The sequence below is a fragment of the Rhinolophus hipposideros genome (genome assembly GCF_964194185.1).
Source record: "Rhinolophus hipposideros genome assembly, contig: HAP1_SCAFFOLD_40, whole genome shotgun sequence".
Lineage (NCBI taxonomy): Eukaryota > Metazoa > Chordata > Mammalia > Chiroptera > Rhinolophidae > Rhinolophus > Rhinolophus hipposideros.
Genome location: NW_027669269.1, coordinates 555,296 through 627,384, shown reverse-complemented (window position 1 = coordinate 627,384; position 72,089 = coordinate 555,296).

Sequence of the window (72,089 nt, the reverse complement as noted above, 5' to 3'; positions counted from 1 at the left end):
AAAGGTAAAAAATCAAGAAAAGTCATGGAAGAAGGAAGAAAGACTCTGGAAAAAGAGAAAAAACTTCCTAGAACAAGGTAAAGGTATTAGCAGGAAGGAAAACACAGTCTGAGGAGTCAGTAAGTAGAGAAATCAATTAGAAATATCCTCTCAATTTGTGCTGAATTAGCACAACAGTCTATACATAGATGATCTTCACTTACAGAACAACAATTCGTCCCAAGAAGGGTACATCGCATTATACCTGAAAACATTTATCTGATTAGGTCTTGCTTACGTACAACCTGTGGTTCTGTGGCCACAGCGAACTGACATCTGCCCTCAACACTGATGGTGAAAACAAGGTTCTCGTGACTGCTGCAATTGTCAAGTACATTAAGACAAAAGCTTGGGCTAACTGGGCTTGATAGGAAACTTCTAAATCAGCTAAGGCATCACTAAACGGGACTCTCTGAGGCCACCTGACGTGCACCTGAATCTTGAATCCAGACCTGTCCAGGCACTTCTCAGTACAGGCTGAGGGACAAGAGAACGGACTTGGGAAGCCAAGCAGGCTGAAGGTCACATCACGGGTCAGCCACTTGGTAACTATGGAACCAAGGGTCAATTAATCCACCTCCTGGAACCACACTCCTCTAATGAATAAAAACGGCCGAACAGCACAGCTACTTTGCAAATCTACTGTGCCGACGACCTGGAATAACCAATGTTAGGCACATAGTATAGGGTCTAGCCCAGAGCAGAACACTCATTAAAGCTTACTGGCTTCTCTCTGCAGTCTCTTAGTTAACATGCAATTTTAGAAATCCATAAAATCCTACCTGCTTGTAGGGTCGCATTGAGAACACTCATCCACTGTTAAAAGAAAAAAATTCAAATACATTGTAAATACACAATAGAAAAACACAGAACTTTGAAAGCGTCAGATTCAAGTGATGTAAAAATATTTGTTTGGGAACACCCCTGAAGACTATAGTAGAGTGAATGTTACTGATACAACTGGTGGGCAATTAATACATGAAGAACTTTTACTTCCTCTTCTGTATATCTGTGTGTGTGTGTGTGTGTGTGTGTGTATATTTATTTATATATTTATGTACATACACATATACACAGATATATATATATATATATATAAATATATACATATATACATATGTACCTATATATGTGTGCATGTATGCATATATACTCCCCAGGGTACGTGAAATACTAGTCTAAATGGAATCACCCTTTCTCCTTATTCCCTTTCTTATTTCCTTATGTTACTCTGATTGAGGAAGAATGCCAATGTCTTGCTAAAACTTATTCTATTTGGCTGTGAGTTGCGTAAACATAAAGCAGACTTTGCTACAAAATGACTATAGGAAATTCATAACTACGATCAACCTACACAGAGGTGGGCTAGGGTTGAACTCTTTCTGTTTTTTTATTTCCTTCTTTGCTTTCTCTGTTTTCTTGTAGCTGTGATTCACACAATTCATGGAGGGAAAAATTATGTAAGAGGAACACACCTACAACCTGCGTCTTTCGTTTGTCTATTACGGCCATCTGTCCAAACTCTGTGGGTGCTGACAGAGGTCTCATTGAGTGTGTGGCAAATGGCCTCTTATCACCAAATTTCGAATCCCCGGATATTTGACAAGTTCCATGATTGAAAGTCAAAGAAGTAGAATCCCAGCTGGAAATATCTGAAAATAAAATTTTCGTTTATGAGGAGGTAAAAATAACACAAAGTTGACCATATTGTAAAACTTCCTTCTTCAGAGAAGCAGTCCCACGTCCTCCTTTCTCCCAAACACTCTACTCCTTCAGAGCTCATTTTATTTTAGGTGTCCTATACTTGCCATTCACGTAAGTTAAGTTGAATTAACTATTGTCACTCAGCAATTTCTATTACATAATGTGTTTCCAACTAAATATTTCCTTCTTAATAGTTAAGATGGTGAAGGGTATGATTTTTTTTGTTACTGTCAAAAGTTATGTGTAACCACTTATCTTAAGTTTAAATATGCATGACAAACATGGGTTTACAAAAACTTTTAATGAATCGTACTACTTCAAATAAGAAACTATTTATTATAAGAAAATGGTCTTTTCAAAATGCTCCAATATCTTCAGAATTCATTTTTAAACCTTAGATAAACAGATATTCATATGACAAATTACAGTCCTGGGCGACCTTATTGTTTCCAAGGAAAAATGGGATCAAACTAGGTCCCCATGAGCTCCAAAGGGTACAGGGCACCATGAGACAGAAAACAAATACATAACAAAACATTTTCCTTTTGCTTTTTAAACACAATCTCAGCTTAAATCTATGAGACAAGTGAAAGAAAACCACAACAACTGTAGAAGTGAAGCTTTAAAGGCTCTTTTATCACTTCACATCCAGGAAGCCCGTACATCATTTAAAACGGTGGTTTCCAATGTCATGTGAGAATCCGTGAAGTCCCAAGGTCTGTCAGTCGAGGGGCCCGAAAAGGTCAAAGCTATTTTCACAGAAATACTGAATGTCATTTGCCATTTTCACTCTCATTCTCTTCTAAGTGTACAGTAGAGTTTTCCACAGCCGTAATATCACAGCTCTGATGGTGACATCATAGCTCTATGGTTACTGGGTCGTAGCTCCAATGGCTCACGCAATGCATGACTGTGTGTGCTCGTATTTTAAATTGTTCAGTTTTTATTTCTAATATTGTAACTATCTATGGAGACTACCGACTTAAAAATATTCTTTGGAATTCTCAATAATTTTTAATAGCATAAAAGCATCCCAAGGCACAAAAGCTTCAGAATGCCTTTTTTCAAAGATTGTGTCTACCAAATATTCATTATCATTAATTACTTCTCCCATTTTTAATAATCGAAGACACCATAGGCGCACGTACACACATAGCCAGTGTCTGCTCAGCAGAACATCTGGTTGGCTTAAGACCATCAGTGTCACAACACTAAGAGGAAGTAAAGTTAAAACACAAATGACATGGTAGCAACTGAGGCTTACTTGGGTAAACGTCAAAATTCAAATGACCATTTGAAACGCTGGAAGTATCTTCCAGTTTGATTATTAACCTCTGAGAACCTCTATTAAGTACAGGGGTTCCAAACTGGGACATTTAGGATATCGAAACAAGAGGAGAAACATTTTAGTAAAGTCACCCTTTTAAAGTCTTGTTTTCTTATTCCTGTCGATGTCTTTTTTCTCAAACATCGATACCAACAATGACATCACGTTGTTTATGTGAAATACTTCAATTAAATTTGTAACAAAGGAAAGTAAGTCTGAATAGAAGACTGTGAGCATGTCAAATGTCCTTGCGTACTCCTTCCCAAAATTAAATTGGTATTACACAGTGTACCTGGTCTGAAGGGTTGCACATCGTCCATTCCTACAGCTCTGTTAGGAACAGGATCTTCCACTTCAATGCTCGGCTGAAGGGGTTAGGAAGCAAGATGATTAGTAATTAATGGACACTTCACACCATCTCTAGTTAATAATTCAGGATGAAAATGTTAAAGTTATTGCCTCCAAGAAAAGGATTTTTTGAAAAATATGTGTTTAAGCAAATATTAGGTTGGTGCAAACGTAATTGCAGATTTGCAATTTTTTTTAACCTTTTAAACCTCAATTACTTTCACAACAACCTAATACTTTGATAAGTGTACTTGATATAACTGTTAAATATTTCTAATGACAGATTTGTTTTTTAGTGTTAAAACAAGATACTTGCTTGACATGGTAAGAACCCTTGGTGTATGTCCAGTTGAGTTTAGACAGAACATTTTAGAACCTACTTCATCTATGTCAACAAGAGCTAGGAAAAACCGAACTCTTATTGGACAAAAAATTTGATAGAAAAACATGATTGAACCAAGTGGCAAAGAGATAAGAAAAACTTTTCATTAAATTGTGTTTCAATAAATGATAGGGAAAATGTTATATATAGTTATGCAACTTTTCAAAAAAGTATAATAATTTCTAATCAGGGAAAAATAAGAACATTTATTTATTATAGTCATCTGAAATGTACCAGACACTTACTATGCACATTTTATTTCTTTTCCACCCAAAACAACAAATATGAAAACAGTTTGATGATGGTTACCCCACTTCCTGCTTGGTGGCCATTCCAAGACATTAGAATGAAATGATGAACAGATGTGATCCATTGTTGTCTCTGCCCAGCAGGTTTTGCTCCTAGATCTTCACATGACTGGCTCCTTCTCATGCTTCACTTGGCCGTTTTTGTCACCCTCAGAAAGATCTTTCCTGACCACCGAAACTGCACTCCCACTCCTATTCCAACTACAACCATGCCCCCCACCCATGACAATATTCTCTAACCCAGCATTCTCCATTCTCTTTAAATGACCCAGATATAGTGACTTACAATGGACTGTTGTTCATTTGTTTTTCTGCTCCTACAGCTACAGCTGAACCCCTGAACTTCCCCATTCAGTGTCTAACTGCCCAGCACAAAGCTGGTATCTAACTAGAAATTTACTCAAGGTGAAACACTGAGCTCGCACCAACAGAGCCTCAAGTACCGAAACACTACACATCTACAGGGTATCGCCTATCACAGTCTCCTGAAGTTTAGCATCCCCCAGATTAGAAATTCACATGCTTCTGACTTTTCCACTCTGTTCTTAACACTACTGCCATTTGATTGTCCTTCAGGTTTACAGAAAGTGTCCTCACCATTTAGTAAGTCACTATGGCCCACTGTGGTCATTGATTTTACATTTCTATAGCTCCCTTTACACTTCGCAAAGTGTTTTCACATTTGTTACCACATTAGTTCATTCCACATACTGAAAGGTAGGCATAAGTACCATTACGACAAATGAGGTCACTGACATCCGACAGGTTAAAAAGAAGTTTCCCCAAGATCCCACAGCTAGTAAGTGACCGATCCAGGATTCTATTGTGTTCTTATCGTCAAACACAGTGTCTATACCAGTAGGCAGCCGCTGCCTATATCAGAAGATCACACCTTTCTTATATCTTTCCATAGCTGTCATCTCACATTGGCTCATCATTACATTGTACTTCTAGTACTACGAGTACGGTCGCCATCAAGTTACTCAATGCTTGCTATTTTAACTGAACACGACAGTTGTTACATATTAAAGCAGCACTCAGCCAAATTGTTGTTAGTGTAATCCAACATATTATAAGTATTCACCAGGCTTTTCCTACTGTAGAAAATGTCCTTGCGGACCTATTTGACAATACAAATATAATGATACTTTGATATCCCAGACATTATGTTTCCTAGTTCCAAGTTACAAACAAACCCTACTATCCAAATTCTTTCTGAATTTCATTAGGATATTTACACATCCACAAAAACCACAAAGTCATGCATTTGGGCATAGTTCGAACTGGAATAACTTTAATTTTTAGGTAAAGTTAACTTCACAACCCAAACCGATTCCTTATGACTTGGAAGCCTACGTGTTTTATACTATTCCCAAGATTCTGTAGCTATTGAGTTACCCATCCAGGATTCCATTCTGTTCTTTCCTCAAACACAGTGTCTAGACCAGTAGGCTGCAGTTGCCTGTATCAGAAGATCACACCTTTCTTATCTCTTTCCACAGCTGTCACCTCGCATCAGCTCATCATTACTTTGTACTTCTATTACTACAAGTATGGTTGCCATCAAGACACTCAATGCATGCTATTTTAACTGAACAAGACAGTTGTCCTGTATTAAAACAGCGCTCAGCTGATTACTGTTAGTATAATCCTACGTATTATTACTATTCACTATGGTCTTTTTTCATTGGAACGGTTTCTTGCAGATCTATTCGACATTACAAATATAATAATACTTTGATGTCCCAGGCATTATCTTTTCAAGTTCCAAATTATTAAAAAATAAACACCCTACAATCCAAAATCTTTCTTTCTGACTCATTAGGACATTTGCACATCTACAAAAACCACAGAGTCATGCATTTGGGCATAGGTTGACCGGGAATAATTCTTTAGCTTTTAGGTGAACTTAACTTCACAACCCAAACTGATTCCTTATGACTTGGAAGCCTTAGTGTTTTATGCTATTCCACACTGACTTTCTTAAGTGACACTTGCAAGTTAGCAGAATTGTACTACGCTGTCTTATTATATTACGCACATAGCTAGTTTATTCATTATAGGATAAACCATAAAAAATGATTTGTATGAGGAAATGCAGAGGCGAGAAAGTAAAGTCAAAGCATACCTTTTTCATTTTAACATCACTCAATGGTGATATTTAAAATAGTAATGATAATAATAATAGTGTAAGACAGTACCTCAGAATCCCAAGGTGATTCTTCATCTTCATCTTGTCCTAATCCTAATGATGACTTTATAACTATAAAATGTAGTCACAGGTACATTAATGTGAACATATATTACTATGCATTTTAAGTACACATTCAGTCGTGCTTATTTCCATAAAAGTAATAGCAGAAAAGAATTCAGGGGAACGAAGCATTTGCAAGAAGAAGCAGTTGTTAGTAGTGGGGATACTTTTGCCCAAAAGATAGGAAAAAATGCTTAAAAGAAATGAATATCACATTTGGATCGACACATGTTAGATTTCTTTATAGCAGAGCTTAAGCTAGAAAGAATTCATAGATAGTCACTAAATTACCACTTATATTATTCTGGTGTGCTCCATCAACACAAGTCAAATTACCATTGTTTGCTTGGTCTTGTGGAGCACTTTCAATAATATCCACACGATTTTCTCTTTTTCGAATTGCTGGCTTGGTTGCTTCTTTCTATTAAAAAAAGAAAGAAAAAAGAAAAGAAAAACCCAACTTCAGAAAACATCCTATTCATTTACTCATTGACTCACTCACTCAGTCCCTCCGTAGGTAAGACAAGAAAACTTTACTGTAGCCGTCATAGGCACAGACCCAGGGGAAGCTGGAAATAGAAATGAAACATTTTGTCCTACATTCTAGTAGGAGTAGAGATATTATAATACATGAAAAATAACAACAGAAAAGTACCGCTCTCCACTTCGACACCTGAAGTGAATAAAGTATAGTAAGGGCACAAAAGAGACAACAATCCGTTGTATCAGGGAAGCTCAGCAGATACTGCAAAGATAGGGCTGCATCTTGAAAGTTATACAAGGTGCTGAGGGAAGGCATGAAGGGGATTCCAGAAGGGCAGCAGGAGCAAAAGCCTGAGGTGTGAAACAACATGTTGTAAGTGAGGGCAGCAAAGGAATGAGGTAAGCCTGGAACTCTGAGAATGGGATGGAGAGACAACTGCAGAATCAGAACCAAATCAAAGAAGGCACATGTCATGCTAGCAGATGAATTCTACCCTCACGTAATGGGGAGTCACTCAGGAAGCAGAGGTGTTGCATCATCACAATTCTAGTTTACAACAGCCACTCGGGCTGCAATTTATGATATTGAGGACTTCCGTTTCTTTCTAGGATCCTATCCATCAGCCTGTCTTGTGTCACAGCATAGCCTCTCCCCGGTGCCTCCAAACCCACAAAGGCAGCTGCCAACAGTAGGTCACTTTGTAGCTTCCCCTAGGTGGCTCCCAGTTGGGCACAAGCAGCAGCTGACCTGGGCCTGCCCCACAGCCCCTCCCAAGAGGCCCCAAATCCAACACACCTGGGGATCAGTTTCAGCAACACCAGAATATCACCAAAATAGCTCCATAATGACACGCCCAAGCCATGGACTGAGCAGACACCGGAGCCCTGCTACAGCCGATCTCACTCTGTGGGGTCAGCCCACACACAGGGGTTCATCTACTGTAGTCACAGCCAGTCGTCCTGAGAGTCAATTCCACACCCAGATGTGCCAACAGCAATAAGGCTCAAGTACAGCAGGAGGGAACACACCACCCACACGAGCTTCTGGAGCACCCGGCTCAGGTGACCGGGGAGACTGTACCACTGGGCCCCACACGACACCTGGTATGTAAGGCAATACTGTCAAGACGAGGAGAATTAGCAGATCTACAGAATACAGAGAAACAAACACAGAGAGGCAGTGAAAAAAGAAGACAGAAAGAAACATTTCTCTAATGAAAGAACAGGATAAAACTCTAGAAAAAGAGGTAAACCAAACGGAGACAAGCAATATACCAGATACAGAGTTCAAAACACTGGTTATAGAAATGCTAGATGAAATTAGGGGAAGAATAGACAAAGTAAGTAAAACTTCAACGGAGAGACAGCAAACATAAAAAGGACATAGAAATCGTTTAAAAATAGTCTGAAATGAAAAATACAATATCTGAAATGAATAATTTATAGATGGAATCAGCACCACATTTGGTGAAGCAGAGGTTCAATAGTGATTTGGTAGACAAGGTAGCACAAACACCCAATCAGAACAGAAAAAAAATGAATATAAATAAAAATAAATAAATAAAACAGAAAGTGCTTTAAGGGATGTCTGGGACAATATCAGGTGTAACAACATCCGTAAGGCTATCTAAAGGAGAAGAGAGAGAGAGAGCAGGAATTGAAAACCTATTGGAATACACAATGATGGAAACCTTTCCTAACCTGGAGAAGGAGATAGACACACAAGCGTAGGAAACACAAAGAGTTCCAAACAAAATGAACCCAAACAGGTCCACACCAAAACATATCATAATTAAAATTCCAAAGGGTTAGGACATGGAGAGAATATTAAAACCATCAAGAGAAAAGTAGTTAGTCACGTACAATGGAGATCTCATAAGACTGTCAGGTGATCTCTCAAGAGAAAATTTGCAGGTCAGAAGAGATTGGCAAGAAATATTGAAAGTGATGAAAAGCAATAATCTACAACCAAGATTACTATTACTGCATCCGGCTAGGCTCTCATTTCGAATCAAAGGAGAGGTAAAGACTTGCCAGAGAAAAAGATGATGGCATCAGCACCAACAAACCAGTATCAAGAAATGTGAAACGAGGACTTGAAAAAAGAAGAAGTAGAAGTAGAAAGAGGAAGAGGAGGAGGAGGAAGAGGAGGAGGAGGAGGAGGAGGAGGAGGAAGAGAAGAAATATGAATAATAAAATATAAATAATAAAATATAATAAAATAAAATATAATAAAATAATAAAATAATAAAATAATAAAATATGAATAATTACATACGTATAAAAATTACTTTAAATGTAAATAGGTTAAATGTTTCAGTCAAGACATAAGGTGGCAGAATGGATAGGACTACAAGAGCCATATATATGATATCAAACTCAAACATTTTTGCACAGTAATAGAAACCATCAACAAAATGAAAACACGACCAGATGAATGGGAGAAGATATCCAAAACATATAAGGAACTCATAAAACGTAACACCAAAAGACAATGCAATTACAAAATGAGAAGAGTACTTGAATAGACTTTTCTCCAAAGAGGTCACACAGATAGCCAAGAGACATACGAAAACATGCTCAGTGCCACTAATCATCAGAGCGATGCAAATTAAAAGCACAATGAGCTACCACCTCACAACTGTCAGAATGGCCATCATCAATAAATCAACAAACAACAAATGTTGATGAGGATGTGAAGGGAAGCCCCGTGCACTGTTGGTGGGACTGCAAATCTGACCAGACACAATGGAAAACAATATGGAAGCTCCTCAAAAATTTGAAAATAGAACTACCAGGTGGCATAGCATTCCCACTTCTGGGTTTTTCTCCGCAGAAATCCCAAACACTGATTTGAAACATGTATGCATCTGTATGGTTCTATTTACATTATTTACAATACTCCAGATAAAGAAATAACTGAAGTATCCATCGTAGTGGATAAAGAAGAAGTGGTACATATACACAACAACATACTACTTGGCTGTAAACAAAGAACAAAATCTTACCATTTGCGACAATGTGCGTGGAACTAGAGGGTATTATTCGAAGTGAAAAAAGTCAGATAGAGAAAGGCAAACACCACATGATTTCACCTATTGGTGATATGTAAAAAAAAATAAATGAACATAGAAAAAAGAAACAAACTCATAGGTGCAGAGAACTAACTGATCGTTGCTCAGAGGGAAGAGTATCGGGGAACAAACTGAAAAGGTTAAAGGGTTAAGAAGTACAAATTGGCAGTTATAAAATAGTCATGTAGATGTCAAGTACAGCACAAAGATATAGTAAATAACACTGTAATAACTAAGTATGGTGTCAGGTATACCACACTAATCAGGGTACCACTTTACACATTATATAAATGCCTAACCACTATGCGGTACACCTGAGGCTGACATCATTGAATGTCAACTGTAACAGAAATGAAAAATTTTACATTTAAACTAAAAACTTTCTGAAATTTGATATTTTATTATGTAGTTTTTAAGAATCTCTGCTTTTCACCAGAGTAAAGAAAGGATCCTGTCTTTTGCAGACACGGCTCCTTTCTTTACTTTGGTCAATGCATCATGGTCAATGGGCATAAAATCTCACGGACATGTTTTTATAGGGAGCAGCTAAGAGCATCATCAGCTTTGGAGCCAAGTGGATTTTGCATCAAACCCTCAAACTTCTCCCTGGCTACTGCAAGACATGCTGCCTAGATTGCCTTGGACTCCATTTCCTTATCTCTGAACATGAGGATTCCCTTCCTTGACAAAGCTATTCTGAGGATTAAATCAGATCATGCTTGTTACAGAATAGGTACAGAACAAGTGTTGATTTGACTATGGAGTATTTCAGCATATCAGTTAAATGAAAATCTGTGTCGCTCTTGCTTATACGGGCGCAGGGGCCCACGCATCAAAAACCATGTAATCAAACACGCCATTAAAACACTAAACTTGAAAAAAAAAAGAATCTCTGCTTTTCAAATTGGTTATTATTTTATACAAAGCATATACTCTTCAATTAGATAAAGACATTTAAAATATTCACAATGCAATGATGTAGAACATAGTGGAATCCCTTTGTAATATGGGTTTTGAGATAGACAACATGAATTCTAAACTTTCAAAACTTCTACTATTATTTTAAGTCTAAATGATGAACCTGGTATACCGGAAACTAATATAAAATAATATGGAATGTCCACGGGATGTAAGTGAAAAAATAATGGAGAAAACACTCCCTCCTAACAAGTATACCATACCAACATACAAAGCGTAAAAAAATAAAACTATATGTCATATGCTATATAGTTTTAAAACTGAAAGGTATCAGGAAGAATTCATGACTGTTACAATGAGTACCTGAATCCATTAAAGATTTCATTTCGGGACGAGTATGATAAAAGTCATGCTGGTATAACGTAAAAGTCACATTAAGAATCCTTACCTTTAACCAAATTGCATATCTCCGTCACTGTGGGAAAACTCCCTATAGAATTTTACTATCACTATACATTTCCCAGACCCTTCTTTTTTCAGCTCCCAACTTCGATACTTACTAAAGTTAAAAGAACAACAACAAAACAACGAAGCATCAAATGGTCATATGTTATAAAATGGTTCACGTTGACCAATTTTCCATAACAAACATAAAACAATGATAGATGGAGCACTACTAAATTTTACAACTCGGCGCTACACAAAACTAAATTAAGAGCACAACAGTTAATTTCACACAGGAGCCTTTTACCTTGGTACCAACATCGAAGAGTCCATCGTCTGACGTAGACCATGAATCACCACTGCCAGGTTTCCAGGAAAGACTTCCGGGGAAAGATACACAACAGACACAAGTGAGTTCATTTCTTTACAAAGGCAGCAACAACAACAACAAAAGGAGTACAATTCAGCTATCTGCATATGAAATGAAGTTTCTTGATATGATTAAAATTTAGATGATGTTCTAGAAAAGCTATCAGTTATCTATTGCTGCCTCCACCACTCCCAACTCGTGCAATATTTAATGAAGATACACTCTAAGTTTCCATAACAAAGAATGACAGCAAACATGTTGGCAACACCTGAGAGTACCTTGTTTTCACCAAAAGTCCTGAAGGCTGAATTGAAAACGCAATTAATAGCTGACACTAGGAACCTGAACTGGGACAAAAGCAATGACCTAAATCAAGGTAGAACGATACACTGAGCCTTCTCCACGGTCTGTCCCTGGTTCAAAGATTAATCTGTGTGGGTCAAAAACGGCAGTCTTGCTTCTTTAACATAGAAAGCAGTTACTAAACTTATCCCATTCCTTGTTTTCACTCAAAAACACTACAGTGAGGTCCCTGAAATGCATGAAATGTTTGCAACTTACATGTACAAAAGTCAAAGAACAAATATGTACGTTGTTAGCCTCCCCACTCCCAGATCACTTGTCCGCAAAGCTTCCTGGCAATCTCCAACCTTGAAAACTTCAGCCTACGAAGGCATAGACTCCTGAAACAAGGTTGGGCTCAAATGACCCACAGTAGGAGTTCTCTATTTCCCTGTTCCTGGAAAACAAGCTAAATGGAGCCTCAGTCATCCACTCCCAACACAGGCATGTTACCACCTACCCAACTCCATTACTGGTTTCACAATCAGTCCTCCCTCTGCCCAACCCTCCATCTCCATGGGAAGGACAGCAGCGCGTTGGGCAAAGAGGTAGAGGTGACGAGACACCTGCCATGGGCCATAGATCTATGTAGTTCAGCAATCTCCAGTGCCTTTGGACTCAAGGGGACCCCCTCTGTAATTTCGGGTGCAGATGGATGATACCACATTCCTACTTGCTATAAAGAGAATGTTTCCAGAGGCTCAAAGGTTTAATATGTTTTCATACAAACCTTAAATTTTGCTGGTTCCTCCAATTCAACAAACAAAACAGCAGCAACCTGTTCAGGCAGGACGCCCTTGAGCCCCTTATTTTAATCTGCTTTTTTAGACAACTACCAACATCCTGTGTCCTTCCTTCCTGTAATTTCTCTTTACCTTGTCATACCCTACCATTCTGATCTCTTTTCCCTCATCTGATCCCTATCTAATCTCTGCTCTAAGAGCCTTATTCCTATCCCAACCTGTGTTGTTCCTCTTGAAACGTGGATTCCCCTGCTAATTCCATTCTTAGCCTCTTCCATTGCATTCACTAGAGCTTTCCATAATTAAAACACTCACCCAAAGGATGATAAAGAAGGAAGTGTACTGGGCTTAGAAACCTATACTAATCTCATTTCATCACTCACTGTACTCAAAGAAGTCACTTCAATCTCTTACAGTTCAAACTCCTCATGTGATCAACCACTTGACCAAAACATTAATGGCAGCATGAAGTACTAGGGGGTGTTTTGAATAATTAATTGATAACATTTATTCAACACCTGGAATTCTATGTACTTTTGATTCTGTCAAGAAAAATGGAGTATACTTAGCTGGCAGAAGTGGAAAAAAATAACACAACAACAGCAACAAAACTACCCCGAGTAAAGCAGAGAAAAAGGTAAAAAATCAAGAAAAGTCATGGAAGAAGGAAGAAAGACTCTGGAAAAAGAGAAAAAACTTCCTAGAACAAGGTAAAGGTATTAGCCAGAAGGAAAACACAGTCTGAGGAGTCAGTAAGTAGAGAAATCAATTAGAAATATCCTCTCAATTTGTGCTGAATTAGCACAACAGTCTATACATAGATGATCTTCACTTACAGAACAACAATTCGTTCCAAGAAGGGTACATCGCATTATACCTGAAAACATTTATCTGATTAGGTCTTGCTTACGTACAACCTGTGGTTCTGTGGCCACAGCGAACTGACATCTGCCCTCAACACTGATGGTGAAAACAAGGTTCTCGTGACTGCTGCAATTGTCAAGTACATTAAGACAAAAGCTTGGGCTAACTGGGCTTGATAGGAAACTTCTAAATCAGCTAAGGCATCACTAAACGGGACTCTCTGAGGCCACCTGACGTGCACCTGAATCTTGAATCCAGACCTGTCCAGGCACTTCTCAGTACAGGCTGAGGGACAAGAGAACGGACTTGGGAAGCCAAGCAGGCTGAAGGTCACATCACGGGTCAGCCACTTGGTAACTATGGAACCAAGGGTCAATTAATCCACCTCCTGGAACCACACTCCTCTAATGAATAAAAACGGCCGAACAGCACAGCTACTTTGCAAATCTACTGTGCCGACGACCTGGGATAACCAATGTTAGGCACATAGTATAGGGTCTAGCCCAGAGCAGAACACTCATTAAAGCTTACTGGCTTCTCTCCGCAGTCTCTTAGTTAACATGCAATTTTAGAAATCCATAAAATCCTACCTGCTTGTAGGGTCGCATTGAGAACACTCATCCACTGTTAAAAGAAAAAAATTCAAATACATTGTAAATACACAATAGAAAAACACAGAACTTTGAAAGCGTCAGATTCAAGTGATGTAAAAATATTTGTTTGGGAACACCCCTGAAGACTATAGTAGAGTGAATGTTACTGATACAACTGGTGGGCAATTAATACATGAAGAACTTTTACTTCCTCTGCTGTATATCTGTGTGTGTGTGTGTGTGTATTTATATTTATATATTTATATACATACACATATACACAGATATATATATATATATATATATATATATATATATACAAAAATATATACATATATACATATGTACCTATATATGTGTGCATGTATGCATATATACTCCCCAGGGTACGTGAAATACTAGTCTAAATGGAATCACCCTTTCTCCTTATTCCCTTTCTTATTTCCTTATGTTACTCTGATTCAGGAAGAATGCCAATGTCTTGCTAAAACTTATTCTATTTGGCTGTGAGTTGCGTAAACATAAAGCAGACTTTGCTACAAAATGACTATAGGAAATTCATAACTACGATCAACCTACACAGAGGTGGGCTAGGGTTGAACTCTTTCTGTTTTCTTATTTCCTTCTTTGCTTTCTCTGTTTTCTTGTAGCTGTGATTCACACAATTCATGGAGGGAAAAATTATGTAAGAGGAACACACCTACAACCTGCGTCTTTCGTTTGTCTATTACGGCCATCTGTCCAAACTCTGTGGGTGCTGACAGAGGTCTCATTGAGTGTGTGGCAAATGGCCTCTTATCACCAAATTTCGAATCCCCGGATATTTGACAAGTTCCATGATTGAAAGTCAAAGAAGTAGAATCCCAGCTGGAAATATCTGAAAATAAAATTTTCGTTTATGAGGAGGTAAAAATAACACAAAGTTGACCATATTGTAAAACTTCCTTCTTCAGAGAAGCAGTCCCACGTCCTCCTTTCTCCCAAACACTCTACTCCTTCAGAGCTCATTTTATTTTAGGTGTCCTATACTTGCCATTCACGTAAGTTAAGTTGAATTAACTATTGTCACTCAGCAATTTCTGTTATATAATGTGGTTCCAATTAAAGCTTTTCTACTTATTACTTAACATGGTGCTGTGTGTGACATTTTTTGTCATTATCAAAAGTTAAGTCTAACCACTTATCTTAATTTTAAATATGTGTGACAAACATGGATTTAAAAAACTTTCATTGAATGGTACAATTCCAAATAAGAAACTACTTATTACAAGAAAATGGTCTTTTCTAAATGCCCCAATATCTTCAGAATTCATTTTTAAGCCTTAGATAAACAGATATTCACATGACAAATTACAGTCCTGGGCGACCTTATTGTTTACAAGGAAAAATGGGATCAAACGAGGTCCCCATGAGCTCCAAAGAGTACAGGGTACCATGAGACAGAAAATGAATATATAACAAAACTATTTTCCTTTTGTTTTTTAAACAATATTCTCAGCTTAAAACTTTTTAAGACAAGTGAAAGAAAAACACAATTGTAGAAGTGAAGCTTTAAATCCTCTTTTATCACTTCACATCCAGGAAGCCCGTAAATCATTTAAAACGGTGGTTTCCAATGTCATGCGAGAATCCGTGAAGTCCCAAGGTCTGTCAGTCGAGGGGCCCGAAAAGGTCAAAGCTATTTTCACAGAAAGACTGAATGTCATTTGCCATTTTCACTCTCATTCTCTTCTAAGTGTACAGTAGAGCTTTCCACAGCCGTGATATCACAGCTCTGATGGTGACATCATAGCTCTATGGTTACTGGGTCGTAGCTCCAATGGCTCACGCAATGCATGACTGTGTGTGCTCGTATTTTAAATTGTTCAGTTTTTATTTCTAATATTGTAACTATCTATGGAGACTACCGACTTAAAAATATTCTTTGGAATTCTCAATAATATTTAATCGCATAAAAGCATCCCAAGGCACACAAGCTTCAGAATTCTTATTTTCAAAGATTGTGTCTACCAAATATTCATTACCATTAATTACTTCTCCCATTTTTAATAATCGAAGACACCATAGGTGCACATACACACATAGCCAGTGTCTGCTCAGCAGAACATCTGGTTTTAAGACCATCAGTGTTACAACACTAAGAGGAAGTAAAGTTAAAAAGAATTGTCATGGTAGCAACTGGAGATTACTTGGGTAAATGTCAAAATTCAAATGACCATTTGAAAACGCTGGAAAAATCTTCCAGTGTGATCACTGGTAACCCGTATTAAGTACAGGGATTCCAAACTGGGACATTTAGGGTATCGAACAAACGGAGAACTATCTTAGTAAAGTCACCGTTTTAAAATCTCATTTTCTTATTCCTGTGAATACCTTTTCATCAAACACCGATACTAACAATGACATCACGTTATTTATGTCAAATTCTTCCATTAAATTTGTAACAAAAAAAAGGAATGAGGAAGAGAAGACTGCAAGCATGTCACATGTCCTTGCGTACTCCTTCCCAAAATTAAATTGGTATTACAAAGTGTACCTGGTCTGAAGGGTTGCACATCGTCCATTCCTATAGGTTTGTACGGAACAGGATCTTCCACTTCAATGCTCGGCTGAAGGGGTTAGGAAACAACATGATTAGTAACTAATGGACACTTCATGCAATCTCTAGTTAACAATTCAGGATAACAATATTAATGTTATAATCTCCAAGAAAAGGACTTTTTGAAAAATATGTATTTAAGCAAATATTAGTTTGGTACAAATGATACTGCAGTTTGTGCAATTTTTTTTAAACCTTGTAAACCGCAATTACTCTTGCACCGAACTAATACCTTGAAAAGTGTATTTCCTATAACTTGAAATATTTCTAATGATACATTCTTTTTGTTTGTTTGTTTTTTTAGTGTTAAAACAAGATACTTGCTTGACATGGTAAGATACCTTGGTGTATGTCCTGTTGAGTGTAAACAGAACATTTTAGAACCTACTTCATCTAGGTCAACAAGAGCTTGGAAAAACCAAACTCTTATTTGATAAAAATTTTGATAGGAAAAATGATTAAATAGAATGACAAAGTTGTAAGAAAAGCTTTTTGTTAAATTATATTTAAATAAACAATAGGAAAAACATTATATATAGTTATGCAACTTTTCAAAAAAGTTTAATAAATTCTAATCAGGAAAAGATAAGAATATTTATTTACTAACCATCTCAAATGTACCGGGCATCTGCCATGCACAGTTTATTTCTTTTCCACACAAACAACAAATATAAAAATGGTTTGATGCTGGTTAGCCCTCTTCCTGCTTCCTGACCATTCCAAGACACTAGAATAAAATGATGAACCCACACGATCCATTGCTGTCCCTGCCCAGCAGGTTTCGCTCCTAGACCTTCAAATGACTGGCTCCTTCTCATGCTTCACGTGGTAGTATCCCACACAGACATTTACTTCAGGTCAAAACAGAGCTCGCACCAACAGAGCCTCAAGTACCGAAACACTACACATCAACAGGGTATAGCCTATCACAGTCTCCTGAAGTTTAGCATCCCCCAGATTAGAAATCCACATGCCCCTTCTAACTTTTCCACTCTGTTCTTGACACTACTGCCATTTGATTGTCCTTCAGGTTTACAAAAAGTGTCCCCACCATTTGGTAAGTCACTACCGCCCACTGTGATCATTGATTTTACATTTCTATAGCTCCCTTTACACTTCGCAAAGTGTTTTCACATTTGTTACCACATTAGTTCATTTCACACCCTGAAAGGTAGGCATAAGTACCTTTATGATGAATGAGGTCACTGACATCCAACAGATTAAAAAGAAGTTTCCCCCAGATCCCACAGCTAGTAAGTGACCTATCCAGGGTTCTAGTGTGTTCTTATCTTCAAACACAGTGTCTACACCAGTAGGCTGCAGTTGCCTATATCAGAAGATCACACTCCTCCTGTCTCTTTTCACAGCTGTCATCTCACATTGGCTCATCATTACTTTGTACTTCTATTACTACAAGCATGGTTGCCATCAAGATACTCAATGCATGTTATTTTAACTGAACAGGGCAGTTGTTGTGTATTAAAGCAGCACAAGGCCGATTGTTGTTAGTATAATCCTACATAGTATTACTATTAACAATGCTCTTCCTTCCCTGCAAAAGTTCCTTGCAGATCTATTGGAGAATACAAATACAATAATACTTGCATGTAGCAGGCATTATCTTTTCAAGTTCCAAGGTATAAAAAACCCTAAATTCCAAATTCTTTCTTTCTGAATCTCATTAGGACATTTACACAACCATAAAAACAACAGAATCATGCATTTGGGCATACTTCAAGCTGGAATAATGCTTTAGCTTTTAGGTGAACTTAACTTCAGAACCCAACTGATTCCTTATGACTTGGAAGCCTTCTTGTTTTATACTATTCTACACCGACCGCCTTCAGTGAACCTTGCAAGTTAGCAGAATTGTACTACGCTGTCTCATTATATTAAGCACATATGTATTTTATTAATTATAGGCTAAACCATAAGAAAATAATTTAGGTGGGGAAATGCAGAGGTGAGAAAGTATAGTCAAAGCATACCTTTTACGTTTTAACATCACTGAATGGTGATATTTAAAATAATAATGATAAAAAATGACAGTACCTCAGAATCCCAACATGATTTCACAGCTCCTTTTCCGAATCTTAATGCTGATATTTTAACTATAAAATGTAGTCACAGAACATTAATATGAACATATATCACTACGAATTTTAAATACACATTCAAAAATATTTCCATAAAAGTAATAGCAGAAAAGAATTTCGGGGGGCCGAAGCATTTGCAAGAAGAAGCAGTTGTTAGTAGTGGGGATACTTTTGCAAAAAAGATAGGAACAAATGCTTATAAGAAATGAAAATCACAGTTGGATCTATACGTGTTAGATTTGTGTATAGCAGCACTTAAGCTAGAAAGAATTCATAGATAATCACTAAATTATCACTTGTATTATTTTGGTATGCTCCATCAACACAAGTCAAGATATCAGTTTTTGTTTGCTCTTGTGGAGCACTTTCAATAATATCCACACCATTTTCTCTTTTTCCAGTTGCCAGCTTGGTTGCTTCTTTCTATTAAAAAAAAGAAAAGAAAAACCCAACTTCAGCAAACATCATATTCATTTACTCGTTCACTCGCTCACTCAGTCCTTCGGTCAGTAAGACAACAAACCGCTATCGTAGCCATCGAATCATAGGCATAGACCCAGGGGAAGCTGGAAATAGAAATGAAAGATTTTGTCCTATATTCTAGTAGGGGTCGATATATTACAATTCGTGAAAATAATCAGAAAGGAAAGTACCACTCTCCAGTTCTACACCTCAGATGAAGAAAGTAGAGTACGGACACAAAAGAAACAACAATCAGTTGTACCAGATGCTGCAAAAATAGGGCTGCATCTTGAAAGACATACGAGGTACTGAGGGAAACCATGAAGGGGAGTCCAGAAAGGGCAGCGGGCGCAAAAGACTGCGTATAAAATAACATATTGTAGGTGAGGGCAGAAGAAGAATGGGGTTAGCCTGGAACTCTGAGAATGGGATGGAGAGACAACTGCAGAATCAGAACCAAATCAAAGAAGGCACGTGTCATGCTAGCAGATGAATTCTACACTCACGTCATGGGGAGTCACTCAGGAAGCAGAGGTGTTGCATCATCACAATTCTAGTTTACAACAGCCACTCTCGGGCTGCAATTTATGATATTGAGGACTTCCGTTTCTTTCTAGGATCCTATCCATCAGCCTGTCTTGCTTCACAACATAGCGCCTCGCAGGTGCCTACAAACTCACAAACGCAGCTATCCACAGCAGGTCACTTTGTAGCTTCCCCTAGGTGGCTCCCGGTTGGGCACAAGCAGCAGCTGACCTGGGCCTGCCCCACAGCCCCTCCCAAGAGGCCCCAAATCCAACACACCTTGGACCAGCTTCAAGTGACACCAGAACATCACCAAATTAGCTTCACAAATGACACGCCCAAGCCATGGACTGAGCAGACACCGGAGCCCTGCTACAGCCGATCTCACTCTGTGGGGTCAGCCCACACACAGGGGTTCATCTACTGTAGTCACAGCCAGTCGTCCTGAGGGTCAATTCCACACCCAGATGTGCCAACAGCAATAAGGCTCAAGTACAACAGGAGGGCACACACCACCCACACGAGCTTCTGGAGCACCCAGCTCAGGTAACCGGGGAGACTGTACCACTGGGCCCCACACGACACCTGGTATGTAAGGCAATACTGTCAAGACGAGGAGAATTAGCAATCTACAGAATACAGAGAAACAACAATAAAGATGCAATGAAAAAAGAAGACAGAAAGAAACATTTCTCTAATGAAAGACCAGGAAAAAACTCTAGAGAAAGAACTAAACACAAGAACTAATGGACACAAGCTATCTACCAGACACAGAGTTCAAAATACTACTTCTAAGGATGCTCAGTGAACTTTGGGGAAAAATAGATAAACGTTGTAACACTTCAACCGAGACAGCAAACATAAAAAATGGACATGGAAATCATTAACAAAACTCAACTATGAAAAATACAACATCTGAAATGAGTAATTAATAGATGGAATCGGCACCAGATTTGGTTGAGGCAGACGTTCAAATCAGTGATTTGGAAGACAAGATAGCAGAAAACACACAATCAGAACAGAAGAAAAAGATATGAAAAATGATTATGAGTAAAAAAAAAAAGAGAGAGAGAATACTTTAAGGGACTTCTGGGACAAGATAAAGTGTAACAGAACTCGTAGGGCTATCAAAAGGAGAAGAGAGAGACAGAAAGGAATTGAAAACCTATTTGAATAAATAATGACGGAAATCTTCCCTAACGTGTTGAAGGAAACACAAGTGTAGGAAACACAGAGAGTTCCAAACAAAATAAAGCCAAACAGGCCCACACCAAGACATACCAGAATTAAAACGCCAAAAGGTAAAGACACAGAGAGAATATTAAAACCAGCAAGAGAAAAGCAGTTAGTTATATACAAGGGAGCTCGCATAAGACTGTCAGGTGATCTCTCAAAAGTAAATCTGAAGGCCAGAGGAATGGGCAAGAAATATAGAAATGTGAGGAAACGCAATAATTTACAACCAAGAGCACTGTATCCGGCAAGGCTCTCATTTAGAATCAAACGAGAGGTAAAGAGCTTGCCAGAGAAAAAGGAGGTGATGCAGTTCAGCCCCAGGAAACCACTATTACAAGAAATGTAAAACCACGACTAGAAAAAAAAGGAGGAGGAGAAGGAGGAGGAGGAGGAGGAAGAGAAGGAGGAGAAGACGGAAAAAGAGCAGGAGGAAGAGCAGGAGGAGGAGAAGAAAAGTGAATAATAAATTGCCAATAACTATGTACCTACAAATAATTACTTTAAATGTAAATAGATTAAATGCTCCAGAAAAGACATAAGGTAGCTGAATGGTTAAGAATGCAAGACCCATATACACGACAATCAAACTACAAAATTTCTGCACAGCAAAGGAAACCAACAACAACATGAAGTCACAAGCGGGTGAATGGAGAAGATATTTGCCAATGATATATTTGATAAAGGGTTGAAATCCAAAACATGTAAGGAACTCATAAACCTTAACACCAAAAGACAAACAATGCGATTACAAAATGAGAAGAGTACCTGAATAGACTTTTCTCCAAAGAGGTCACACAGATAGCCAAGAAACATACGAAAACATCCTCAGTGCCACTAATCATCAGAGCAATGCAAATTAAAAACACAATGAGCTACCACCTCACAACTGTCAGAATGGCCATCATCCATGAATCAACAAGCAACAAGTGTTGTTGAGGAGGTGAAGAAAAGAGTCCTTGTGCACTGTTGGTGAGACTTCAAATCCGAGCAGACAATGGAAAACAATATGGAAGTTCCTCAAAAATTTAGAAATAGAGGTACCATGTGTCACAGCAGTCCCTCTTCTGGGTTTTCCTCCACAGAAACACAAAACACTAATTTGAAAAGCAATATGCATTTCTATGGTCGTTGCCGCATTATTTTCAAAAGTCCAGATAAGAAAGTAACCAAAGGATCCATCATCTTGGATAAAGAAGAAGTGGGACATATATATAACAAAATACTACTTGTCTGTAATAAACAATAAGTACTTATCGTTTGTGACATGTGTGGGCCTAGAGGGTATTATTCTAAGTGATAAAAGTCAGATAGAGAAAGACAAATACCACCTGATTTCACTTATTGGTGATATGCAAAAAATAAAAAATAAATGAACATAGAAAAGAGAAACAAACTTATAGATGCAGAGAACTAACTGATCGTTGCCCGGTTCGAGGATTGTTGGGGGAATGCTTGAAATGGAAAAAGGATTAAGAAGTACAAAGTGGCAGTTATAAAATAGTCATGAAGATGTCAAGCACAGCACAGAGAATACAGTAAATAACATTGTAATAACTAAGTACGGTGTCAGGGATACCACACTAATCGGGGTACCAGTTTACACATTATATAAATGCCTACCCACTATGCTGTATACTTGAGGCTGATATCATGTAATGTCAACTATAACAGAAATGAAAAATTTTACATTTAAGAAGCGAAACTAAAAACCTTCTGAAATTTGACATTTTAGTATATGGTTTAAGAACCTCTGCTTCTAAAATTAGTTATTATTTTAAGCAAAACATGTACTCTTCAATTAGATGAAGACAGTTAAATATATTCATAATGTAATGATTGAGGACATAGTGGAATCCCTTTGTAATATGGGTTTTGAGATAGAGAACTTGAGTTCTAAATTTTCAAAGTTTCTATTATTTTAGTCTAAATGATGAACCCAGAATACCTGAAACTAATATAAAATAATATTGAATGTCAACTGAATATAACTTAAAAAAAGAAAAAAAAACATAGAGAAAACACTCACGCCTACCAACTATGTGATACCAAAATACAAAGTGTAATAAAATAAAAACTATATATTACATGCTACATAGTTTTAAAAACTGAAATGTACCAGGAAGATTTCATGACTATTACAATAAGTAAATGAATCCATTACAGATTTCACGTAGGCACGAGTATTATAAAAGACCCACTGATGTAATGTAAAAGCCACATTAAGATTTCTTACCCTTAACCAAATTGCATAGCTCCATCACTGTGGGAAACCTCCCAATAAAATTTAACTATCACTATGTGTTTCCCAGCCCCTTCTTTTTTTCAGTCACCATGTTCAATACTTCCTAAAGTTAAGGGGAAAAAGAAAGAGTGATGTCGTGAAAATGGCAGTGTGAGGTGTGCCTCTTGAAATCTTCCCTGGAATTTACAACAAGTTGAACAACTATCACTCCACAAAGGACTCCCTGCGCAGCAGACCGGCTAGACTAAGGGGCGTACTACTGCAATAGCCTACAGGTGGACAAATTGCTCGAGCGGTGGAGGAGAGAAGGGAGAAGTGCGGAGACGGGGCCATGCAGGCTCAGGACCCAGACCTAGCTTAGTGCTCCGAGCTCCCTGAGTCCCGGAACTAGTACAGCTACAGAAGAGGAAAGAACTCGTGCTACTAGGGCTCCGCTTATGGCCCACAGGGCTGAGAGGACAGCATATAACACAGCTGAACCCAACGTTAATGGCAGAGACCTCAGAGCAAAGACTGAGGGAAGAAGGATGAAAACAGTGGTAAGCCCTCACTGCAGAGTAAAGAATGGAAGACTCAGACACTGAGACTAGCTGCCCCCTCCCAACCCTCCCAGAGCTCGACCCGCCCCCACCTGCCCAGTGCTAGAAGCAGAACAGTAGCAGTGTCAGATCAAAAGAACAGAATATTTGCAGTTCTGAGAACTGTGGTCTGCAGTCAAGGACTCACAGCCCAAGTACTTCCAGCAAAGAGGAGGGAGCTGTGGAAGCAGGACCCGCTGAGGTGGTTGTCACCACCATTGCTCTGGGCCATCTCTCACAACCCACCGGTGCCACCCCTGTCCCCACCTATCTGGGTGGACCCCTGCAGGAATAAACAGAACTGCTGAAATGCAGGGGCTCTGAATCTGGTGCAGGAAGAGCTTTGGAACTTCAGAAGTTCTCCGCATTTCCCCACGGAGGCAGGGCCTTGTGACCCCAGCGAACTGTTCACAGAGGAGACGCCCGCCTTCCAGGGAATCCCACCACTGTGTGAGAAGCCGGAATAGCGCACAGAAAACATAACACTACAGTGTGAGACAGAACAAACGGCTGCAGTTGCACAGAAAATAAAACATTATCCCAAAACCTACTGGAAAGCAAAAGAAAGACCTCTTTCTATCAACCTGTTGCACAACCCACTCCTATAGATGTCTAGGAAGAGAAATAATAAATCATCAATTGCCATGAATAGCCATGGCAACAACACAGCTCAGAAAGAAATTGAAAAGTCTCCAGAAAATAAACTTAAATATATTGAAATATGTGACTTAAATGACAGAGAATTCAAGATTGCAGTTCTGAAAAATCTCAATGAGATGCAAGAAAACACAGACAGGCAGTTTAATGAATTCAGAAACATAATCAAGAACAAAATGAGTATTTTACAAAAGAGATTGAAATTTTAAAAAAGAACCAAATAGAATTTCTGGAGATTAAGAAATCAAAAGAAATGACAAATGAAACAGCCAGTTTAGGTCGTAGAGTTGACCAGATGGAGGAAAGAATCAGTGACATCGAAGCTAGAAATCTGGAAATCACAGGGATGGAAGAAGAAAGAGACTTGAGACTTAAAAGAAATGAAAGAACTCTACAAGAACTTTCTGACTCCATCAGAAAGAGCAATATAAGAATAATGGGCATACCAGAAGGGGAAGAAAGAGAGAAGGGAACAGAGAATATATGCAAACAAATAGTCGATAAGAACTTCCCAAACTTATGGAAAGAACTGGATCCTTAAATCCAAGAAACAAATGGAACACCTAATTATCTCAACCCCAACAGGCCTTCTCCAAGGCACATTATATTGAAGCTGTCAAAAATCAATGACAAAGAAAGAATCCTCAAGGCAGCCAGGGAAAAGAAGATGGTAACCTACAAAGGAAAGCCCATTAGATTATCATCAGATTTCTTTAGCAGAAACTCTACGAGGCAGGAGGGAGTGGAACCAAATATTCAAACTATTGAAAGAGAGAAATTATGAGCCAAGAATAATATATCCAGCAAAAACATCTTTTAGATATGAAGGAGAAATAAAGACCTTTCCAGACATACAGAAGCTGAGAGAATTTTCTAATACACGACCTACACTACAAGAAATGCTGAAGGAGGCTATTCGACCACCATCAACAGGGACAATTTGTGGCAACCAAAACATAAAAGTGGGGAGAGTAAAGGTCTGAACCGGAAAATGGGAATGGAGAAAGTAAGCATGCTGAAGAAAATGGAATACTCTAAATATCAAACTTTCTTTTACATAAACTTAATGGTAACCACTCAAAAAAAATCCAGAACTGAAATACATAATGTAATAAAAGAAGAAACAGAGGGAAAAATCATAGAATACCACCACATAGAAATAAGAGACAACAACGAAAAGGCAAAGAAACAATGGAGACACAGTCTTACCAGAAAAGAAAAGATAGAATGATAGGAAATCCTCACATATCAATAATCACCCCAAATGTAAATGGATTGAACTCACCAATAGAAAGGCACAGAGTAGCTGATTGGATCAAAAAACTAAACCCAACCATATGCTGCCTCCAAGAGGCACATCTCAGCTACAAGGACAAACATAGACTCAACGTGAAAGGATGGAAATTGACACTCCAAGCAAATGGTATCCAGAGAAAGTCAGGTGTAACCATACTGATTGATATCAGATGAAACAGACTTCAGGATAAAAAAGGTAACAAGAGACAAAGATGGACATTTCATAGTGATGAAGGGGACTATACAACAAGAAGACATAACAGTCATCAATATTTCTGCCCCCAATCAGGGAGCACCAAGATATACCAAGAAACTACTAACAGAACTAAAGGGAGAAATTGACCAAAACACAATTATACTAGGGGACTTAAATACATCATTGACAGCTATGGATAGATCATTCAAACAAAATAAATAAATAAATAGCAGCCCTAAATGACACATTAGATGAACTAGACATAATTGACATTTATAGAGCACTTCATCCTAAAACATCAGACTAAACATTCTTTTCGAGTGTACATGGAACATTCTCAAGGATAGATCATCTATTGGGACATAAAACTAGCCTCAGCAAATTTAAGAAGATTGAAATCATACCAAACATATTCTCTGATCACAAGGCTTTGAAATTGGATATCAACTGCAAAAAGAAAGCAGGAAAAACCACAAATACATAGAGATTAAACAACATACTTTTAAAGAACGACCTGGTCAAAGAAGAAATAAGAGGATAGATCAAAAGATACACAGAAGAGTGACATCATAGGAATGGCAGCAGCGAAGAGTGACATCATAGGAATGGCAGCACTCTTCTATGTATCTTTTGATCTATCCTCTTATTTCTTCTTTGACCAGGTCAATGGACTCTGCTCATCACACAGAAAAGGTAAGAGACTCGTTCGAGGATTACTTGAAGGTGGGCAAATTGGGCGAGCAGGGGAAGACAGAAGGGGGCGGAGTGGCGACCTCAGCCCGCATCTGCGGCTGTGGAGACACAGAGGATCCCAGGACAGAACAGAGACCACAAGAGCCAAGACATAGGCTCTTTCCCTGCATCCCACAGCTGATCTCTCCTGCCAAGAGAGCAGCATATCCAGCATTTGAGGCAGTCACCTCAGCTGAGACCTCCAGCTGGGCCCTAGGTCGGACAAAGGACATGATCAACACACCTGGGCCCCTCCGCCCACTCTCCCAATCCTACCCCTGCCTTTCCAGAGACTCACGCTGGCCCCTGAGCTGAAGAGCAGTGTCAGTTTACAGAGGAGTCAGAGCACTCAGGATCTGGGAGGACCCGGTTTGCAGCTCTGACTCAGGGAAGAGGCTGGGAAGAGGGTGACGCTACTGGGTTGGGAGAGAGAAGACTCCTCCATCTCCAGCTCTCACCTTTTCTGGCCTGCCTAGGGCAGGGCAATTACAACTGCGGAGGCACTCCCAGGGATCAGCAGTAGGCGGCAGACGCAGCTCTGGGCTTTCATCAACTCAGAAATCTCCTGCCCTCCACACACACATAGGGAAGAAGTACCCTAAGACTCAGGAGACCTGGGCACAGGGCTGGCTGTGTTACTCTCAGTGCGCATATGTGCAGGCAAGAGAGGAAAATGCACTGACTTTGTAAAAACTGACATCCAGAATTTATGGCACCACACATCTAAAACTGCCGTCCCAGGGTCACTCTGGGCACCAGGTGAGCGTCTCTGCCTGCCCAAGACGCAGAGGACTCTTTGGTACAGGAGAGGACAACCTGGAGATTACTTGGTAGGCTTAAGCAAAGACTGACGCTGCTTTTTTTGTTTTGTTTTGTTTGTGTATTTTTGATATTTTTGCCGGTGTTGAGTGTGGGTTATCAGTTGTTTTTACATGGGTGTATTTGTTTTTTCTTTGCTGTTGGTGTTGCTGTTGTGCTGGGTGATTTGCTTTGTTCTGAAATTGCTCTATACCAGGGCCCAGCTCAAGAGGCACAAGATTCAAAACACCCTGAGGCCGACTCCAGACCAAGTTAGAGTATTATCGGGTTTGACCTACAAGTGACACACCCAGAAGGAATTCTCTACAGGCACAAGAGCCCATAGGGGCCAAGCCTCATGTGAGCAGTCAACCCTCACTCAGCAGAACTACCACTGTGGGCAGAGCCAAGATTCACAACTAGGCAGCCTAGGAGTCAATCCCACCTACTGACCAGCCGAAAGCAATTAAAGATCAACTTTAACAGGACAATATACACAAAACGAGAGTCACCTTTGGTGCACACGCAGAGGAGAAGAAGGAAGTCATGCAAGTCAAATATAAAGGACGCATACTACGTAAGATAACCAATAAAAACAAAGACCCATAAGGGACCTACCTAATACATCAAAGCAAACACAGAGAGTCAGCCAGAATGGGGAAACAAGAAACATGTCCCAAATAAAAGAACAGAAGAAACCTCCAGAATTGGAACCAAATGAAATACAGGTAACCAACCTGTCAGAGACAGAGTTCAGAACACTGATGATAAGAATACTGAAGGGGTTTAGTGACGACATAAAGAAGGATGGAGAAATCATAATGAACAACCAGTTAGAACTAAGGAATACAATAACTGAAATAAAGAACCCATTTGAAGGAATTACAGCAGGCTAGATGAAGCAGAGGATCGAATCAGCGACATGAAGACAAGTCAGCAGAGATCACCCACATGGAACAACAAAAAGAAAAAAGAGTAAAAAACAACGAAAATGGCTTAAGAGTCCTCTGGGATAACATCAAGCGCAACAACATGCGCATCACAGGAATACCAGAAGGTGAAGAAAGGAAGCAAGGGATCGAGAACATATTTGAAGTTATAATGTCTGAAAACTTCCCTAACCTGGTGAAGGAAACCGACGTATAACTCCAGGAAGTGCAGAGAGTTCCAACCAGGATAAACCCAAACAGGCCCACACCAAGACACATTACAGTTAACACGGTAAAGATTAAAGACAAAGACAGAATCCTAAAAGCAGCAAGAGAAAGATAGCAAGTTAAATACAAGGGAACTCCTGTAAGACTATCAAATGACTTTTCTACAGAAACATTGCAGGCCAGGAGGGAGGGGCAGGAGGTACTCAAAATGATGAAAAACAAGGGCCTACAACCTAGATTGCTTTATCCAGCAAGGCTATCATTTAAAATTGAAGGAGAGATAAAGAGCTTCCCAGAAAAGAATAAGCTAAAGGAATTTATTACCACTAAGGCAGCATCGCAGGAAATATTAAAAGGGCTTCTGTAAACAGAAGAAAGATGAAAACAATCTAACGACAAATTTAAAAATGGCAATAACTATGTACCTATCAATAATCACTTTAAATGCAAACGGATTATATGCTCCAATCAAGAGACATAGGGTGGCTGAGTGGATAAGAAAGCAAGACCCTTGTATATGCTGTATACAAGAGACTCACCTCAGATCAAAAGACACACACAGGCTGAAAGTGACGGCTTGGAGTAAGATATTTCATGCAAACAGAAATGAGAAAAAAGCTGGAGTTGCAATACTTATATCTGACAAAATAGACTTTAAACTGAAGAATATATTAAAAGACAAAGATGGGCACTATACATAATAAAGGAATTGGTCCGACAAGAGTACATAACCCTAGTAAACATCTATGCACCCAACATAGGAGCACCTAAATATATAAAACAGATATTTACTGACATAATGACAGAACTCAACAGTAATATTATCATAGTAGGGGACTTCAACACACCTCTGACAAGGGACAGGTATTCCAGACAGAAAATCAATATGGAAACAATGGCCTTAAATGACACATTGGACCATTTGTATTTAATCAACATTTTCAGAGAATTTCACCCCAAAGCTGCAGAATACACGTTCTTCTCAAGCGCACACGGGACATTTTCCAAGATACACCACGTGTTAGGCCAGAAAACAAGTCTTGATTAATGTAAGAAAATTGAAATCATACCAATTGTCTTCTCTGACCACAGCGCTATAAAATCAGAAATCAACTACAGGAAAAAAACTGGAAGACACACAAATTCATGGAGCCTGAATAACATGTTACTAAATAATGAATGGATCAACAATGAGATCAAGGAAGAAATCAAAACATGTCTCGAGACAAATGAAAATCAAAACATGACAAACCAAATCTATGGGATGCAGCGAAAACAGTCCTAGGAGGGAAATTCACAGCATTGCAGGCCTACCTAAAGAAACAAAAAAAAATCACTAATCAACAGTTTATTTTCACACTTAAGGGATGATCAGGACAAAGAACAGCAAAATAACTGCAAAGGGAGTACAAAGAGGGACATAATAAAGGTCAGAGCGGAAATAAATGAAATAGAAACCAGAAAAACAATAAAAAACATCAATGAATCCAAGAGTTGTTTTTTAGACAAAATAAACAAAGTCAACAAACCTTTAGCCAGACTTATCAAAAAGAGAGAGAGAGAGGACCCAAATTAATAAAATCAGAAATGAAAGAGGAGAAGTGACAACAGACACCACAGAAATACAAAAATATTTAAGAAATTACTATCAGCATCTATATGCCAACAAATTAGACAATCTGGAAGAAATGGAAAATTTTTTAGAAGCATACATCCTTCCAAGGCTAACTCAAGAAGAAACGGAAAACCTGAATAGACTGATTACCACCAGGGAAGTTGAATCAGTAATCAACAAGTTCCCAACAAACAAAAGTGCTGGACCAGATGGCTTTATAGGTGAATTTTACAAAACATTCAAAAAAGAATTATCACCTATTCTCCTCAAGCTATTCCAAAAAATTCAGAAGGAGGGAAGGCTCCCAAAACCTTTTTACGAGGCCACTATCACTCTGATCCCCAAATCAGACAAAGACACTACAAAAAACAAACAAACAAACAAAAAACTATAGGCCTGTATCTCTAAAGAACATAGATGCAAAAACCCTCAACAAAATATTACTGAACACAATTATGCAATACATTAAAAAAATCATACACTATGATCAAGGGGGATTCATTCCTGGTATGCAAGGGTGGTTCAACATCCGCAAATCAATTAACGTGATACACCACATTAACAAAATAAAAAATAAAAATCATATGATCATATCAATTAGATGCAGAAAAAGCATTGGACAAAATCCAGCAGCCATTTATGATAAAAACTATTAAGAAAATGGGAATAGAGAGACCATATCTCAACATAATAGAGACCATATATGATAAACCCACAGCTAACATCACACTCAACGGGGAAAAGCTAAAATATTCCCCTTAAGATCAGGAGCAAGGCAAGGTTTCCCACTTTCTCCACTTCTATTCAACATAGTGCTGGAACTTCTAGCCACAGCAATCAGACGAGAAAAATAAATAAAAGGCATCCAAATTGGTAAGGAGGAAGTAAAATTGTTATTATATGCAGATGACATGATACTATATAGAGAGAACCCTAAAGACTCCACCAAAAAACCATTAGAACTGATAAATGTATTTAGTAAAGTAGCAGGATACAAAATTAATATTCAGAAATCAGTTGCATGTGTATATACCAATAATAAAATATCAGGAGAAATTAAGAAAAGAATCCCATTTACAATTGCTTCAAAGACTATAAAATACCTGGGAATAAATTTAATGAAAGAAGTAAAACATCTATACTCAGAAAATTATAAGACACTGAAGAAAGAAATTAAAGAGGATACAAATAGATGGAAGCACATAATATGCTCATGGATAAGAAGAATTAATAGAGTGAAAATGTCCATACTGCCTAAGGCAACATACGAATTCAACGCAATTTCTATCATATTACCAAGGATGGTTTTCACAGGAATAGAACGTATAATCCTGAAATTTATATGGAACCATAAAAGATCCTGGTTGGCCTCGGCAATCTTGTGAAATAGGAATAAAGTGGGAGGTATAACGATACCTGACATCAAATTATACTACAAGGCTACAGTAATCAAAACACCACGATACTGGTATAAAAACAGATACATTGATCAATGGAACACAATAGAGAGCCCAGCAATAAATCCATGCCTATATTGTCATTCAATCTATGACAATGGAAGCAAGAATTTATGGTGGGGTAAAGACAGTCTATTCAATAAATGGTGTTGGCGAAACCTGGACAGACACATGCAAAAGAATGAAGCTGGACCACTTCCTTACACGATATACAAGAATAAATTCAAAATGCATTAAAGACATAAGTGTAAGATCTGAAACCATAAAATTTCTAGAAGAAAATATAGGAAGAAACTTTACAGACATTACCTGGAGTAAGATTTTTACTGATACATCCTCTCAGCCAAGAGAAGTAAGAGAAAAAATAATCATGTGGGATCACATCAAACTAAAAAGTTTTTTCACAGCAAAGGAAACCATCAATAAAACAAAAAGGGATCCTACTGAATGGGAAAAGATATTTGCCAATGATATATCTGATAAGGGATTAATATCACAAATCTATAAAAAACTTACTCAACTCAACTCCAAAAAAACAAACAACCCAATTAAAAAATGGGCAGAGGACTTGAGGAGACATTTTTCTAAAAAGGACATACAGAAGGCAAGAAGACATATGAAGAAATGCTCAACCTCACTAACCATCAGAGAAATGCAAATGAAAACCACAATGAGATACCACCTCACCCCAGTCAAAATGGCTATCATCAATAAATCAACAAACAACAAATGTGGGCGGGGATGTGGAGAAAAGGGAACGCTAGTGCACTGTTGGTGGGATTGCAGATTAGTGCAGCCACTATGGAAAACAGTATGGAGGTATCTCAGGAATCTGAAGATAGAACTACCCTATGATCCAGTAATCCCACTCCTAGGCATCTACCCGGAGAAATCCAAAGCTCCAATTCAAAAATCTGTATGCACTCCTATGTTTATTGCAGCACTTTACACAATAGCCAAGATACAGAAACAACCGAAATGCCCATCGGTCGATGACTGGATTAAGAAGCTGTGGTACATTTATACAATGGAGTACTACGCAGCCATAAAGAAAAAAGAAATCTTATCATTTGCAACAACATGGATGGATCTAGAGAACATTATGTTAAGTGAAATAAGTCAGAAAGAGAAAGACAAGTACCTTATGATCTCACTTATATGCGGAATCTAAAGAAAAGAATATGTGTATGAACTAATCAGAAACAGTTTTGGGGACACAAAAAACCGAGAGTTGTTAGATGGGCAGGGGGGAGGGGGTTGGGGATGGGGGGAAGGGTGAAGGGATTGGGGGGCGGCTGGTGAACACAGGATGGCCTCAGGGTTTTTTGAGAATTACTTTGGGGAACTTATTCAATAGTGTTTGGGGATTTTGTTGGGTGTCCGATGGACATGTGTCCTGTTTGGGAGACCACCTCAGGGATGCTGTGGATGCCTGGTCATGGCATTGTACACCAGAGACTGGACATTAATGAATGCCAACTATAATTTTATGTGTATAATGTGATGGCTCGGTGTGAGGTCAGGGTGGTGGTGGATGGGGGGAGGGGGGTTCACGGTGTGAGGGATGTAAAAATAAAATAAAATAAAATAAAACTATAAAAAAATAAAAAAAAATAAAACAAAAAGGGATCCTACTGAATGGAGAAGATATTTCCCAATGATATATCTGATAAGGGGTTAATATCCCATATTTATAAAATATCTCAGTCAACTCAACTCCAAAATAACAAACAACCCAATTAAAAAATGTGCAGAGGACATGGAGAGTAATTTTTTTAAAAAGGACATACAGATGGGAAACAGACATATGAAAAAATGCTCAACTTCACTAATCATTAGAGAAATGCAAATAAAAACCGCAATGAGATACAACCTCACCCAAGTCAAAATGGCTTTCATCAACAAATCAACAAACAACAAGTGCTGGCCTGGATGTGGAGAAAAGGGAACGCTTATGCACTGTTGGTGGGATTGCAGATTGGTGCAGCCACTATGGAAAACAGTATGGAGGTATCTCAAAAATCTGAGAATGGAACTACCCTATGACCCAGCAATTCCACTCCTAGGTATCTATCAGGAGAAATCCAAAACTCTAATTCAAAAAAATATATACACCCCTATCTTTATTGCAGCACTATACACAATAGCCAAAACATGGAAACAACCGAAATGCCCATTGGTAAACGATTGGATTAAGAAACCGTTACAGTTATACAATGGAGTATTTCACAGCCACGAAGAAGAATGAAATCTTACCATGCAACAATATGGATGGACGTAGAGAACATTATATTAAGTGAAATAAGTCAGACAGAGAAAGACAAATACCATATGATCTCATATGGGGAATCTAAAGAAAATAATAAATGAATGAACTAATCAGAAACAGTCTCAAAGACACAGAGGAAAAACTGAGGGTTGCTAGATGAGGGGGTGGGGATAAGGGGGAAAGTGAGGGGATCAGAATGAACAGTTGGTAACCACAAGAGTGCCACGGGGATACGAGAGTCAAGTTGGGGAATGTAATCAATAATTTCGTAAAGATTTTGTAGGGTATCCAATGGATACTTCTCTCATTAGGCAGACCACCTCAGGGATGATGTAGATGGCTGATCACTGCACTGTACACCTGAAGCTGAATAATGAATGTCAAGTACAATTTACATGTACATATAATACATATACATATTTTATATAAAATATATATATATACATACTATATATATATATCTTATATAAATATATATATTACATATATATTACATATAGTTACAAGAAGCGGAGTACAGCATTAGGAATAGAGACAGTGGAAATGTAATGGCTGTGTGAGATGTCAGAGAGGCAGTGGAGGGGGGAGGGGGTTATGACTGTGTGAGGGATATAAATGATACATGTCTAGCTATTACATTGTTTTGTGCACCGGAAACGAATAAAAGAATGTGAAAAACAGAAAAAAACAGTAAACTGGAAAGGGAACAATGAAAAGCTTCAAAAAAAATAAAAAAACAAAAACTATCTTACAGAAGAAAAAAAAGATACATAGAAACAAAGGAAAATGAAAATACATCCTACCAAAATTTTGGGGATGCAGCGAAAGCAGTTTTAAGAGGGAAATTTATATCATTACAGGCCTATCTCAAGAAATAAGAAAAATCCCAAATAGATAACCTCATCTTTACATCTTATGGAGCTAGAAAAAGAAGAACAAATGAAACTGAATGTCAGCAGCAGAAAGAAAACAATAAAAATCAGAGCAGAACTAAATGAAACAGAGAACAAAAAGAGAATAGAAAAAATTAATGTGACAAAGAGCTGGTTCTTTGAAAAGATTAATACAATTGACAAATCCTTGGTAGACTCAGTAAGATAAAAAAAGACTAATAAAATCAGAAATGAGAAGGGAAGTTATCACGGACGCCACCGAAACACAAAGCATCATCCAGGAATACTATGAGGGACTACATGCCACCAAATTCAATAACCTAGAAGAAATGGACAGGTCCTTGGAAACATATAGCCTTCCTAGGCTGAATCATAAAGAACTGGAAAATCTAAATAGATCGATCACCACTAAGGAAATTGAATCAGTCATCCAAAACCTTCCCAGAAGCAAAAGTCCAGGACCAGATGGCTTCACTAGTGAATTCCACCAAATCTACAAAGAGGATATAATACCTGTCCTACTCAAACTCTTCCAAAAAATTGAAGAAGAGACAATACTCCCTAAATCATTTTATGAGGCCAACATTACCGATACCAAAACCTGGTAAGGATAACACAAAAAAAGAAAACTACAGACTATTATCTCTGATGAATGCAGATGCAAAAATCCTAAGAAAAATGCTAACAAATCGAATGCAACAATATGCTAAAAAGATTATTCATCATGACCAAGCAGATTCATCCCAGGTGCACAAGGATGGCTCAACATTCAGAAATCCATCAATGTGATTCATCCCATAAACAAAATAAAGGACAAAAATCATATGATTATATCAATTGATGCAGAAAAAGCATTTGACAAGATACAACATCCATTTATGATTGGATCACTTCATAAAATAGGTATAGAAGTAAAATACTTGAACATAATAAAGGGCATATATGACAAACCCTCAGCTAATCTCATAATTCATGATGAAAAACTGAAGCCCTTTTCTCTACGTTCAGGAACACCGCAGGGCTGTCCCCTATCACCTCTGCTTTTAAGCATAGTGTTGGAAGTCCTCGCCAGAGCAATCAGGCAAGACAAATAAGTAAAAGGCATCCAAATTGGGAATGAAGAAATTAAATTGTCACTCTTTGCAGATGACATGATGCTATATATAGAAAACCCTAAAACTCCACCAAAAAGCCATTGAAAACAATCGACAAATACAGTAAAGTTGCCGGCTACAAAATCAATGTACAAAAGTCCATTGTATTCCTATATACTAACAATGAAATCTCAGAAAAAGAAAGCAAAAGAACAATTCCTTTTGCAATTGCAAGAAAAAGTATAAAACACCTAGGATTAAACTTAACCAAGGATGTGAAGGATTTATACGCTGAAAACTATAAGACATTTTTAAAAGAAATTGAAGAAGACACAAAGAAATGGATAGACATTCCATGCTCATGGATTGGAACAAGCTACATAGTTAAAATGCCCGTATTACCAAAACAATATACAGATTTAATGCAATCTCCATCAAAATCCCAATAGCACATTTTAAAAAATAGAACAAAAAAATCATCAGATTTGTATCGAACCACAAAAGACATCAACAGCCAAAGGAATCCTAAGCAAAAAAAACAATGCTGGAGGTATCAAACTCCCTGACTTTAGCTTGTACTAAAGGGCAATAATAATCAAAACAACATGGTATTGGCAGAAAAACAGACACATAGACCAATGGAATAGAATTGAGATCCCAGAAATAAACCCACATAAATATGGACAGACAATTTTTGACAAAGAAGCAAAAAGCATACAATGGAGAAAAGACAGCTCCTTCGATAAATGGTGCTGGTAGAATTGGAAAACCACATGCAAAAGAATGAAACAGGGCTGAAATCTGTCACCGTGTACCAAAATTAATTCAAAATGGATCAAAGACTTAAGCATAAAACCTGAAATAATAAACTGCATAGAAGAAAACATAGTTACTAAACTTATGGACCTTGGGTTCAAAGAGCATTTTATGAATTTTATGACTCCAAAGGCAATGGAAGTAAATGCTAAAATAAATGAATGGGACTATACGAAACTTAAAAGCTTCTGCACAGCAAAAGAAACCATCGATAAAATAAAGAGACAACCAACTGAATGGGTGAAAAAGTTTGCAAACAGTGCCTCCGATAAGGGGCTAATATCCAAAATATACAAGGAACTCATGCAACTCAACACACAAAAAAACAAACAACCCAATTGAAAAATGGGCAGAGGACCTGAAGAGACATTTCTCCAAAGAGGACTTACAAATGGCAAATAGACATATGAAAAAATGCTCCACATCACTAATCATCAGAGAAATGCAAATAAAAACCACAATGAGCTATCACCTCACCCCATTCAGAATGGCTATCATCAACAAGACAAATAGTAACAAGTGTTGGAGAGGCTGTGGAGAAAATGGAACCCTCATACACTGTTGGGGGGAATGCTGGCTGGTGCAGCCGCTATGGAAGGCAGTGTGGAGGTTCCTCAAGAAATTACAAATAGAATTACCACATGACCCAGCAATCTCTCTCCTGGGTATCTACTCAAATAATCTGAAAACTTTGAATCATAAAGACAAGTGTGCTCCAATGTTCATTGCAGCTTTACTTACGGTGGGTAAGACAACGGAAACAACCAAAACGTCCTTCGATAGATGAATGGATAAAGAAGTTGTGGTACATATAAATAATGGAATAGTATTCGGTGGTAAGTAAAGATGAAATAGGACTATTGCTAAATGGGGTCTAATGGGGTGATGGAAAGAGAACTGGCTGGCTGGTGACCACACAATGTGAGATATAGATAATATATTACAGAATTGTACACCTGAAATCCATGTCACTTTATTAACAATTGCACCCCAATAAACTTTAATTTAAAGGAAAAAAACCCTCAAGTGGTGATATATTATAAAATGGTTCACAGTGACACATTTTCCATTACAAACATAAAACAATGGTAGGGGGAACACTATTAAATTTTACAAGTGCTACACAAAACTAAATTCAGAGTAAAAAAGTTAATTTCACACAGGAGCCTTTTACCTTGGTACCAACATCCAAGAGTCCATCGTCTGATATAGCCCGTGAATCATTCCTGCCAGGTTTCCAGGAAAGACTTTAGGGTAAAAATACACAACAAAAACAGTGAGTGCATTCCTTTACAAAAACAACAAACACAAAGGGAGCAAAATTCAGCTATCTGCATAGGAAATGAAGTTTCTTGATATGATTAAAATTTAGACGATGTTCTAGAAAAGCTATCAGTTATCTATTGCTGCCTCCACCACTCCCAACTCGTGCAATATTTAATGAAGAGACACTCTAAGTTTCCATAACAAAGAATGACAGCAAACATGTTGGCAACACCTGAGAGTACCTTGTTTTCACCAAAAGTCCTGAAGGCTGAATTGAAAACGCAATTAATAGCTGACAATAGGAACCTGAACTGGGACAAAAGCAATGACCTAAATCAAGGTAGAACGATACACTAACCCTTCTCCATGGTCTGTCCCTGGTTCAAAGATTAATCTGTGTGGGTCAAAAACGGCAGTCTTGCTTCTTTAACATAGAAAGCAGTTACTAAACTTACCCCATTCCTTGTTTTCACTCAAAAACACTACAGTGAGGTCCCTGAAATGCATGAAATGTTTGCAGCTTACATGTACAAAAGTCAAAGAACAAATATGTACGTTGTTAGCCTCCCCACTCCCAGATCACTTGTCCGCACAGCTTCCTGGCAATCTCCAAACTTGAAAACTTCAGCCTACGAAGGCATAGACTCCTGAAACAAGGTTGGGCTCAAATGACCCACAGTAGGAGTTCTCTATTTCGCTGTTCCTGGAAAACAAGCTAAATGGAGCCTCAGTCATCCACTCCCAACACAGGCATGTTACCACCTACCCAACTCCATTACTGTTTTCACAATCAGTCCTCCCTCTGCCCAACCCTCCATCTCCATGGGAAGGACATCAGCGCGTTGGGCAAAGAGGTGGAGGTGACGAGACACCTGCTGTGGGCCATAGATCTATGTAGTTCAGCAATCTCCAGTGCCTTTGGACTCAAGGGGACCCCCTCTGTAATTCCGGGTGCAGGTGGAAGATACCACATTCCTACTTGCTATAAAGAGAGTGTTTCCAAAGGCTCAAAGGTTTAATATGTTTTCACACAAACCTTAAATTTTGCTGGTTCCTCCAATTTAACAAGCAAAACAGCAGCAACCTGTTCAGGCAGGACGCCCTTGAGACCCTTATTTTAATCTGCTTTTTTAGACAACTACCAACATCCTGTGTCCTTCCTTCCTGTAATTTCTCTTTACCTTGTCATACCCTACCATTCTGATCTCTTTTCCCTCATCTGATGTCTAATCTCTGCTCTAAGAGCCTTATTCCTATCCCAACCTGTGTTGTTCCTCTTGAAACGTGGATTCCCCTGCTAATTCCATTCTTAGCCTCTTCCATTGCATTCACTAGACCTTTCCATAATTAAAACACTCACCCAAAGGATGATAAAGAAGGAAGTGTACTGGGCTTAGAAACCTATACTAATCTCATTTCATCACTCACTGTAGTCAAAGAAGTCACTTTAATCTCTTGGAGTTCAAACTCCTCATGTGATCAACCACTTGACCAAAACATTAATGGCAGCATGAAGTACTAGGGGTGTTTGCAATAATTAATTGATAACATTCCTTCAACACCTGGAATTCTATGTATTTTTGGTTCTGTCTAGAAAAATGGAGAATACTTAGCTGGCAGAAGTGGAAAAAAATAACAGCAACAAAAAAACCCCAAGAAAAGCAGAGAAAAAGGTAAAAAATCAAGAAAAGTCATGGAAGAAGGAAGAAAGACTAGAAAAAAAGAAAAAACTTCCTAGAATGAGGGAAGCGTACTAGCTTAAATGGAAACACAGTAATGGGAGTCAGTAAGTAGAAAAATCAATGAAAAATATCCTCTCAATTTGTGCTGAATTAACACAACAGTGTATACATAGATGATCTTCACTTACAGAACAACGATTCGTCCCAAGAAGGGTACATCGCATTATACCTGAAAACATTTATCTGATTAGGTCTTGCTTATGTACAACCTGTGGTTCTGTGGCCACAGCGAACTGACATCTGCCCTCAACACTGATGGTGAAAACAAGGTTCTCGTGACTGCTGCAATTGTCAAGTACATTAAGACAGAGCTTGGGCTAACTAGGCTTGATAGGAAACTTCTAAATCACCACTAAGGCATCACTAAACGGGACTCTCTGAGGCCACCTGACTTGTACCTGAATCTTGAATCCAGTCCTGTCCAGGCACTTCTCAGTATAGGCTGAGGGACAAGAGAACGGACTTGGGAAACCAAGCAGGCTGAAGGTCACATCACATGTCAGCCACTTGGTAACTATGGAATCAGGGTTAAATTAATCCACCTCCTGGAACCATACTCCTCTAATGAATAAAAACGGCCGAACAGCACAGCTACTTTGCAAATCTACTGTGCCGACGACCTGGGATAACCAATGTTAGGCACATAGTATAGGGTCTAGCCCAGAGCAGAACACTCATTAAAGCTTACTGGCTTCTCTCCACAGTCTCTTAGTTAACATGCAATTTTAGAAATCCATAAAATCCTACCTGCTTGCATGGTCGCATTGAGAACACTCATCCACTGTTAAAAGAAAAAAATTCAAATACATTGTAAATACACAATAGAAAAACACAGAACTTTGAAAGCAGCAGACTGAAGTGATGAAAAAATATTTCTTTGGGAACATCCCTGAAGACTATAGTAGAGTGAATGTTACTGATACAACTGGTGGGCAATTAATACATGAAGAACTTTTACTTCCTCTCCTATATATATATATGTGTGTATATATATTTATATTTATATATTCATACATATATACGTACACATATGTATGTACATGCATGTACTTATGCATGTTTGTATGTATTATACATTTATATCTAATGAGAGAAAAATAAACGGGATGTGCAATCATTTGATAGCTACAAGTCAAGTGCTACTTACAATGATTGTAATCCTTACCAAACCCATCGGAGTGAACGAAAATGGTATCAGTAGTAAAATCAGTATCATAAACTAACACGGTCCAATTTAAATAGCATGATTTTTCTGCACTTCTGTCATGAAGAGCAGTTAGAAGAGAGTCCACTTGTTTTGCTCTGACACAGTACCGCTGTGCCGCTCTTCAGTCAAGGGTGTTCAGTTTAGGATGAAACACCCTGTCATTAGCAGCTTAGTCAAAGGCAGTCTACTTTGCAGCACGGCAAAACACAGGAAACAGACTCTTTCTGGCCCTCTCTCCAGTGCAGGGTAAGTATGAAAGACTTTGCGATTCCAGTTTTATCAAGTCTAACCCCTGAGACTGTTTCCCTCCATTGCTGGAGAATCTATCCGGCTCACCTCATAGAGCAGGAAGGTCCAAAGAGTTATTGCTGTACAGCAGCGTGTGATGCCATTTTTCTCATCCCTCCCCATAGTGGCAAATGTGTATAGAAATCATGGTTTTTTACCTTGTAAGTCATATGTCATCAAATCCTAAGCCGATGTATAACAGCAAACAAACAAACACCCCCCCCCAAAAGACAAAGAGGTTATCTTGAATAACTACCTTCAATGACCCTGGAGTTTTAAGTTTTTAAACAGTCAAAAAGATGGCCACTGTATGATTCCAACTATATGATATTCAGAAAAAAACAAAACTATGAAGCAGTAGAAAGACGTGTGGCTTCCGGAGGTTAGGGAGAAGGGAGGGCTGAGGAAACGCCACAGAGGGTATCTAGTAGTGAATCTATTCTGTGTGAGACTGGAAGGGGGGAGACCTGTCATTATACGTTTGTCAAACCCCACAGATTGTACAACAGCAAGAGTGAGCTCTAACGTAAAGTGTGGGCTGTGAGTGGTCATGCTGAGTCAGTGCAGTTCATGGGTCGTCGTGAATGTACCACCCGCGGGCAGGGTGTCAACAGTGAGGGAGGCTCTGTGTGGACGGGGACATGGGTTTTGAGGGAACTTTCTCTACTCTCCACTCAATTTTGCCCTGAACCTAAACCTGCTCTAAAAACGAAGGCTTACTAATTAAAAAAAAAAAAAAGTTTTCCACTGAACCTGCTATTACCAGATATGAACACATTAATGCTATTTTCAAAATACAGTCACCTTGAAAATGAATATAAAGATCCAGTATCAGAATATGATTATTCACCCAACCGAATGAAGCATATGAAAAGCCATAAACAAAGCAAGTGATTTTTGGAATACTTACACAAGAAAATCACTGATAAACGTGACTGAACATCTCGCTTTAGCATGCTGAATAGGGATGCCAAGTGAATCAAAATGGAATCGTCCCTGTACTTACAGGACAACTTTGATTCTCATTGTAAATCAAAAATCATTGTGCTGATTTTATTCAAAAGCTATATTGAAACATTAATCACACAAAAAGATTGTAATTGCCATGGTTATTGCCATAGTAATGTATGTACAATACCTTTGAAATACTCACGAAAAGGCAAAAAAGTAACCAGCACTGCAATTTTTAATGGATGATACAACCAAAACCAGTACCAAGGCACGTCACCATATTACTTGCTATTAAAATAAAATTTTAAGCTACACCAAAAATTAAGTCATGCCTATAACTGCTGTGCAGAAAAGATTTCATACAGCAGGCCTGACTGCTATCCTTTGAAAGTCCTGCTTGGATGGCTGGCCCTTGGCTGGTATCTGGAAACCTGCATATGGGGAGGGTTCCCACCATTCCCTAACTAAGTGTGGCTCACCGTGCCTGAACTGCTTGTACAAACAAGGTGGTTCATGCTGGACACTCGCTTTCCTTCTGGGAATCAGGAATGTTAGCACCTGCTAGGGGGACGCTGCCTATGTGACTGACGTGCCATGAAAGCACTCCATGAAGGCACTGAGTCTAATGAGACTCCGGTACCACTAGACAGCATTTCACATGTGGTGCCAGAATTTAACAGTGGGGAATTAAGCACATCCTGCTAACTCCGCAGGACATGCGTCTTAGAAACTTGCGCCTGGTTCCCTCCTGTCAGACACTGTCACATACACCTTTTCTATTTGCTGATTTTGCTCTCACTGTAATAAATCACAGGCATTAGTACAGCTATAGGCTGAGTCTTGTAAAGTGCTCTAGTGAATAACCAAACCTAGGGGTGGTGTTAAGAATCTCTAATAAATGGCATTATATGAAATTTTCATTCTTTGGGTTGATGCTTTCTACATGATTAAGGTCAGAAGGTGATATTGCAGATTACCTATCATTAAATTTGTTTTTTTTTTATTCTTCTTTTGCAGATTCCTGTAGAGCTAGATATATTTGAATAAAGGCATAAAGAGGATAAATGAAATGATGTCAGAAAATACTGTAAAACAAGCAACCATCCTATTTTAATCAGAATAAAAAATAAAACATCCTAATGACAACATGTTCTATCAGTTCCTATATAGCAAATGAAGAGATCACACTGTCAATTTTCTACAACTAGGTAGGGTTTATGTCCTTTTTATAAGAGTTATGAATCAATCAAGTAACTGGGATAATTACAGAAAAACATATATCTATCACTTGTAGTATAATAATGTACACTGATTATAGAGTTCCTTTGCTTTCTAAACTTCTTTATTGCTTATAAAACTAAAAACATAGCTCTAGTATGAAAAAGCAGTGGTTAACAGAATATGTGAAAAGGAAACAAAAAATTATATCCATGTAGGATGAGTTACCCATGGATATACCAAGAAACTCAACATTCAGAGGAAAAAAACGTGTCTTCCCTATTGACCTGCTGTTCTTCTCTCTCCATCTGATAATGTCCTAGTCACTCTTCTCATGTCCCATTGAAATGCTAGTGCACATTCTGGAAACCTAGGAATCATCTTAGTTTTCTCACTCCCCACTAACTTTTTACATTCAATCATCACTAAATTGTATTAACCATAACACTCTCCAGGCTCTGCTTTATTTTTCCACAGCCACTGTCCTAGTCAAACAGGGGCTCTTAGCAGATGGCTTTCACAGGGGGAAGAAATGAAACACCACCGACTCTTATTGTTGCTTCCTAAATGAATAGGATTTATTTTCAGCAAAACAAATGAGAAAGACATTAGCCAGCAAAGACCAACATGTTAAATTGAATAAATTAACCTTCCTGACTTTTTTTTCTTTCAAAATGGATGGGTGAAAAATATCACAATGGACTGATACTAGTCCAAGGAAGTAAAAGCTTCCTTTGTCTGCCACTTATTTTCATGTGCTTTTCTTCAATGTATCCTCTATGTGAGGGACCAGCAAACTCCAACCTGCCATCAATTTTTGTAAATAAAGCTTTACTGTAGCACAGTCTTGCCTATTCAGTTGGCCCACGACTGCTTTCACACCATGATGGCAGATTTGAGTAGGTATGACAGAGACCACATGGCCTAAAATCAGGCCCTTTACAGAATAAGCTTGCTGGTCCCTGCTTTATACCACAACCAGAGTGTCCGAATGCCGTCTCATCTTGTTCCTAGTCTGCTCAAAACTCTCCCATGATCCCTGCAGTAACCATTGCTGAGTCCCTGCCCACTTGCCATTTCTTCATCTTCATTCTCACTGGAGAACCACAATGCTGTGTGGATATTTACTGTCCCAATACACAAAGAACATGGCCTCTCTCCAGCTCCACAAAGAAAAATGATTATACTAAGCTAATCACAGTGACTGCTTTACCCCTAACTGCTGTGGGAACCAGCATGTGCTGTACCCTAGCCTGGAAATGTTAAGGGATATACTGGCAGCCTCTCAGTCTTCTTCCTATTTAAAAGAATCACATAGCTGAACATCACCGTTTATCAGGGAAACAGATATCAAAACCACAGAGCAATACCACCTCATTACTGTCAGATGGCTACCATCAAAATGGCACCATATAACAAATGTCGGCAAGGAAGTGGAGGAAAGGAAAAACAGAGCCTGCACTGTTTTTGGATTTGTAAATTGTTATATTCACTGGGGGAAACAGTATGGAGATTCCTCAAAATATCAGAAATAGAACTGCCATGAGATCTTGCAATTCTACTTCTGGGTATTTGTCCAACGAAAACCAAAACAGTAATTTGAAAAGACATCTGCACCTCTATGTTCACTGCAGCAGTATATATAATAGCCAGGATATGGAAGCAACATAGGCGTCCTTCGATAGATGAATGCATAAAGAGGATTTGATATGTGTGTGAGGTGTGTGTGTGTGTGTGTGTGTGTGTGTGTATACAGTAATACTATAACTGATATTGGAATAATTAACTCATCCTTAATATAACTGATATAATAATAACTCATCCATAAAAGATGAAATCTTGCCCTTTGTAACAATGTGGAAGTTCCTAGAGGTATTATGTTAAGTGAAAGAAGACAGAAAAAGACAAATACCTTATGATGTCATTTATATGTGGAACCTAGAAAAGCAAAACAAACAAAACAGAAACAGACCCATAGCTACAAAAAAGCAACCTGATTGTTCCCAGATGAAAGGGAGTTGAAGAGATGAACGAAAAAGAAAGTGAATGAGAAGTACAAACTTCCAGTGATGAAATATCTAAGCCACAGGGATGTAGTTAACAGCACAGGGAAAATATCAATAATATTACAGTCACTTTGAAGGGTGATAGATGCTTACTAGACATATTGTGGTGATAACCTCGCAAGGTATATCAATGTCAAATCACTATGTTGTACACCTGAACTGATATAATGTGGTATGCCAACTACATAACACAGAAATGCAGTCCTTCAGCCTTTGGATATTGTCCTGTGAGAATATGATGCTTGGAGCCGTTGCTAATTAACCAGCCAGCAAATGAGACTTAAACAAAACACTGACAACCTCACAACTGAAACAGGGACAACAACAGGCAACTCATGGCATCACAGAACCATCAAAACCATCCTGGTGCCTCCTGTTGTAACCACTGTTAATTAGGTCACCTATTACCTGCAGCTAAACTATTCTAACTGATATATTTCCCAAGGCCTACAGGATAAGAGCAACTCCCTTCTCTAGAACTAAAGACTTTCCTAAGCTCGCCTTACCTAGGTGTTCACCACCTTCTCAACCATTCCCACAGCACGCTTTTTATACCATCAAAACTGAACTGCTTGTAAATCCTGCGAAGTTCACTGTGTATCTTAGCCTATGTCTGCAGTTCCTTCTGCCAAACCTGTAATCTTGATTATTGTTTCCCCTGCCCAACACGGTCCTGCCTCTTTATCTGGCCAACTCACACTCACACTGCATACTTCCCTTAAATCCTACCCAGGTTTTTACAACCGAAATCATCATCATGGACATAAAGTGTCTGGCCCACGAGATCTGACAATTAGGTTCACGAAGTCATCCTAGAAAAAGTGCTGCATACCTCATTGCTGAATATCAGTATGGTCACATTCTAAGTACTCCCCTTGGGAAGCTGTGCACCGATGCCAGTGCCTAGTCCACCCTTCAAAGCAATTTTGGAACTCTTTTTCTGGAATGGCCATCAGAGCTGTTGTTGTATTACTCTTGATGTCCCGAATGTCATCAAAATGTCTTTCTTTCAGTATTTCCTTAATCTTCGGGTAAAGAAAGAAGTCATTGGGGACCAGATCAGGTGAGTAGGGTGAGTATATCAATACAGTTATTTGTTTACTGGCTAAACACTCCCTCACAGACAGCGCCGTGTGAGCTGGTGCATTGTCGTGATGCAACAGCCATGAATAGTGGGCCAAAGGTTGAGGTTGTTTTCTTCTAACATTTTCATGCAGTCTTTTCAGAACTTCCAAAAACTAAACATGCTTAACTGTTTGCCCAGTTGGTACAAATTTATAATGAATAATCTCTCTGATATCAAAACAGGTTAGCAAAATTGTTTTGATTCTTGATTTGGACTGGAAGAACTTTTTTGGTCATGGAGAATTGGCTGACTTCCATTGTGCACTTTGATGCTTTATTTTAGAATCGTATTGGTATACCCAGGTTTCATCACCAGTGAAAACACGGCTCAAAACATTGTCTTGCCTCTCCAAAAGGTCTTGGCAACCTTTGACTCTCCTTTGCTTTTGTTCATCGGTGAGCCCCTTTGGATCTATTTTTGCACACACCTTTCTCATGCCAAGATTTTCAGTTAAAATTTTCCTAACTGTTTCTGTATCGATGTTTACTTGGTCTGCTACGCTTCTCACAGTCAGCCAATGATTTTGACTCACAATTCAATGAATTTTTGCAATGTTTTCCTCAGTTCTGGTCAATTCTGGCCACCATGACGTCTCTTCATCAGTGACACAATCTTTCCCCTCAGAAAAATGTTTAATCCATTTGTTCATGGCCGTTTTCTTCATGACATTATCCCCATGAACCTGGACTAACATGTTCCTGATTTCACTTCCACTCTTGCCAAGTTTAACAAGAAATTTAATGTTTGATCATAGCTCTGATTCAAGCTCAGACAGCCTCGCAATGGCACACAAAAACATGCAACAACAACGAGCAAGACACTGCCACTCAGCAAGACACAGCCACACATCAACACAAACACAACTCTGAGACACTGATATACCAAGGTTATGAAACCTTACTGAGCTGTTTGTACAGTGCTGCCAATGTAAGCGCACGGTGGCAAGTTCTCAAACTTAATTGTCAGATCTGATACTACACACCGAATAACAAACAATAATGATAATTATAAGCTCTCAGTGGGCTCTGGCACCTAGTAAGCACTGTGTAAAGTATAATAAATAATAAAAATGACAATAATAAGAACACGCTCTTGGAGGTAGGGACTGTGGTTTTAAAATGCTTGTCTTCTACAACATCAAAATAACACTTAGTGCCTAAAAGACTCCTGATGGTTACACAGCAAATGGCTGCAGAGGCAAATAAATAAATAAATGAAAAGATCGCCCTTGAAAATTCTGTTTTAAGAAACCATAGAAATAAACCAGGGACAGCTCTAAAGTCTTAGGGGCACATTAAAGATCAAATTCCGTTTCATCTCTGTGTTTCCTATAACTTGCAAAACCACCGACACAAGTGCTTTGATAGAGGTCTACTAAGTTAAAGGGGTCCTCGGGCATTTCAGATTGCACAATGTGCCACATTCAGTGAGCAGAATAGCGTTTTTGTCATTGTGAAACTTTTCTGTACTTTTATTATAATCTTTTGAGTCCTAAGTTAGGCTATGGGAACATTTATTATGATTATCTTTTGACTAATGGCTACAGAGCATATTATTCTAGAGAAATTACACTGTCATGACAACTATCCAACTAACAGAAGAAAACATCTTCTAATGAGGTCAACATGTCTCACTCTGTTTTGACTTATGAGGAAAAAAGGTGATAATAGTGAGACCTTGTTGGCATATCCACATGGAAAATAACCCATGCTTCTCAACAAGGCACAGCTTTACTGACTTGTATCAGTAGATACGTTTTAAAAACAGTCTCACTGCGATTCCTTCACACTGGCTAAGTTTTGCAGCTCTTATTGTTTGCCATTTGTTTGTGGGACTAGGAAGGTATTGTTGAGTTCCTAGTTTTAGTTACATTATGGTGAGACAAACCACAATGTAATAACAAGAATTCAATCACTACATGTAATCCATTTGCTGTAAAATTTAAACAAATATTTATTTTTACAAGTCCAACTTATTGTCCAACTTATAAGGTGATTATAGAAGCAACATACAACATACTAATTTAAAAATCATTTTTCTTATTTACACAAATATCATATGGGATTGTAGGGGTCATGACTAGATAAATGAGTTTCTTTTCTCTCAGATTTTAAATTACCTACAATTAACTTTTATAATAATTCTGAATACTAGACTATGAAGAAAGACATTAACTAACAAAGAAAAAATATACATGCAATATACACATTTTTTTTAACAGCTCTTTCAATAGCAAAACTTTCTTAGTCTTACTGTATGTCTGGTAGGACCACAAAGAATACTTCACCATTAAGAGTCTTACCTCGACTGTTACTGTCAGAAGACGTTTTACATCTCCTTTCCTTTTTATAATCAGAAATTAGTTGGGCGTTGCTATGTATAAAAGAGGTGAGAATATTACTGTTTTAATACTGACAGGAAAACATTTATCAAAACATGGAATTCTTAGAGTATTTCAGGTAATGTCTGAGCTAATATAAAAACTTGAATTATCCCATACGCTTCAATTTTGTAAGTTCTAAAGACAAACAAATAAAGAAACAAAAACTCATAGGCACAGACAACAGTTCAGTAGTTGTCAGAGAGTAAGTGGAAGACGGGATAGTAGAAAAGGGTAAAGGGGGTCAAACATATGGTGACAGAAGGAGAACTGACTCTGGGTGGTCAACACACAATGTGATATATAGACAATATATTAAAGAATTGTACGTTTGAAACCTATGTAATTTTACCCCTATTGTCACCCCTATGTCACCCCTATAAATTTAAGTTAAACCCCTATGTCACCCCTGTAAATTTAAGTTAAAAAAACCCATAGTAAGTTGCACAAAATGTTTCTTAAGCATGTGATTAAAGAAGACAAAAGAGCAAGGTGAACCAGTCATGCTGAGGGCACTACAGTTCAGTCAGTTAATTAGAATTAGCAGGGGCGAGAGCTGAGAACTCAGAAATCCTAGTTCTATAGCCCACAAGATCCGTTTTCGGGGAAGTCACCGCTGTTAGGCTCAGAGCTTTCCTCTACAAACCAAGCATCTCACTGCCTTATTTTACAGGTTGTCAGAGGATCAAATAGGTAATACAGCAAAATGGTAAGGCAATGGAATAAGTATTTTTGAGCTTTAGTTTTTGAAATTATTTTGGAATTCCAAATAAACCTAATGTGTGCTTTTCATAGGTTCTATTTAACATTCAAATGTTGCAGTTTACAGAAAATGTTTTTAATTTTGGTTATCAGCTACTCTCTTTATGGTTTGTAATTCAGTACATCTCAGCTATTATGTAATTTGTAATTAAATGCGTTTAGAAATATGTTACCTGAATAAGTCAGCTAACAAAACTGCCCCCTATTATTGTAGCTAATCACACCAGTGGCAGAAAAGTCACAGAAGTCAAAACCTGGCTTGGACTACTTCCGTCTCATGTCTACCTGCTGAAACTCTGACCTCTCAGATCTTTCTAACCTTCCTAGGCATCCCCAATTGACTTGGAAGACAGAACACATGCACCCTTATGAGGCGTGGAAGGTGTGTGGCCATTCTATCACCAAGTAACCTCCTTTAGATCCAGAGCTTTCTGTTTACTGGCTTCCGTGTCAGGCAAAACTTTAAATATTCTGAAACCTGAGGGAGAGTCAAGTCACTGGCCAGATTTTCATTATTTTGGAAAACAGATCACTGAGCCTCATCTTAACTAAGGAATCACAGGCAAGTTAGTGTCTACTACTCTGGGAAAGGCGCATGGGAACTTCCAGGACCTAAGGAAAGATACTCCATGGGATAGCAAGTGGCCTTGGGGTACAGATCTGGTAACAGGAGAAAGGAAAGTCTGATCTTTTCCTGCAGCATTACTGGCACCTCTCTGACAGCTCAGAAAGTTCCAACTAACATGTGCCGGCAGAAGACACAACAAGACACTCAAAAGGGTAAGTCATCATGGTGTTTGGGCTAAGATGTGGGCCCCGCATAGTTTTTCAGTGTTGGGGAAGGCTGTGTGTGGCTAAAGCTAGAAGTCCAGACTCCCGGGACAGGGAGCTGGTGCTCTGGAATAGGAGCTAAGGATGTAATCGAGCATCTGCACGTCAAGTTAAAAATATCGCCACTTTGAAGTCCAAGTGTGGAAAACCATGGACACAGAGGACTCGGGATCAGCAAGGGAACCTTGGAGCATAGGGAGTCATGACGACAGGACCGTTTCTATAGCAACCGTGCAGCAACACAATCGATGGAAACCAATGAATGACCAGAATGACCTTCCTTCCCTCTCCATCTAACTTGTAAAAGAGGATGGTCCCCCTTGGACTTAGGGAACACTCTGGCTTCTTGAAAAATTCAAGAGGGGAGCATAGCCATTAGCCTCCAGAAAATAGAGAATTTCCTGCTAAACTGTACATTTTACACCCCCAAATAACTAGTTGGAAAAGTCAGAGAAGAGACATTATTGGTACCTGACACACAGGGGTTATGCTTGGAATGAAACGGAGAACGTGGGGATCCCTAAAGATAAAGGTCTTCAAAGTTCTGGGATAAGGAATCTGTCCCTTTGCTACGTCTCACACGTCTGACTGTTTGTTTGTTTTCTGGCTGAGGATGTCTACTAACTCACTGACATTCCCCCCCTGCCTGACCTCAGTTAGGACGTCTCACCTGTTCCCTAAGCTGTTCCCTAAGAAGTAACAGTGAAAGTGTCTGGAAGCCCAGTTTGTTGATAACTAGCATTTCAATGTACACACTTACTCCGTCAAACCCTTAGATAAAGCATATTCTTCAGCGGTCCATCCAATGTCATCTTGAGCAAAGACATCTGCACCTGCCTGAAGCAGAAGCCGGAGTGTATTTGAGGACTTATTCTTTGCAGCAAGCATGAGGACTGTTCTGAAATAACGGAGAGACAACTTCACCCTTAGGAACTTAAATTACGTAAACAGCAACATTGAGAGACTTTACCAAGTTCAATATATTGCTTATCTGTAAAGAATTGACCATTTACATGCTTAAGTGTTCATCTTTGTAAATTATGTCCAAGGCTAAAATGAAGGGACATAAAAACAAAAAAAAAGCCTCTTGCCCCACTGGGTATTACCTAGAAGGTGCTAATTTAAAGTTCTCTAATAGCCAAGTAACTCTGCTGAGGTCACTTATCTGAAGTAGGTGAAGATTTCAATGAAGAATTTCCCGTTTCTTCCTTAGTCTTATATATGGTGCATCCAAAGTCAGCTGGAAGTCAAGTAAGTTAAAGCTACTTGGCAGGCTCAAAACAATAATATTAGTACTAATTCTAGTAAACATTGTCATCGTTGAGTTAACGGTGCTCATAAGCATGTGCTGGGCACTGAATCACATGCCAGGTCATGACACACGACCATACTTGAAGGAGATATTATTTCCCTCGTTTCCACATCGGGAAACATGTTTGGTGATGACAGTAATGTTCCCATGGTCACACACGTGACACATAGGAAAGCTGAGCATTGAAGCCAGTCCTGACTGAACTGAAAGCCCATCTCTTTTTTAATCACCCATCCATGACTTGTTTCATTAAAGAAGTTTATTCAGTTAATGTTGTCTTTCTCCCTTCTACCCATACCAATTAAAAATGATTTAAAAAAACCATCAAAATAGACTAGAAACGAAAAAGGATAAAAACTGAGGAATATCTGGTAGTAGTAATTCACAGTCACTTAGGGCAAACCCTATAACATCAGTATTCCTTGAAGAAAACAAATTAAAGCAGAGTCATCCAAACAACAAAATCAACTCCTATTTACGTTTAACGTGCATCTTTTAAGGAAACCTGAATACACAGTAGAGGTTAAAAAAAACTGTCAGAGAGACTAAATCCAATATTGTATCATAAACTAAGTTAGAGTCCATACTATACAAAACTAGTAAAGTTACTGTGAAAACCCTTTAGCTAATATAATACCATGTGACCAAAAACTGCAATGACAAATGACATCAGTCGATATCATAAATGAATATGAATCCTGCAGGATACGGTTCTTCCTGTTCACCAGGCAGAATAATTGCTTTTCTACCTAACTGACGATGTGCCGATATTTTTCACTTTGTAATTATAGGTTAATCCTCTTCTTATTTATTTAATCTTTCTGACTTGAGTAACTGTTACCGCTCTAAAACAGTTCTAAGTTAAAAAAAAAAAAAGAACAAACAAATGTACCTTTTCCACTTATCAACTGCATGTATGTTTGCATGTCTCTCGAGTAAAAATTCCACCATTTTCCAGCGGTCCTTATACGCAGCAAATAAAAGTGGTGTAAAATCAAACTGTAAAACAGAGAAAACAATTTATAGCTTAAAAAGCTAGATAGTTCTAAATTGAATTTGAAAACTCATAAAAGATCCTCTAAACTTGAACATACACTAGAGAAAGTAAATAAAAAGTAGCCCTCTGTGTTGTCGTCTGCTGCTCCTTCCCTTTAAAATATCCTCCTCCTTCCTCTCCAACCGATGGACTTCCACCTCATTCTCCAGAACTCCCTTCAAACACTGACGGTCCTGGTGCCAAGAACTTTGCTCCCATCACAATCTCTATCGCACTATACTGCAGTTATTTTATCGTTCCCCACCTGAACCCAGAGCTTTCTGAGGGCAGGGGCTATTCTTCATCCCTGTATCTCCAAGTTCGAAAACATAAATGTAAATGCTTTAAGTCGTTTTATTGAATTGATAACCTAAATAATTATTTCTGGGGTAGAGTTTGTTACATTATATTCCAAAAAATATGTACTTTAGCAGAAATTAATTACTGTGCCCCACTAGGAATATTCCAGAAAAATCACCGGTATTTGAGAAATATAAAACTGTGCTTTATATGGCTATTACTAAAGAAGTGTTTCAGGTCGCTTAATCCCGATTTGACAATACTTTTCTGTGGCAAACATGAACATTTGAAGTATCATAGAATTTCAGGGATACAGTTTGGAGAGCTTTCCAACAGAAGTGAAGGTTTTCTGCAGTTTATACAAACTTGCTTGCTTCTCTTCTATCCATGTTCTCAGGATCCCAGATGTCAACTTCAGGCTCTCCTGCTCCAAAAGGGTCACTAAGGAAGTGGACTCTAAATTAAAAAGAGTTAGGCTTCAAATGACCTTTGATTGCTTATCACTAAATGGTCCATGGGTTTTCTCCCATTATAAGACGATGGGATTTTATCTTGGCTGTTGGTAATCTCAATGTGAAATTTTATTCTCAGTTACAAGGATAATCTTGGGACCTCAATGCCTATCTACTTTTTGAAAAAATCTGTTTTTTATTCTGGTTCTATTTTAATTGCTACTTAAAATTATTTTATAGCTCAGGCAAAATATAACTCCGAAATAAAACATCATGGCTTATCAGTTAACGTTTTAATACTGATCTATATGGTTGATTTTTAGCATCATGAAAGTGACTAAATCACTTGCATTTTTAAGGAACCACGTTGAGGAGGATGATAGAATACTGCCTGGAATATGCATAACATCTACAACTATAACCATCATTGACCTCATAAGACTTAAAGACATTTCAATGGGTATGATTCTTTATAGGACGTATAATGATAAAGGAAGTTTTTTGTTTTTTGTTTTTTGTTTTTTTAAAAGAAAAACAACTTAGGAATTCTAGCTTGAAAAACTCACTCTCATTCTAAGGTGATTAATACAGAATACGTATAATAAATCAATATAGACTGTCTTGAAAATCTTGAAGTGTTTATCAAAATATTCTATAAAACAGGAATCGCACACTCCAGTGCTTACGGAGGCAAAGAAGGTGACCCAAGTAAGTGAAGAACCCAGGTGGGGACAGTAGCACACTAGGGAACACATGTCTCATATAAGAGGCGCAGCCTCGCCACAGGACACCCAACTGTAGTCAGGGCTCAAGGGGACCAGGCTTGATTCTTTCAGAGAAGCTTGACATCCTTATTTCTTCATGAGTCTCCAAAACTTTCGATGTTGACTCAACATATGGAGGTAAACTAAACATATCAAGGAGCCATAATTAGTCTATGGCCCACTTGGGATGTTTTATCTGCTGTTTCCAAACGTTTGTGTATAATGTGAATATTTGTATGTAAAATCTTTCTGTTTTTTAGTTATCATATGCTTCATTAAAAAACTGGGCCCCGACATGCAATAAAACTGTCATTTAGACTCATTACACCCACTTCAAGAATTTTTCCCATTCTTATTCAAACCATAATCTATTTGTATTCATTTTTCAGATTGTTAATCCAATGGACAATTACATTATAGGACTGCTGACACTAAATTATTGACACTTCCCATCTGTATTGCTACTAACTTCATGGGATTTCATGTTTAAACCTACCATCGTGATTATGCCACGGCTCTATGAATTTCACAGACATACTGAGAGAGTTTATCACACACTTTCGATCATTGCAGCATCATTTACGGTGGCCAAGGAATGGAGACAACCAAACTGTCCTTCAACAGATGACTGGATAAAAAAGATGTGGTATGCATACACAATGGCATACTACTCTGCCACAGAAAAAACAAAATGCTGCCCTTTGGGACAACACGGATGGACCATGACATTATTATGCTATGCAACACAAATCGGACAGAAAAAGTCGAGGACCATCCGACTTCACTCATGCGAGGGATATTAAACTGAAAGCAACAGACGAACAAGACAAGGAAACAAAAACTGATAGACACAGACAACAGTTCAGTGGTGACCAGAACGTAAGGGGGGGACGTCCCGGTGGATAGTAGAGAAGGGTAAGGGGGGGTCAAACATACAGTGAAGGCAGGAGAACTGACTCTGGATGGTGAGCACATACTATGACATACAGATGACGCATTATAGAAATGTACACTTGAAACCCATTTAAATACAATAACCATTGTCATCCCAATAAATTTAATTAAAAACAAAGAAAAGAAAACTGGAGATTTACAGAACAACAGGCAAAAAAAGTAGGTTCACAATTTCCTATTACTGCAGGAAAACCCCGCGTGCAGTAAGCATTTGTTGATCTAACAACCTGAGCACAAACAAACATGCAAAACTCTTAAAGGGCCCGATTCTATGCATTAGGAGACCACCCATCAGCAAGTTTCTAAAGATTCTCTGAGCACCAGTGAATGACTGATGGCTGAAAGGAAAAACGTGTTCTTCTTTAAGCCAGCAGGTACCGCCAATGATATTTCCTTCCACTTCTCGAGCCCAGAGGTACAGACAGTTCAAAAGTCAGGCGAAGAGCGTTGGGAAGGAGAGAGCTGAAGGAGAATCACCTCTCAAACTCCACCTCTTCTAGAGATTTCTTAAGTATTTGAGATCTGCGAATTGATACATTGCACTAGTAGTTCTTAACCAAGAGTTGTATCAGAATCTCAGGGAGATATTTCTAAACAACACATGTCCAGGCCTTATTAGCTTTCCATAGTCAAAACCTTCAGGAAGAGCCTAGCTTGTAAATGGTTGTAAATGGTTTCCAAGTTCTTAGGGTGACCGTGATTCGCCAGCAGAATTCTAGCCGAGAACTAGTCCGGGAGACGATCCCTTCGGTCTTTTCTCTCGCCTAAGTCACCAATTTCCTCTGACATTGAGGATTAGGCCAAATAAAAGCGGAAGAGACATGTCACTTATGAAAACCACACTTAATTTCCTGGGTAGAAGTGGAAACGGGATTAACAATTAAAATGCAACTTGATTTCATTATTGCTAAACCCCTTACTTCTCATGGGACAGTCTACATTTCACAGCAGAGTTTAGACTCTTCCCTAGGTGGCTCTTTCTGCCAGAACAGATGACATGTCACTTAATTGTCTGTCCTTCCCTCCTTTCCCACTTAATTGCCGCCTGTTCACTGCAATCTGGTGGATTCGGAGCCTTCCCAGATGTGGTCTCAGGGGAATTTAAAACTCACTAACTCTCTCTCCCACACTAAGGATTATTATCCCCCAAAACTGAAGAGGACCTTGACTAAGCACATAAACTGAAGGAAAACAAAAATAAAAAGCCTCTTTTTATTAATTAAAGTTATTGGGGTGACACTGGTTAGTAAAATTACGTTGGTTACAAGTGTCATTTCTATGATACAGCATCTGTATGTCGCATTGTGTGCTCACCACCAGAGTCAGTTCTCCTTCCACCACCATATGTTTGACCCCTTTTTCCTCATCTATCTCCCCTCCCCCCTTTACCCTCTGGCAAATATTGAACTGCTCTGCTGTCTGTGTCCATGAGGTTTTGAAAAACCTCTTCTTGTTATTTCCCTTCAATAGCCAAATTTCCAAATTGCCCTGCATATTTCTGATGGTTATTTCCTTTCCCTTTCCTTTTTCCCTCTTAGGCTTTAGCCAATGAGTACTAAATAGCTTTATATAAATCATTTGTTTATAAACAAACAATTTGTCAACAGAGGGAAGATTTCTATGATATTGTAAAATGCTTTTTTGTTTGTTTGAGTTTTAAGGTAAAGCCGATTTCAAAGGCAAATTTTGCTTTCCTGCATTGTTTTGCATTAATTGGAAAACAACTCGGATGTGAAAAAACACTTAAAAAAGGAAGTGTTGCCTGTAACAAGTTTTGTTTTCACACGTAATTTGTCGTAAGTGCATAAAAGAGAGCTGTGCCCTCTACTGCTACTTTAGAGGTATCATCACGTAAAGTAAAATTTTAGAAAATTAAGTTCCAACTGTTTGCATTCAGGGAACGCTTGAGCTTCCAAAAATGTAAAATTGACCCTTCCTCTGTCAACCAAGGGCATTCCTGCTGGGGTTGCAGTGGCGAGCGGTGATGTACGTCCAGGAACAAAAAGGGGTGAACGTGTCCCCATCACCTGCTCCCTCTGTACACCTAAAACCTGCCCAGCACCTCCACAAGGCTGAGCAGGAGCCCCACTCCGAGGTGGAGACCTCAAGGGGGGCCATGGCTGGCAGAGTGGCTAGGAACGCAGGTGGATGCCCTTGCTGGATGTCCAAACGTGACTGGCTTTCCTGCCCTAATCTTCAGAATCCCCAAGGCCTGGGGTGCTCAGGGCCAGTGTCCTGCTGCTTCCCCTCCCTACCTGCACACCCCCAGCTCCCTGGCGGGACCCAGGCTCCACTCCTCCTCCCACCCACCCCCAGGAACACCCATCTCCTAGGCCCTGCCCTGCAGCAGCCACCCCCACATACTTCCCTCCCCCGGGTTCTTCAGTCCTTGGTGTGAGTGAACCTGGCACCGACTCCCACGCAGTAACAGGACTCTTACAGGACAGAGCTGGGCTCTTTCTGTGGCCACCCCACTTCCCCTTCCTGACTTGGCTTTGGACTTGTTTCTATGGCGACAGGGCCCGGTGTACAGCATGCTGTATATATCGACTAGAAATAAAATGCTTGTGGCTGAAACACATGTATTACAAATATTGTGTAAATACAGTCTGTGGATCTATACCTCATTGGTTGCTTCCATGTCTGCCTGGTGTTGCAGCAGCTGTTCAGCTATCGCGGTGTTGTGCCCCATGGCCGCGTAGTGGAGAGCCGTGTTGTCACGGAAGTCCTTCACATATGGATCCGCTCCATGCTGTAGTAGGATTGTTGCACACCCCTCTTCCTGGCACTCCACGGCCTGTCAGGATACGTCATTAAATAAACGGTAAATTATGGGAATTCAAAGTAAGCATTCCACAAGTTTCCACAATTAGTTATAGTTGATTGAGATTATTTCATTTTTATTCTAAATAATTAAATAAAATCCATCTCCTGTTGACAGAGCTGGCTACCACATACCTTTATTAGAGCTGTCTTGTTTCTGTTGTCACCGAAATTCATCTGGCAGTTTTCCTCTGCTAGAAGAGTCACCACTTCCTCATGGCCAAAGGCGCTGGCCAAATGGAGAGCAGTCCTATGAGGGTGAGAGGACATTTAGGACATTACAGGGCACTGTCTCAAACATGCAGCTCTGCACGCAATTGTAAACATGACGCGCCACTCCAATGCCTTCAGAACCAACATGGAGTTTTCTTCTGCACAAAGTACAATCAATATTCACGCGCTCTTGTTACTCGCCACACTAAGGACAGAGCAGCCTATGTGACTACAGAGAGCATGCCCTGGGGAATCAGCTCAGCTCGGGTCTGATCCTAATTTAACTCGACCACTTATTAGCTGTCCCTTAGCCTTTATGTGCCTCCATTTCCTCATCAAAAAAATGGGGATAAAAACATTAGTTAACATCACAGGACACTGTTGTGGGCTTACATGGGAATCTATGCAAAGTGTTTACTTAGGTTCCTAGCACAAAACACACAGCTCAATAACTGTTTGGCAATATTATCAGAATCATTACCATCACTACTACTTTAAAAGACAACATTTCAATTAAGTAAAATGATATCATTCCACCTACTTTGCAGCTGTGTTTTAAGGATTAAGAAAGCACACTGTATTTCAGTGATTCTAAGATGCTTCTTTTCTCATATTTTAACACCTCTGACTCTGGAAGGCAATGTATAATTCAGAATGCCTTGAAAGTATAGTTGGAGCATTTAAATAATTTCTTACTGGTATTTACAAGAACGGGCATCCTACCACCCTGACGGGAAGTGAAATAATGGAAACACACCAGACCTTCCGCAGTTCTCATCATAAGTTGGCATCTAAATAAATGTTCATTCTTAAGAGCATCATGGGGAAAGAGGACTAACATCACCAAGAAATTCTTGTTTTGATTTTCAAGAAACCTGAAGCCAAAGGAGACTCAGCATTCAAGTGACTAGGGATGGCTCCTTTCATTGACTGTTTTGATTCATAGATTACATGAAAATCGGATGATTTCCAGTGATCGATACTCGTATTTAATACTATTGTACACTAGCTAAACAGCAAGTTTGGTCACTGTTCACAATGTCCTAACTGGAGAAATCCTTTTGTTTGAAACAAGGGAGGAAAAGCTTCAATGGAGATTAGGTACTAATACTTTCATTTACAATTTTTCATTTCGCTCCTACTGGGCAACATAAAGTTTTTAAGGATGAAGAGGGCCTGAGAGATAGATTCTGAGAGTCCCGAGTAGACTGTGTCTGCTCCGTAACAGTTATTCAGTGTATATCTGATGAATAAATGGATTGAAAGAAGGGATAACTCCCAGGCCCCCGCCGCCTCCGGCCCGTGCCCAGCGGCCCCCCAGGCCCGCTCACCTCTTCTGCCGGTCTCTGTCGTTCAGTCTCTCTGGATGGAGCGAGAGCAGCTTCTGCACTCCGGCCACGTCGCCCCTGGAGGCAGCTCTGTGGATTTTTTGGAGATCTTTGTCTCGGATGCAGTACCCGGACTCCGAGGTGACCCCACCTCCGGTCTCAGGCTGCCAGCCACCACCATCGCTCTGGGGTCTCCTTCGGAAACCCAAGCCGGACCTGACCTTCAGAATCCCTAAGCCAATGAACCTCCTCATGGCCAAGCCACGGGCTTCAGAACCTCCTCCGCACTTCTCACGCCTGTTTTCTCCGCGCCCAGCCAACAGTAGCCTCTAGAGCAGCCAACTCCAGTCGCCACAGTATCCCCGCAGGACAGCAAGGCGGTTTGGAATCTCTCCGCCCAGAACGGCCTTCGCCAAGCAACGGTGCACGGGGCAGAGGCCGAGGGCTGCGCGTGCGCACAGAGCCCCGTGGCCAAGGTCAAGGGCACCCGGAGCCCACGTGCAAGGCCCAGGCGCCTCAAGCTTCAGAGGTGGCCTGTGGGCAGCGCTGAGTTCCATTCGGACCTCGGTGGGCGCTGGCCCAGGCTTCTGCTGGGTCGTCTGAGCAAAATGAAATAGGAAATTTCATTTCCTGAATTAAGAAAACAGGTATGTAACAGGCAGAGAACTTGGGGGAAGCAAAAACCATAAATGAGAGAAGAAAAAAATACCTTTATGTACCCTAAAACTGAAATGTATTAATTTCGATTTATAAAACACAAAAGCATTTAAAAGCTTGATTTCCCAGAGAAAACTCTTGTATTTTTTTTTCTTTTTTTTTGGGTGAAAATTGCTTTAATCAAGATATTTCACTGAATTATAAAAATATGATACTTTGTGTTTTTGATTTTTGGAGCCTAACCCCTTTTGTAGGAGCTCTTGTTTCGCATAACACGGCAGTTTTAGGGCCCTGGCAGCCGTGCCGCACGGGGGCCACCTGTGCACCACACGTCACAGGGGTGTGGCCTGCCTCTGAGGCCTCCGTGGCGCGGTTCTCCCGTGGGGATCCCGCTGACAGCGACAGCACCTCCGAGGGTGCCCTTCGCGGGCCTGTTACCTCCAATGACCGCGGAGCCATGTCCGTCCGCTCTGACCCAGGGCTCGCCCCCATCTGTCGGTCCAGGACGACCTACAGTAGAAAAAGGCAGAACGACAGGGGGGTGGAAAGGCGGACTTTTGAAAATCCACAAACAGTTGAAAGCAGACAATCGCAGCCATAGAAATGAACGAGAGCCGAGGCACTGAGACTGGAAAGGGCAGAGAAGGGGAAGGCGGACCCACAGAGGACTTCGGGGAGCCTCGGGACGCAGAGCGGCTGGCAGGCCGCGGGCGGAGGGCCACGCACCTGCGCCACCTGCGGGCGGCCGGGTCGCCGCGCGCGCCGGGGCTCCGGGCCCCGCCCCCGGGCACAGCGGGACGCGGCCACCTGTCCGCGGATGGCGACTGGGCCCGGGCGGCCGGGGAGCAGCGCCGCCTGCAGCGGGGTGGCGGGGCCGAAGCGCACGGCGGAGAGGCAGCCGGTGAAGCCCCCGCGCCGGCTCGCAGCGTGTCCGGGTCCGCGCCGGGGGCTCTGCGGGCCAAGAAGAGGGCACACACGTGAGGCGGGGCCGCCGGCGGGGCCGCGGGCAGGGACCTCTCTGCGAAGCCTGGGCGCGGCCTTCCTCGGGAGACGCGACAGGGCCCCCTGTGCCTCGGCCGAGGACCCGCGGGACGGCCTGCCCGCCGCCAACTGCACTTTCCCCAGCGGCCTTCACCGTGACAAACCAATGAAATCCCCCGCCACTTCCGTTTTCAAATGATCATTAGAGTGGGCAACCTAAATGAGCAAACTAAACAGAAACAGTCTCAGAGATATAGAGGAAAAACCGAGGGTTGCCAGATGCTGGGGGGTGGGGGTGGGGGAGAAGCCGAGGGGACCAGAAAGTGCAAATCAGTAGCCACAACACTGCCACGGGGATACATACGAAAGACACTTTGGGGAATGTAATCAACAATGCCGTGAAAACCCTGCAAGCGTCAGACGGGCACCCGTCCCATCAGACAGACCGCCCCACGGACGGTGTAGACGCCCGACCCCTGCAGTGTACACCCGAGGCTGAACAATACTGAATGTCAACCACAATTTAACACATATATAGCCACAGGATGTGGAGTACAGCATAGGGAATAGTCAGTGGTACTGTAACAGCTATGAACACTGCCACAGGGGTAGTACATTGGGGGCTTATCACTTTGTGAGGGAAACTCTTGTATTTTGAAACGTTTTATTTTCAACCTCAATATCTATCACCTTAGACCCAAAAATCTTCTTTAAAAATTGGAGTATACTTTGTACTTATCTGCTTTTTGAATAAGGCCTGTGAAACTAGAAATCTCTTTCTCTTTTCAGTATATATGTTAAGAAAGAAAGGAAATTTGCTGTTTTGCCTCAGGATTTCACCAATTTATTCAGTCTAGAATGGCCAAAAAAGATCCACATTTCCAATCCTTTCTTTAGTTGGTATTATATTCACTTGTCAATTTGTGACAACTGGACCAGTATTATTATAGCCGGTTTGATTTTCAAACACCTTTTTAAAAACCCACCTTAAATTTGTCACTTAAATCCTTCAGTTGTCTTTCCAAAGGTGAGTTTGCATTAAGTTAATCAGTTCATAACTAACCACACTACTGACTGTTCATTTTTTGGCAGTGTCTACACACTTGTCTGTAGAATTATTTTGCCAATATTTGAGTATTTAATCATTTTTTGTCATTATAAAACTGAGTGGGAAATATAAAAATGAATTTACCAACACCCAGAAGCACAGATCATACAGACATAATACAATTATTAAACTTAGACATGATTAGGCATTCTGAGAAACATCCCGTACCCCCTTCTTAGTCCCCTTCCCTCCCGCAAGCCGGCAGCCGCCCTGTCCCTAGTCCTTAGGGAGTGGCCCAGCGCGCCTAATAAACCCACGCCAGGGGTGGCGCTTGGGAGGCTGGAGGGTTAGGGGGAGAGGAATGGGTGGCGCCACACAGCACTACAATCTCGCTGCATCAGCCCCAGGACAGGCCCTTAGGTCCGGGCTCCCCCGCCCCCCCGCACCCCGTTTTTAGTCCCCTTCCCTCCCGCAAGCACTCTGCCAGCAGCCTTTCGTCCCGCCCCCAACGCCCAAGCCCCTGTCTGTCTGCAGGCGCAGGCCTGCCTAGGCCTTGGGCGGCTTTCTCCAGCCAAGGACGTGCTTGGCACCTCGGGACCCAGCCCAGGGGACGACTATCGCTCTGCCTGCACCTGGGCCCCGACACAGAGACTCGGGGTGTCGCCGGACACAGGACCAAGGAAAAGGCCACCCGCCCCACCCCACCGGAAAGATCTGTCTCCGCTGGACAGCACCGCGACCCCTCCCCGCCCCCCTTTCATCTCCCAGGAGCGCCAGGCGCCCTCCCTTCCCGCCTGCCTCGGTGGCCCCGTCCCCAGCACCAAAAGAGCTGGACAAAACGGCGAAAATAGGGAGCGCACGTGCCCTCGGGTTCCAGGAGAGACCACCACAGGGAAAAGCAGGCAGGCGGGCATGCACACAACCCACACAAGGAGGGTGTCTGGGACTGCTCCTCTCCTCCCGCATTCGGGACCCCGGGGATCGGAGCCCGGCTGCAATCCGCGGACACTGGAAGCCTGCCCCGGGGTCCCACGGTGACTGACAGCGCCCGGGCACTGCATCCGCAACGGAGCCCAGCCCCGGGCACCACGGAACTCCTGTGGGGAAGCTGCCACTTCAACTCAGCCTCAGAGCGTCTGTCCCAGTCGGTGTCCCATCCAGTGCGTCAGTCCCCCCTCCTCCCCAACTCCCAACCCCTGTCTGTCTGTCTTCTGCCACCTCCAGGGAAGGGGTAGCGGCCCCGTGGAGCCACAGATGGCGCTAAGGGGCCTCGCTGCGGGCAAGGAGTAAAAGGAAGTCCACCCAGGCAACATTTGGAGGAGGCGGGGAGCAGGCGGGAGGCGGGGCCCTGGCGGAGCCGGCCAGCGGGGAGATGCTCCGGATGGGAGCAGCCCGGCAGCCTGGTTCGCGCTCACCATACAGGGCGGTCCGCCGATCTTGTGGCGCCAGGAGCCTGCTCCCAGCGTCTATGGCCACAGCGGCTTGAACGCGCCCGATCTCCTCTGATCTGGGAAGCGAAGCCGGGTCGGGCCTGGTTAGTACGTGGATGGGGTCCGCCCCGGAATACCGGGTGCCCTAGGCTTTGGCCCGCCACTCCTTTGGCGGCCGCCCTGTCCCTAGTCCTTAGGGAGTGGCCCAGCGCGCCTAATAAACCCACGCCAGGGGTGGCGCTTGGGAGGCTGGAGGGTTAGGGGGAGAGGAATGGGTGGCGCCACACAGCACTACAATCTCGCTGCATCAGCCCCAGGACAGGCCCTTAGGCCCGGGCTCCCCCGCCCCCCCGCACCCCGTTCTTAGTCCCCTTCCCTCCCGCAAGCACTCTGCCAGCAGCCTTTCGTCCCGCCCCCAACGCCCAAGCCCAGGTCTGTCTGCAGGCACAGGCCTGCCTAGGCCTTGGGCGGCTTTCTCCAGCCAAGGACGTGCTTGGCACCTCGGGACCCAGCCCAGGGGACGACTATCGCTCTGCCTTCACCTGGGCCCCGAGACAGAGACACAGGGTGTCGCCGGACACCGGACCAAGGGGAAGGCCACCCGCCCCACCCCACCGGAAAGATCTGTCTCCGCTGGACAGCACCGCGACCCCTCCCCGCCCCCCTTTCATCTCCCAGGAGCGCCAGGCGCCCTCCCTTCCCGCCTGCCTCGGTGGCCCCGCCCCCAACACCAAAAGAGCTGGACAAAACGGCGGGAATAGGGAGCGCACGTGCCCTCGGGTTCCAGGAGAGACCACCACAGGGAAAAGCAGGCAGGCGGGCATGCACACAACCCACACAAGAAGGGTGTCTGGGACTGCTCCTCTCCTCCTGCATTCGGGACCCCGGGCGGGCTCGGAGCCCGGCTGCAATCCGCGGACCCTGGAGGCCTGCCCCGGGGTCCCACGGTGACTGACAGCGCCCGGGCACTGCATCCGCAACGGAGATCAGCCCCGGGCACCACCGCACTCCGGTGGGGAAGCTGCCACTTCAACTCAGCCTCAGAGCGTCTATCCCAGTCGGTGTCCCATTCTGTGCGTCCGTCCCCCCTCCTCCCCAATTCCCAACCCCTGTCTGTCTGTCTTCTGCCACCTCCAGGGAAGTGGTAGAGGCCCCGTGGAGCCTCAGATGGCGCGAAGGCGTCTCGCTGCGGGGAAGGAGTAAAAGGCAGTCCACCCAGGGGACGTTTGGAGGAGGCGGGGAGCAGGCGGGAGGCGGGGCCCTGGCGGAGCCGGCCAGCGGGGACATGCTCCGGATGGGAGCAGCCCTGCAGCCTGGTTCGCGCTCGCCACACAGGGCGGTCCGCCGCTCTTGTGGCGCCGGGAGCCTGCTCCCAGCGTCTATGGCCACAGCGGCTTGAACGCGCCCGATCTCCTCTGATCTGGGAAGCGGAGCAGGGTCGGGCCTGGTTAGTACGTGGATGGGGTCCGCCCCGGAATACCGGGTGCCCTAGGCTTTGGCCCGCCACTCCTTTGCGGCTGCCCTGTCCCTAGTCCTTAGGGAGTGGCCCAGCGCGCCTAATAAACCCACGCCAGGGGTGGCGCTTGGGAGGCTGGAGGGTTAGGGGGAGAGGAATGGGTGGCGCCACACAGCACTATAATCTCGCTGCATGGGCCACAGGCCAGGCCCTTCGGTCCGGGCTCCCCCGCCCCCCCGCACCCCGTTCTTAGTCCCCTTCCCTCCCGCAAGCACTCTGCCAGCAGCCTTTCGTCCCGCCCCCAACGCCCAAGCCCAGGTCTGTCTGCAGGCGCAGGCCTGCCTAGGCCTTGGGCGGCTCTCTCCAGCCAAGGACGTGCTTGGCACCTCGGGACCCAGCCCAGGGGACGACTATCGCTCTGCCTTCACCTGGGCCCCGAGACAGAGACACAGGGTGTCGCCGGACACCGGACCTAGGGGAAGGCCACCCGCCCCACCCCACCGGAAAGATCTGTCTCCGCTGGACAGCACCGCGACCCCTCCCCGCCCCCCTTTCATCTCCCAGGAGCGCCAGGCGCCCTCCCTTCCCGCCTGCCTCGGTGGCCCCGCCCCCAACACCAAAAGAGCTGGACAAAACGGCGGGAATAGGGAGCGCACGTGCCCTCGGGTTCCAGGAGAGACCACCACAGGGAAAAGCAGGCAGGCGGGCATGCACACAACCCACACAAGGAGGGTGTCTGGGACTGCTCCTCTCCTCCCGCATTCGGGACCCCGGGGCTCGGAGCCCGGCTGCAATCCGCGGACCCTGGAGGCCTGCCCCGGGGTCCCTCGGTGACTGACAGCGCCCGGGCACTGCCTCCGTAACGGAGCCCAGCCCCGGGCACCACCGCACTCCGGTGGGGAAGCTGCGACTTCAACTCAGCCTCAGAGCGTCTGTCCCAGTCGGTGTCCCATCCAGTGCGTCCGTCCCCCCTCCTCCCCAACTCCCAACCCCTGTCTGTCTGTCTTCTGCCTCCTCCAGGGAAGTGGTAGCGGCCCCGTGGAGCCACAGATGGCGCTAAGGGGCCTCGCTGCGGGCAAGGAGTAAAAGGCAGTCCACCCAGGCGACGTTTGCAGGAGGCGGGGAGCAGGCGGGAGGCGGGGCCCTGGCGGAGCCGGCCAGCGGGGAGATGCTCCGGATGGGAGCAGCCCAGCAGCCTGGTTCGCGCTCACCATACAGGGCGGTCCGCCGATCCTGTGGCGCCAGGAGCCTGCTCCCAGCGTCTATGGCCACAGCGGCTTGAACGCGCCCGATGTCCTCTGATCTGGGAAGCGAAGCAGGGTCGGGCCTGGTTAGTACGTGGATGGGGTCCGCCCCGGAATACCGGGTGCCCTAGGCTTTGGCCCGCAACTCCTTTTGCGGCCGCCCGGCCCCTCGTCCTTCGGGAGTGGCCAAGCCCGCCTAATAAACCCACGCCAGGGGTGGCGCTGGGGGGGCTGGAGGGCAGGGGGAGAGGAATGGGTGGCGCCACACAGCACTACAATCTCGCTGCATCGGCCCCACGCCAGGCCCTTCGGCCCGGGCTACCCCCCCCACACCCCCTTCTTAGTCCCCTTCACTCCCGCAAGCCCTCTGCCAGCAGCCTTTCGTCCCGCCCCCAACGCCCAAGCCCTGGTCTGTCTGCAGGCGCAGGCCTGCCTCGAACTTGGGCGGCTCTCTCCAGCCAAGGACCTCCTTGGCACCTCGGGACCCAGCCCAGGGGACGACTATCGCTCTGCCTTCACCTGGGCCCCGAGACAGAGACACAGGGTGTCGCCGGACACCGGACCAAAGGGAAGGCCACCCGCCCCACACACCGGAAAGATCTGTCTCCGCTGGACAGCACCGCGACCCCTCCCCGCCCCCCTTTCATCTCCCAGGAGCGCCAGGCGCCCTCCCTTCCCGCCTGCCTCGGTGGCCCCGCCCCCAACACCAAAAGAGCTGGACAAAACGGAGAAAATAGGGAGCGCACGTGCCCTCGGGTTCCAGGAGAGACCACCACAGGGAAAAGCAGGCAGGCGGGCATGCACACAACCCACACAAGGAGGGTGTCTGGGACTGCTCCTCTCCTCCCGCATTCGGGACCCCGGGGCTCGGAGCCCGGCTGCAATCCGCGGACCCTGGAGGCCTGCCCCGGGGTCCCACGGTGACTGACAGCGCCCGGGCACTGCATCCGTAACGGAGCCCAGCCCCGGGCACCACCGCACTCCGGTGGGGAAGCTGCGACTTCAACTCAGCCTCAGAGCGTCTGTCCCAGTCGGTGTCCCATCCAGTGCGTCTGTCCCCCCTCCTCCCCAACTCCCAACCCCTGTCTGTCTGTCTTCTGCCACCTCCAGGGAAGTGGTAGCGGCCCCGTGGAGCCACAGATGGCGCTAAGGGGCCTCGCTGCGGGCAAGGAGTAAAAGGAAGTCCACCCAGGCAACGTTTGCAGGAGGCCGGGAGCAGGCGGGAGGCGGGGCCCTGGCGGAGCCGGCCAGCGGGGAGATGCTCCGGATGGGAGCAGCCCGGCAGCCTGGTTCGCGCACACCACACAGGGCGGTCCGCCGATCTTGTGGCCCCGGGAGCCTACTCCCAGCGTCTATGGCCACAGCGGCTTGAACGCGCCCGATCTCCTCTGATCTGGGAAGCGAAGCAGGGTCGGGCCTGGTTAGTACGTGGATGGGGTCCGCCCCGGAATACCGGGTGCCCTAGGCTTTGGCCCGCCACTCCTTTGGCGGCCGCCCTGTCCCTAGTCCTTAGGGAGTGGCCCAGCGCGCCTAATAAACCCACGCCAGGGGTGGCGCTTGGGAGGCTGGAGGGTTAGGGGGAGAGGAAGGGGTGGCGCCACACAGCACTACAATCTCGCTACTTCGGCCAAAGGCCAGGCCCTTCGGCCCGGGCTCCCCCCCTCACACCCCCTTCTTAGTCCCCTTCCCTCCCGCAAGCCCTCTGCCAGCAGCCTTTCGTCCCGCCCCCAATGCCCAAGCCCTGGTTTGTCTGCAGGCGCAGGCCTGCCTCGGCCTTGGGCGGCTTTCTTCAGCCAAGGACGTGCTTGGCACCTCGGGACCCAGCCCAGGGGACGACTATCGCTCTGCCTGCACCTGGGCCTCGAGACAGAGACTCAGGGTGTCGCCGGACAGCGGACCAAGGGGAAGGCCACCCGCCCCACCCCACCGGAAAGATCTGTCTCCGCTGGACAGCACCGCGACCCCTCCCATCCCCCCTTTCATCTCCCAGGAGCGCCAGGCGCCCTCCCTTCCCGCCTGCCTCGGTGGCCCCGCCCCCAACACCAAAAGAGCTGGACAAAACGGAGAAAATAGGGAGCGCACGTGCCCTCGGGTTCCAGGAGAGACCACCACAGGGAAAAGCAGGCAGGCGGGCATGCACACAACCCACACAAGGAGGGTGTCTGGGACTGCTCCTCTCCTCCCGCATTCGGGACCCCGGGGCTCGATGCCCGACTGCAATCCGCGGACCCTGGAGGCCTGCCCCGGGGTCCCACGGTGACTGACAGCGCCCGCGCACTGCCTCCGTAACGGAGCCCAGCCCCGGGCACCACCGCACTCCGGTGGGGAAGCTGCCACTTCAACTCAGCCTCAGAGCGTCTGTCCCAGTCGGTGTCCCATCCAGTGCGTCCGTCCCCCTCCTCCCCAACTCCCAACCCCTGTCTGTCTGTCTTCTGCCACCTCCAGGGAAGTGGTAGCGGCCCCGTGGAGCCACAGATGGCGCTAAGGGGCCTCGCTGCGGGCAAGGAGTAAAAGGAAGTCCACCCAGGCGACGTTTGCAGGAGGCGGGGAGCAGGCGGGAGGCGGGGCCCTGGCGGAGCCGGCCAGCGGGGAGTTGCTCCGGACGGGAGCAGCCCGGCAGCCTGGTTCGCGCTCACCACACAGGGCGGTCCGCCGATCTTGTGGCGCCGGGAGCCTGCTCCCAGCGTCTATGGCCACAGCGGCTTGAACGCGCCCGATCTCCTCTGATCTGGGAAGCGAAGCAGGGTCGGGCCTGGTCAGTACGTGGATGGGGTCCGCCCCGGAATACCGGGTGCCCTAGGCTTTGGCCCGCCACTCCGTTGGCGGCAGCCCTGTCCCTAGTCCTTAGGGAGTAGCCCAGCGCGCCTAATAAACCCACGCCAGGGGTGGCGCTTGGGAGGCTGGAGGGTTAGGGGGAGAGGAATGGTGGCGCCACACAGCACTACAATCTCGCTGCATCGGCCCCAGGCCACGCCCTTCGGCCCGGGCTCCCCCGCCCTCCGGCACCCCGTTCTTAGTCCCCTTCCCTCCCGCAAGCCCTCTGCCAGCAGCCTTTCGTCCCGCCCCCAACGCCCAAGCCCTGGTCTGTCTGCAGGCGCAGGCCTGCCTAGGCCTTGGGCGGCTCTCTCCAGCCAAGGACGTGCTTGGCACCTCGGGACCCAGCCCAGGGGACGACTATCGCTCTGCCTGCACCTGGGCCCCGAGACAGAGACTCGGGGTGTCGCCGGACACCGGACCAAGGGGAAGGCCACCCGCCCCACCCCACCGGAAAGATCTGTCTCCGCTGGACAGCACCGCGACCCCTCCCCGCCCCCCTTTCATCTCCCAGGAGCGCCAGGCGCCCTCCCTTCCCGCCTGCCTCGGTGGCCCCGCCCCCAGCACCAAAAGAGCTGGACAAAACGGCGAAAATAGGGAGCGCACGTGCCCTCGGGTTCCAGGAGAGACCACCACAGGGAAAAGCAGGCGGGCGGGCATGCACACAACCCACACAAGGAGGGTGTCTGGGACTGCTCCTCTCCTCCCGCATTCGGGACCCCGGGGCTCGGAGCCCGGCTGCAATCCGCGGACCCTGGAGGCCTGCCCCGGGGTCCCACGGTGACTGACAGCGCCCGCGCACTGCCTCCGTAACGGAGCCCAGCCCCGGGCACCACCGCACTCCGGTGGGGAAGCTGCCACTTCAACTCAGCCTCAGAGCGTCTGTCCCAGTCGGTGTCCCATCCAGTGCGTCCGTCCCCCTCCTCCCCAACTCCCAACCCCTGTCTGTCTGTCTTCTGCCACCTCCAGGGAAGTGGTAGCGGCCCCGTGGAGCCACAGATGGCGATAAGGGGCCTCGCTGCGGGCAAGGAGTAAAAGGAAGTCCACCCAGGCGAAGTTTGCAGGAGGCGGGGAGCAGGCGGGAGGCGGGGCCCTGGCGGAGCCGGCCAGCGGGGAGTTGCTCCGGACGGGAGCAGCCCGGCAGCCTGGTTCGCGCTCACCACACAGGGCGGTCCGCCGATCTTGTGGCGCCAGGAGCCTGCTCCCAGCGTCTATGGCCACAGCGGCTTGAACGCGCCCGATCTCCTCTGATCTGGGAAGCGAAGCAGGGTCGGGCCTGGTCAGTACGTGGATGGGGTCCGCCCCGGAATACCGGGTGCCCTAGGCTTTGGCCCGCCACTCCTTTGGCGGCAGCCCTGTCCCTAGTCCTTAGGGAGTAGCCCAGCGCGCCTAATAAACCCACGCCAGGGGTGGCGCTTGGGAGGCTGGAGGGTTAGGGGGAGAGGAATGGTGGCGCCACACAGCACTACAATCTCGCTGCATCGGCCCCAGGCCACGCCCTTCGGCCCGGGCTCCCCCGCCCTCCGGCACCCCGTTCTTAGTCCCCTTCCCTCCCGCAAGCCCTCTGCCAGCAGCCTTTCGTCCCGCCCCCAACGCCCAAGCCCAGGTCTGTCTGCAGGCGCAGGGCTGCCTAGGCCTTGGGCGGCTTTCTCCAGCCAAGGACGTGCTTGGCACCTCGGGACCCAGCCCAGGGGACGACTATCGCTCTGCCTGCACCTGGGCCCCGAGACAGAGACTCGGGGTGTCGCCGGACACCGGACCAAGGGGAAGGCCACCCGCCCCACCCCACCGGAAAGATCTGTCTCCGCTGGACAGCACCGCGACCCCTCCCCGCCCCCCTTTCATCTCCCAGGAGCGCCAGGCGCCCTCCCTTCCCGCCTGCCTCGGTGGCCCCGCCCCCAGCACCAAAAGAGCTGGACAAAACGGCGAAAATAGGGAGCGCACGTGCCCTCGGGTTCCAGGAGAGACCACCACAGGGAAAAGCAGGCGGGCGGGCATGCACACAACCCACACAAGGAGGGTGTCTGGGACTGCTCCTCTCCTCCCGCATTCGGGACCCCGGGGCTCGGAGCCCGGCGGCAATCCGCGGACCCTGGAGGCCTGCCCCGGGGTCCCACGGTGACTGACAGCGCCCGCGCACTGCATCCGCAACGGAGCCCAGCCCCGGGCACCACCGCACTCCGGTGGGGAAGCTGCCACTTCAACTCAGCCTCAGAGCGTCTGTCCCAGTCGGTGTCCCATCCAGTGCGTCCGTCCCCCTCCTCCCCAACTCCCAACCCCTGTCTGTCTGTCTTCTGCCACCTCCAGGGAAGTGGTAGCGGCCCCGTGGAGCCACAGATGGCGCTAAGGGGCCTCGCTGCGGGCAAGGAGTAAAAGGAAGTCCACCCAGGCGACGTTTGCAGGAGGCGGGGAGCAGGCGGGAGGCGGGGCCCTGGCGGAGCCGGCCAGCGGGGAGTTGCTCCGGACGGGAGCAGCCCGGCAGCCTGGTTCGCGCTCACCACACAGGGCGGTCCGCCGATCTTGTGGCGC